Consider the following 70,361-nt stretch of genomic DNA (forward strand, 5'->3'; position numbering starts at 1 on the left):
AAACAACGACCAAGAAGATAATTATCTCCATGATGAGGAGGCTAACGACAGTCCATTCACTGAAAGGCTTATGAACTTGGCAATACCGCCGATATTCAAGAGCGCTAGGATACCCCCATACGACGGAAGTCAGGACCCGGAAGCCCACTTGGAGGCTTTCAAGACCGAGATGTTGTTCAATGGGATAACTGGACCTATTAAGGCCAGAATCTTCGCGACAACCTTAACAGGTCAGACAATGGCTTGAATAACCAGGCTTCCCAGGAACTCGATTGACTCGTTCGAGGACCTAGCCCGAACTTTCCGGCTGAACTTTGCAACAAGCAGGGCGCATCCGATGCCGGCTTACGCCTTGGGAAGGATCCGGCAAAAGGAGAATGAATCATTGAGGAAATACCTCGATAGGTTCAAAGATGCCACCCTCAAGGTTCGAAATTTAACCGAGCCAGTACACCTTCATCTGATCATCTCAGGATTAGATGGCATCTCACCACTCGCGAAGTCAATCTACAAGAACCCGGTTAATGACCTAGAAGAATTCCGAAGAAGGTCGGATAAATACATTGATGTGGAGGACATGCAGAAAGATTATGGGGAATCCAGAGGACGAAGCCCGAATCGTCGGAGCCCAAGCAAGAAAAACAAAGACCGGGATTAACGGGGGTCGAAGAAGGGAAAAGACACTCGGGACAAGAGGTCGGATGACCGATACCAAGGAGCAAATATGATGATTACACGCCTTTGAACATGTCCAGGTCTAGGATATGGAAAGAGGTGGCCCAGGCTGAAATGCGCAATGTCGAGAGACCTCGACCCCTGAAAGCCAAGAGTGGATTGGATAGAAACAAATACTGCGCTTTCCATGACCAGAACGGTCACATCATGGATGACTGCTGGGACCTCCGAGATGCCATCGAAAAACACATCAGAGATGGGAAATTGAAACAATACATCATCCGAACTCAGGGAAAGAAGAATAGTAAGCGAAGGCAGAGAAGCCGGAGCCGAAGTCGAAGCCCGAAAAGAGAGGATAGAAAGGATCAGAGACAAGACCACCCTACGAAGGGAAAAGAGGTCGAAGATAAAGATGAGGCTTTCCAGGAAGCCGAATTTGAGTGCAACGTGATAAGCGGAGCTCTGGGTGGAGGAGGAGACACGGCCAACGCAAGAAGAAAGTACCTGAAGGAGGTCATGTCAGTAATAGACAGGCCGACCTTCAAAGGGAAAGCCAGCAATACTACCCCCCCAAGACTGTTCTTCACTCAAGAGGAACTAGAAATGGTTGTACCCGGACACACTGACGACTTGGTGATCACGGGAGTGCTAGTCAACTGCCGGGTTAAGAGAATCTTTATTGATCACGGGACGCTTTTCAGTGGATGAACCTGGACAAGAAGGACTTGAAACCATGCATCACCGAGCTGGTCGGGTTCAATGGAGCGTCATCCCCCCAAAGGGCTACATTGATTTGAAGCTGATCTTAGGGACGAAGGACTCATTCCGTGCTAGAAGGGTTTGTTTCGTCGTAGTAGACATTGTGTCGTCCTACAATGTGATCATTGGCCAACCTACAATACACGACTGGGACATGTTGATCTCCACCAAGCATCAAGCCCTGAAGATGTCGGGGGCAAAGAACGAAGTTATCACCATAAGAGGAAATCGGAAAGAATCCAGGGAGTGCTACTATGAGACTACGAGTCGATCAAGGAGGTCCGTCCTCTCCCCCTCGGCACAAAAATGGAGGAGGTAGGGACCAATCCCTACACCCATGTGGAAACGAAGTAAACTTGGTGGAACTGGAGGGAGGAGCTCCAAGCCCCTCGTCCAGAACCCCAAGGAGAGCTGGAAGACGTCAGCATTGGGAAGGAAGGAAAAGGGCACACTAAGGTGGGAAAGGGCCTTGAGGATGAGTACAAAAGGGAGCTGGCCGCTTTCCTATGTGAAAACCCCGACGTGTTCGCATGGAAGGCGTCGGAGATCCCGAGAATAGACCCAGCTTTCTGCTGTCATAAGCTCTCTGTGTACCCGGGATCGAAGCCAGTGTCCCAAAAGAAGAGGAAGATAGGATCTGACCAACGTCAGGCTTTGAACGAACACGTGGACGAGCTGTTGGAGGCCGGCTTCATCAGGGAAATACAATTCACCACCTGGTTGTCCAACGTGGTGATGGTGAAGAAACCGAGTGGGAAGTGGAGAATTTGCGTGGACTACACTGACCTCAATAAGGTCTGCCCGAAAGATTCGTACCCGATGCCAAACATTGACCAGCTAGTTGACAATTTGTCAGGATTTCAGCTATTATCTTTCATGGACGCATACTCCGGGTATAACCAAATCCCACTACACCCTGATGACCACGAGAAGAACTCGTTCATCTCAGAAAAGGGAAACTTTTGCTACAACATCATGCCTTTTGGCCTCAAGAATGCAGGGGCAACCTACCAAAGGATGATGAACCGTGTTTTCCAAGATCAAATTGGAAGAAACATAGAGGTGTACCTAGACGACATGATCGTCAAGTCAGCGCACATAACTACACATATAGCTGACCTCAGGGAAACATTTGAGCAACTGAGAGCTCGAAAGATCAGATTGAACCCAACCAAATGTGCCTTCGGAGTACCAGCTGGAAAATTCTTGGGCTTCATGCTCACCAACCGGGGAATTGAGGCCAACCTCGACAAATGCAAGGCCGTCCTTGAGATGAAGCAACCAGAAAACAAGAAAGAAATCCAACAACTCACGGGTCGCCTTGCGGCCTTAACAAGATTTCTACCCAAGTCGGCAGAAAAGGCTTTTCCTTTCTTTAAGCTCCTTAAAAAGGAGGAAGAGTTCGGATGGGGGGAAGAATGAAAAAGGGCATTTGAAAATATAAAGAGTTGTCTGGCCACCCCTCCCGTACTGTCCAAGCCAGAGCCCGGAGAAACATTGATCTTATACCTTTCTGTGGGCGAAGAGGCCATCAGCGCCGCTCTGGTAAGGGAGACCGACAAATCACAACAGCCGATCTACTTCGTAGGCCGGACACTGCAAGGACCTGAACTCCATTACCAGAAGCTCGAGAAGGTGGCGTTTGCTCTCCTTACCACGACAAGGAGGCTCTGACCTTACTTCCAAGGGCACCGAGTAGTCGTGAGAACCAACCAGCCCATCAGGCAAGTGTTACACAAGCTGGATCTAGCTGGGAGGATGATTAACTGGGTTGTCGAGCTCTCCGAGTTCGACATATCATACGAGCCTCGGCAGGCAATCAAGTCTCAGGCACTGGCCGATTTCATCTTGGAGTTAACCCCGTCCAAAGAAAAGAAAGAAGGGAATGAAGATCTCTGGACGATATACGTCGATGGATCCTCAAACTCTAAAGGGAGGGGAGCCGGGGTAATAATTGAAAGCCCGGAGGGAGTGTCCATTGAACATTCACTTCACCTAGCATTCCCAACCTCAAATAACCAAGCTGAATATGAGGCTTTCATAGCAGGGATTGTGCAAGCAAAGGACCACGGAGCAAGAAGGATAAAAATCCTAAGTGATTCGCAGCTGGTAACTTCACAAGTTAAAGGAAAATATCAAGCTAAGGGGCCTCTCATGATGAAATATCTCTAACAAGTCAAGGAGCTGTTGGCCGAATTCGACGAGGTGATAATCCAGTACATACCTTGAAATGAAAACAGTAGGGCGAACATCCTGTCAAAGCTCGCTAACTCGAAGGGATCGGGAAATCACCGAACTGTGATACAGCAAAGCATCCTAGAGCCGACCTGCATTATGGTCATAACCGCGACTGAGGATTGGAGAAGGCCAATAGTGGCCTACTTGGAATAAGGAGTCCTGCCAGACGAGGCCCAAGAGGCCAGAAAGCTCTTAAGGAACTCGGCTTACTTCACCATAGTAGAAGGACAGCTGTACAAAAAGGGCTTCTACACACCCATGCTGAAATGCCTAAACAAGAATGAAGCTGAATATACACTGGCCGAGATCCATGAAGGCATAAATGGGCATCACATGGGAGGAAAATCTCTAGCCAGGAAGGCATTGAGGGCAGGATACTACTGGCCTACTGTGGAGGCGGACTCGAAGGAGCACGTCAAAAGGTGCGAACAGTGTCAGAAACACGCACTCATCCTTCGTGCACCCCCAGAAGAACTGCAAACTATCACGGGCCATGGCCATTCTTCAAGTGGGGGATGGACCTGCTGGGACCGTTCACCGCGGCTGAAGGACAGCTCAAGTGGTTGATAGTGGCAGTTGACTACTTCACCAAATGGATCGAAGTTTAACCCCTTACCACCATAACCTCGGCCAGGATTCAAAGATTCTTTGAAAGAAACCTGATTAGCCGATTCGGAATTCCTGCTGAGGTCGTCACAGATAATGGAACACAATTCGCTGATAAGAAGTTCCAAGAATTAATGGCCGACTTCAAGATCACACACCGGTTTGCGTCAGTGGAACATCCTCAAACTAACGGACAAGTCGAGTCAGCTAACAAGGTGATCGTCAACGGGCTCAAGAAAAGGCTGTTCGACGCCAAGGGAAATTAGGTGCAGCAACTACACCTTGTCTTGTGGGGTTACATAACAAGTACCCAATCTGCCACAGAGGAAACTCCTTTCAAACTGACGTATGGGTGTGAGGCTATGATTCCAGTAGAGATCAGCGAACAGTCCTGGAGGAGGGTACAAAGATTATAAGGAACTGAAGGCCAAAACAGTGAAGCACTCAATGTAGAAATTGACCTGCTAGATGAATGACGGGAGAACGCCAGATATAAGAATATGATGGCGAAGCGCCTAGTGACTGCAAGATTTAATAAGAAGGTCAGACCTCGGTCGTTTCAGAGCGGCGACTTGGTGCTAAGGAGAGCGGACATCGGCAATAAAAATGCCAGAGATGGAAAGCTCGCCGCACACTGGGAAGGCCCTTACAAAGTTAAGGAAAACTTGGGAAAAGGAGCCTACATCTTGGAAACCATCTCCAAGAAGCCAGTAAAGAGAACTTGGAACGTGGACAAGCTGAAGGTCTACTATAGCTAGGCCTGAAGTCTGACTTTCGAGATAATAAGACGAGCTCTTAAGCTCAGTCAATAGATAGATTTATTTCTACGCAAATAAGACGAGCTCTTAAGCTCGGTCAATAGGTAGATTTATTTCGAAGCAAATAAAACGAGCTCTTAAGCTCGGCCTTGTAAATAGATTTCATTTGAAATGCAAATAAAATGAGCAGTGGCCTCAATTTTATTATCATTGCATATCGATCTCTATCCAAGCAATTAAAGCCTTAGAGCTTAATGATCAAACAAAGGAATGAAAATTTTGTTGACGAACAAAAAACAATCCTAGATCTAAGAAACCTCGGCAAATCGCAAGACGAATAACACGAGATCAAAATTGAACCTCGAATATGCAAGTAAAAGGGAAATAAAAGCAAAAATCTCAAAAACAAAGCTTCAAGTCTTAAAGTCAACCCCAAAGCGGAAAATATGTTCAAACAAAATAAAAAAAAAGGGGCTCAACGGCCCATAACAACAATACATGGTAAAAGTCGGCATTCTGACCCCTTCATTCAGCAGCATGTTGGGAAATGGGTTCACGAGCCTCGGCTTCGGTCTCCTTCTCACCATCAGAGTCGGAGCCCAGATTTCCAGGGACAATGGCACCATCTTTCACGTCGTACGCCACATCCATGCCATCAGTAATGAGGCCAGGGTTCAGAATCTGGGCTTGTGCAATTGCATTGTCAAAGGCTTAGGTGGCGGCATTTATGACCATGGCTTCGGCCTCCTCAAAGTTGGCTTACAGTTTCTGAATCTGAGCTCCCTTGTCAGCCATAGACTTTGAGAGGGTCTCCTTCTCAACACTTAAGCCATCCGCTCTAGCAGTGGCCGACTCCAAAGCCTTTTTTGCCTCGCCCAGTTCGGAAGACAACTCTTGAACCCGTGTCTCTAACTCGGATTTAGCCTGGCTGAGCTCCCCCACCTTGATAGTGAGAGACGAGTTGGAAGCAACAGACAAGTCGAGCCCCTGATTGAGGTCTTGAAAGGTCTGGAGCAAAGAGGTGGTCTTCAAAGAGTCCTCCTCCAACCGCACTAGCAAAGTCCTCAGAGTAGAGGTCAAGCCCGAGCCAATCATGAGCTCTAGAGGAGGCTACAGGGCAGCCCTAAGACGATCAAAAACCCCGACCCTCCACAACTCCCCAGGCTCTAAGGCTATCAGGTTCCCTTGAGGAACGGTGGAGGGAGGCGGAAGTGGCGATGAGGAAGGAGAAGAAACATCAGTTATGATTACCTCACCACCCACCGAACTGCTGCCAAGCATGGCATCAACCTGTCGTTTCTTCGTGACCTCGGCCTCGGAATAGGTGACTTCTTTGGCTTTTCCTCTCGCAGACTTCTTGGGCAAGAATTTCTTATATTCAGTGCTCGTCATGCTAACTGCAAAATAGAGTCAAAGATCAGAACTCAAATCATAAGATATGTCGGAAACAAATTATAAAGGAAAATCACATACCTAGCTCACAAAGGAGATCCTCTCCAAACTTATTTACAATCCGACTCAAATCAATAATGCCATACTCATCGGCATAACCAATCAAGACGGACGCCGCCAACCTCTCTGACTCGGAAAGAGCCACTCCTGGGGTAGCGTAATCCCTAGGACACCATTGATAATGATTTTGCTTTCAATAAAGCTCGAACCGACATGCCAAATCCCCTTCGTCTAGCCAAGATGAGGCAAACCAGGGGAGGCAGTCGGAACGAGCTGCTACTTTGAAATAGGCGTCTTTAAAGCCTTTGAGAGATTGGGAGTAGGGGATAAAAATACCACGGTTCGGAGCACCTCGAAGAGTAACCCAACCTCTTCTTTCCTTAACCTCGGCCCCAGTCCGGGCTATATATACATCAAATAAAAAGAAAAACAGGAAAACTGTACAGGGAAGGCAAAGATACGCGCACACTTGCTCGAAACCCCGGATGAAGGCCCACGAATTGGGATGAAGTTGTGAAGGGCGATCCGAAGTCTACGGATCACGGACATCTGGAACTCAGTAAGGGGGAACCGAATCCCTAACTTTGTAATCAGATCCCGGTAAAGATAAAAGAAGTGGGGCTCGTCCATATTAGGACCCACGCACACAGGATGATCACCTGCTGGGAGCAGATCAACCCCACAAGGGTCTCCAACTGGAAGTTGGGCCACGTCGGCAGGAGACATCGTAGATCACATATGAAGAATCTCAAGAAGAACCCAATTTTGGACGTCCGACTCCTCCATATCTATAGCCCTGGAACATGAAGGATGAGGATCAGTACAAAAATCAGCCAAATCCGATCTTGGATTTCCGAGATCGGACGGCAGCAAACATGGACTCCACGAAAAAGGAATGGAGCTGTCAGAGCTACTGACTAGATCAATAAATGGCGTCTGACTTAAAGCCGAATCACCAAAATAAGAAGGGGAATTTGACTCCAGAAAACCAAATTCGGATGAAGAAAGGCTGGAAGAGCTGTCATCCAACCCAAGGGGAGGAATTCGATCCAAAACGGACCTCGGACCAAGGATCACCAGAGATGAAGGCAAGATGTAGGATAAGGGAGCAGGGTCAGGAGAAAAATCCAACCCAATAGTCGAAGGATTTGAAGCCAAAGGAGGATCAGTCGATCCGAAATTAAGCTAAGTATGACGACTCCCTTCTCTTCGACCTCTCTTACCGCATCCACCTCGGGAACTCTGGCGACCTTCTCAAGGACCGCGGAGAAGCTGTTGAAGCTTCTCCTCCTCGGTATACTCTTTCCCCTAAAACCAATATTGAACGGATCGAGGCATTTGTTTCACTACCTCTTTGTCCTCTTCGCCACCCCGGCTAGCAACTGGACCCGAAGATGGGCTGGGAATGCTCATAATCAAATCCCAAAGTCACAGGAGGCAGATAAACTCCCTCAAAACTTTCGAACAAAGACTCAAAGGAAACACAAACTCTCCCCTCACCTTAACCAGAAACAACCAGACTCAAGTCAGAAGGAAATGCAAACGATAACCGAACCACAGTGTTCGAGCAAGAACGAAGAGGAAGAAGGGAATACCTGAATAAAAGGTGAGCGAAGCAACTAGGAATAACGAGAGGAGTTGTGGACTCAAGGAGAACCTCCGCTAACAGCAAGGAGAGGAAACGCTCGATGAAGACAAAACAAGGAGGAAAACCCAAGGGGAATGAAAATCCTGCTTCAGTTAAAAAAATAGATATTTAAAGGGAGCAAAACACTCAGGCGCGAAGATGAAAGGGTGCCGAACAGTTAGGAAGATAGGGGTAAAATGGTAAAGTCCCCCTGCTACATTTAATACGTGCAATCATGACCCACATGGGTTCAAGACGGCGCGTTGTCCACGACGCGCTAACCTGCAATGGGCATGAGACACGTGGAGCTCTTAACCGTCTGAGACAAGCGAAGGGTCACGTCGATTGGACAAGGGCCAGACACGGCATCATACGCAACACAACATCTGAGATCAACATCTCAGACAAATACGACAAAGAAGACGTCAATAGAAACAAAGGAAAAACTTTCCGAATCAGGTCCACAGCCCAACCGACGTCTGCAAAGTCATCTTGACCAAATGAGTAAATCTCCCAACCGACGTCGCCTAACCGACATCTCCAAGGAACAGAACTCCCGAACAAGCCAGCTCAGTCCAATCGGGCCCGAGACGAGGTCACAGCACCTCGGCATCCAAGCGAAAAACAACATGCGAGCGACCTCGGCAAAATCGGCTCCGAGTAATATCACGGACACCGAACTTTCGAGGGCTCGATTCCGAAATCAACGAACTCAGACGAATCGGATCAGAGATGATATAACGACACCTCGGCATTTCGAGCTTCGGAATACCAAGCTGAGGGGCAACTGTTATGGATATGAATATCATATCCCAACTACTCACCTAAGAATCTACTAAGAGATAGATTCTTGTGTATCTCAACAACTCTAAATAGTCAAAGTACACAAGATAAGGGTCACATCCCAACAGCAAGGGAGCTGAACCCTAATGCAATCTGGGGAGCTCAAAAAGGCCCAAGCCTAGGAAGGTAAACCTTATAAATAAGAGCCTAAGAACCCCAGGTACACACTTTTGACCTATTTACTAATACTGCCCACACTGTGCACACACCCACCCACCCCTTGGCCATAAGCCTGTTGCTTGTGCGCAGTGATTGGGACATCGGCTATAAGCCAAGTATACACTCGATTATACTATATCTCTGAGCGCATACCTCACGGTATAGCAATACGGTCTATAAAGGACCGAACAGTGTACAAGGGGTATGACTTGCACTTTAGCTAAGAGCATATTAGACAAACTTGAATATTGAGTAATCAACATTGTCTTATTTAATCCATGTAATACATGACTTGTTTTTGAAGCTGTTGATTATTTTAAATCACACCACTTAAGGAGTCTCTCTCTCCTTATTAATAACCATTTTCCTGACTCACACACTTCTTGGGAAAACTTCTCAAGAGGTCACCTATCCCATGATTACTGTAAGTCAAGCACGCTTAACTATAGAGTTCTTTCGTTTCGGGCTACCGAAAAGTAGATGCATCTTGTTAGTATAGGTAGTATCAATTAATTCTTATAACCTATCCTCAACTGTGCAGTCTCATACCTGCACAGTCTTTGGAATCTCTCTCTTTCGGGTGTCGATTTGATTCATTCATGTAACTCCCGCTGAAAGCCTGTCAGGAGTGTTTGTGCCCTTTCGTACCATGTTCTTTCGCACCGACGATCACTCCTCGTTCTCGTCAGTGTTCGGGATATTACATTTCTTATGTCATTGAAGATAAGAGTATTTCCTACATAGACATTTTCAAGTGGATTCCACACTATAAAAAAAAATATTGATGGCTCAAATTTCGAAGGATCTATGGCACGAGGTAAGTTTTAGCATAAAAAAACATTACCCTTCATTTAATGTATGTTTTATTTAAATTTCTTTAAACAAAATAAGAATATTGAAAACCAAAAGAGAATGCTATTTAAACTTCCAAGTCATGATGGCTTTCATGCGAACATTAAGGGGTCGGTTTCGTTGTATAGGCTCCCTGAGATTTGTAGCAGATTCCAGAGGCAGAAAGCAGATTCTCCAAAACGAATCCATGAAGTCTTATTAATCCATAATGGTAAGAAACTATATATTTCATCTTTAAACTTTAAAGGTGATTATGTATATAGTGTGTGTGCATATATGTGAATCTCTAACATTCATGCTGACGAATTTTTTCATGCATGCATACGTGTTGTGCACTTGTCATCGTTAGATTTGACGTTCTTTGTTTGTCTATGTAATGAATATATATATATATATATATATATATATATATATATATATATGCCTTTTCTGATGCATGTCATTGTTTTTCATTGGAAATGTTAACAGGTTTTACTATATTTATAACATTAGGGAAAGATCTAATATATATAGAGAGAGAAGAAAAAGGAGGATAAAGAATGCATCAACCAACGGAATTCATGGATGTTGCAGACTCTGATTTTCTCAGTAACAAAGAACTTGATGATGATGACTCAGAATTTGACTCTGAGTTTGAGAAATACTTTGTATTCTCTTCTTTCAAGAACCGCATGTTTGGCAGGAAAAGGCCACTTCATGTTGTCCTAGGCTCTGGAAAAAGTATGTTATTCTGCTTCTTTTACATTCCATGTGTTCCTTCATTTACATGACATGCTTTGTTATGTTTGAGGGTGTGAATTGTATATTATAGTGTCATTTTACATTAAACAGTTGGAAAAATTGTTCAAGTTATGATGAAATGTATGGTAAACTTTTGGTTTCTGTCCGCTTAGTTGCTGATATTCTACTATGGAGAGACAAGCAGATCTCAGCAAGCATTCTCGCCGGTGTAACTTTGATATGGATCCTTTTTAAGAATATGGATTACACTCTGCTTAGTTTCATTTGTGACTCTCTCATACTCCTATTGGCAGTGCTGTTCCTCTGGACCCATTTAACCTCCTTCATCAACATGTGAGTTTAATTCACTCTATCAATAAGTTGTTAAAGCCTTTTTTTTTAGGGATATTTATTTCTCTTTTTACAGGAAAACAAAACTCCATTCCTGCACAAACATAAGCTTGTGGTCCCCATAAGCCAAAAAAAATTAAAAAAAAAAAGATTAAAAATTTGTGTCTGCGGAAGGGTGTTATTTTCTCCAACAACGGGAGAAAAAAAACACCTTTTATTTTTTTAACAATAAGCCCATTTCATATTTGAATGAATCCCCTAGCCCCAGTCCAAAGGGCTTGGCAAGAGGAATTTTTTTTCCTCTCTCTTCGCATGGTGCTGCCAGCCTACTTTCTTCTATTGATTTTATTCATTGAATGAGTTTATCTGCATACTTTGTTGGATTATTGTTTTAAGGGAAGATGCTTTTTTCTTTTTAATACAGATCTACACCTAAATTATCAGCACTCATCTTACCTGAAGGGTTGCTTGTTAATGCTGCTATTTCAATGACAAATGAACTTAACCAACTACTCATAACATTTGGTGTCCTAGCCTCTGGAAGAGATTTGAAGAAATTTCTCTTGGTGCCTCTCAGCATCCTCCTAAGCTAGCTTATCCATCTTGTCACAGTGTCATTTGGTTTTCTCTGACAAGAAAATAATCTGCAGGTTACAGTTACATTGGGAGCTGTCTCAGTTCTTGGCACTTGGTTCACTGCTGCTACTCTCTTCTACATAGGTTAGCCACTTATTGTCAAATTACAAAACACCTACAATTTATAATAGCCTAATTCATATTGCTATCTATCATAACAGTGACATATTCCACACACATAATGATATGTGTATATTAAATGCTTCAAGCGAAGTGCAAGTTAGTACTAATATGCTTTCTCTTTTGCTTTGTTGGGGTAGTGTCCGTTATATTGCTGATAGTACCAGCAGTATATGAAAGGCATGAGGATATTATTAACATCATTGCTGAGAAGGCATTTAGTGAATTAAATAATCGATATGCAGAGTTGATGAAGAAGTTTTTCCGAAATTCCCAACCCTTACAAGACAGCATTCTAGAATAGAGGTAATGCAATTCCTTTTGCATGTTATGGTTATGTTTCGGATTGATACTTAACCATGGTAGTATTTGCTTCTGTTTGTTATCGAAACTGTAAACAACATGTGCATACAACAACATTGCTACATAACTGTGTTTAGTAGTTGCAGCTAGTATTTGTTTAATTCAAGACTCACTCATCACGTTCAGCAATTTTAAACTAGCCTTTGCATAAATGATGTACTGAAGAAGTGTATATTTGATCATCACTGATACATGCATACTAATTTTTGTACCGTAATATTACACTGGTTAATGGCGTACAGATTTATAGTCAACAACGTGTATTGATTGATTAATTAGTAATTGATAATATCCCCATTAACCACATATTTGAAGGAAGGATAATGACCATTTGACTGTAATCCAGGTGCAGCGTTAGATGTGGGCATGTGTCACAACTAGCAAAACCTATATTTGTTAGCAGAAAGCAGCCAAACCATCAATAGAATCTGGTCTATGGTTGGGAAAGATGACCAGTAATGGCTAGAAGTAAGAGTGTAAGACCATAACTGAAGGCTGGTCGCAGTTGAAGTATGATCCAGACTCATGGAAGGGATGAATTAAGAGAAAGATTAACAATCTTCAAGAAATGCAGAAAACATGTTCCACTTCCATGAACTAGACAGAAACTTAGTGGTCCTTCTTTCTTTAAAGCATAACTTCATTATAGTTAAATTTTCAGCATATATCTAATCATGTTCTTTCTGTAATAAGAAGGTATCTAGAGTAGGGAAAGCGTAATTCTAGATATACAGCACACAAAAATTCATACCCCTTTTCTACACTATCAGATTTACTTGTGGATCTGTGCAGCGCTCACATAACACTTTTTTGCAGATTTCCACATGAAATCCAATAACCTGCACTTTAGTTGGCTTTCTTGTCTAGTATTCTTCCTAACAAAATGGATCTTGTAATACACGTTTTCCCTTCAATTTTCTCTCAAAGTTCTATCGGAATCCTATCAGATTATCCCAAATAGAAAACTACTTTAAGTTATCAAGGAGATGTACAAATGTTGTCATAGCTAAAATAAGGTTAAAGAGACAGCCCAGTGAAGAGAGAGGAAGTATGAGATGCCTCTAATTTGAACCTATCTTTTATGGTAAGAGGTATTACAATCTGTCAAGCGATTGATGGGATTTATTTAACTACTTCACACTTCAGTATGAACAGTTACACATGAGGAGACACAATTAAGAATCTATACAAGTCAGATACAATTCCTGGAGGATTGAGCAAATTAGCAGTTGGATTTCTAGGCAAAGCCAATGGCTAAAAGCAATTGCTGAAACGTTAAAAAGTTTTCATTAATCATCCCAGCATAAAATTGCCCCACAGGCCCCAACAGTTTCTCAGACTCAAACAGAAAAGGTGAGGACCTCCAACCCCAAACAGAAACCTGCATGCCACACTAGAGCCCAACAGTTTCCCAGACCCTAAGTCAAAACTGTTCTCATCACAAAGAGTGCAAGAATGCTTAGGTATCTGAAATGTTATCGCCTCAGAGATGGGGAGTAAGTTCAGAATATGGACTACAAAGTACATCTGTAATGAGGAGGACAAGCTCCAAAATTATAGCTGCCAAAGCAAACAAGTCCTTAGATATAGGTAGATTTAGGTTCCGAACTCTCAGGAGCATTGGATGGTGATAGGACAAGGCTCTGTATGCTTTTAAAGGAAGCAATGGATAAAAAGTGTAAACTGAGTACATTTTGAGGTAAGTTCACTTAATACAGTTATATAGACTCGCTTCAAGCCCTTACACGCAATTTTGATATAATATGAATATGATATGAGTACCTTTGAAGTCAGTTTATTTTAAAGATACAAAATCTAACAAGCTGCCGTCCTTCACACGCAATTTGAGCAACAGAAAACATCAATTTGATAACAATATCTATACTTCACTCATTTGAGAGACATAAAACCAATTCCTAGAACTTAGATCCTAAGGACAACATTTCAACTTTAAATAAGTATACTGCCTTCCAAAAATTACAAAACTGAAATGCAAATTTAGCCAACTTCAACCTCCATCCAGTTATACATGAACAAAAAACCCTTGGAGAAAAATATTTGTGAATACCAAGTACAGAAACAGAGCGGAAAAAAATTCTTAAGACTTCACCTCTTTCTGTCCAGAGGGCAAGAAGGGTTCCCACCATCCAAATTCATATTTAGGATAGGGTGCCACCCATTTTTCAGGCTTCTCAAACTCCAGATTAGTAGGAGTGGAGGCTAACGCTTCTTCTAGGCTCTCAGCTTCAAAACTTTCTGCTAAAACTCGGTCCAGTCTTAACTTCATGAATCTGCCAAAACACATAGGGACAGAGTTACAAGTTGGCTGAAACATCAAAACCTGGCATTTGATGCTATGTCGAAAACTTTCATTGTAGCAATCTTGTTGATCATACAATTCTTCTTTTTTAGGCCCATTGTTCCTAAATTATATCACTTAAAAAGGGTAGAGATACTATCCGCTGGACCCAAGCACTAAAATTAGAGAGAGAAAAAATTACACAGAAACCCGTTTATGGTTTATGTTGAGATATATAGTTGTAAAGAACCTTGGTATACACCACCCCAAAAGCTAGCTCAAAGGGTGGGAGTGCCCAAGGCCTTATAAACTTCACATTGGTTGCACATACAACCAATGTGGGACTATATATCTCAACACGCCCCCTCACGCAAGAGTCCATTGGGCTTGAAGAGTGGACAATGCAACAGGCTCAGCCTACCTGTGCTAAGAAACACCACAAGAGAAAGTGGGGGGCAGCGAGGCTTTGATACCATGTAAAGAACCAATTCAACCCAAAAGCTGAAGCTGTTGGGTGAGGTTACATTAATGGTTTTATATATCTCAACACGCCCCTTACACGAGAGCCCACTGGACTTGAAGGGTGGACAATGCACAGGTCCTACCTGTGCGAAGAAAGAAATTCCACTTGAAAGAAAGTGGGGAGCGGTGAGGATCGAACCCGGGACACGAGGCTTTAACACCATGTAAAGAACCAATTCAACCCAAAAGCTTAAGCTATTGGGTGAGGTTACATTAATGGTTTTATATATCTCAACAGTTTAACACATTTAACAAATCCAACTGACAAGAAGAAAAACGAAAAATAAAGCAAATGACCAACTTTTGCTTGAGAACTGAGAATCGTTATGATGCAACCATATAAAAAGACATAATTTAGTCACCTGGGCTTAGCTTAGGTGGTTAACCATAGGGGACCAGGGATTTGTGTAGAGGTTCTACATTAAGTCTTAAAATGTCTTCCAATGTAAGAAAATAAATATACAATTTGGTCATGGATCGTAACGCAGATGACATGAAAGAATTGCCCTCCCTTCATAGTTTATGACAACCCCTCCAAACATCAATGAAGCATCAGAATTTCATGTACATTATACAGTTAAGAGCAATTGCATAATCAATCACTGAAAAATGAAGAATTGATGTTCTTACGTGATCCAAGGACCATTGGTTGATACAAGAGCAACAGCAGGTCTCCTTAATCTCTTGGTTATGTCAGGGAATCTATCCAAGAACTTAGGTTCAATGACAAGCCAGAAATCCTGTTCTTTATCACGCTCTCCATAGTACCTAAGCCGTTCAAATAGTTGTTCTTGAAAATGCTCCTCCTCATCCAGCATAAATTTTGCATTTGCAACAAGAAAATAATACTTGTTGGTGTCACTCTGCCAAGAAGAGCCAAAAAAAAAATAGGAATAAACTAATTACCATCAAAACCAAACTCAAAAATTGTGACATGAACCCCATGTTTAGAAATCATCAAGCATTTTCTCTCAGGACAAGGAAAACATAACTCAAAAGAGAATAAACAAATAATTGAACAAAAAATTCTAATGTGGGGGTTGGAGTGAAAGAGAGAGGAAGAAACCTTGGTGGGAGGATCAGAAGAACTGAGCTTGTCAGAATCAAGAGATGCAACAGCAGTGGTGAAAGGAGAAGCAAGTGTTGGTTCCCTGAAGGAAAAGAGTGAGTTCCAATTTTGGTTGGTGGAAGAGTGAGTCTTATAAGAAAGGATGTGCCTTCTGCTTCCAGGGAGTGCTAACTCCTTGCCAAGAGTTAGAGTGGTAGCATGTTGAGCTACCATTGCAGTTGATGAACCCAAAGTTAGAGTCGCCACACCCAGCATCGTGCTTTTTTCTTGTTTTGTGACAAACAACAAAGCTTTTCCAAACCTTTCCTGTTACTTGGTATCTGCAAGGTTGGAGAAGAGAGAGAGAGAGAGAAAGAGAGAGAGAATGCGTGTGTTAAAAGAGAGTTAGAACAAAAACTGAAGGAAGCAAAGAGTATCCCCTCGAGGGATGGCACTTGGCGAAGGACAATGGGACAGGTTCAGAGATATCAATGACAACCTTATCTAGTTATCTAAATCTACCTACGTTACTTACTTCTATTCTTGCTTTCCTAGTATTTAGTTACTTTCTTGTCAATATAATTTATGGAACAAATAATTATCATTTTAAAGAACACATATTTATATTTTTTTAAGTGATTTATATAAAATATATATTTTGTGTAAATTTAAAATGTTATTTTTTTTTTCTCTCTCCAATCACATCGCTAACTGACGTATAAAGTGAAAAAAAAAAATAACTTTTCATATTTACACAAAGTATGACCAATCATATTTTGTGTAAGTCACTAAAAAAATATACTTGTGTTCTTTTAAATAATACACTAAACCCATAATTTATTTTACTAAAATAATTATCTTTGTGACGTATACACACCATATCATGTTCCAAAATGAGTTTCCTTAACATAATTGATAGAAAGAAGGAGGAAAATCTTATTTATTTATATTTTTTATTGTTCACATGATAGAATTTACATCATTGTGGTTTCTTTTTAATATCCGGATCAGAAAATTAAATTTAAAGTATCAAGCAAACTACTAAAAAAAGAATTACCTTTAATCTCTTCTTAATAGCTCTATTTCCACATTTGCAACTGCTTTACAATCATCAATAACTAAACAGCTTAAATATAAACTATTCGAATAGTGCTTGTTAAATAAATTTTGTTGTCATAAGTGCAGTGTCCTTTTGGTAAAAATGAAACTTGTGATGATTTAATAAGGTTAGTATAGTTAGAAATTCTTTTAACTTAAGAAAATTAACCACAAAACGGCTTATATATAAGTTACAAAACTCTTTTTTTTACCGAGTAGTACAGAAGCCTAAATGAACAAACCAAAAACTTCTCAACCGAAGCCATTAGAATTGATCTTAATTTTTATTAGATTATGCGATCAATTCTTACTAGTATATCCAAAAATTTCTAAACCGGGCTTAATAAGTATAATAACAAAGGTTGTGCATAGATTCCTATGGCAACCAAATTTTTAATAGTTACTCCTGTGTGTGCTTTGTCTCTCGTCAGGTCTTACAAAAAACTAAGCACCCTTCTTGAGTGGATATGATATTCACATGAATTTGTATCTTCTTCTCTTCCTCTATAACATGATACGATCTTGTTAGAGAACCACTGACTATTTTAAAAAGTATATATCTTGTTAACAGGACCATATCTTGCTATGCAAAACAGGAAAGGATCCAAATCCTATTTAGATGTAAGTGTGTCATTTTCCCTCCCAATGTTGAAGGATGATCTAGCAGGCACAATGGTTGCTTAGTTGGTTTGTTGTGGATTCCTTTGGGTTTTTTTCTGCCCCACACTCTACCCTAAAAAGAAAGTAGCTCCAGCTTTGCGATTTTTCCCGAAATGGTTAAACAAACAAGAACATTTTGGCTTTCAACTCAATTTCCAAAAAGAAGGATATTGCTAGTATCTGTTTAAAAAACAAATGCAGCAGCGCATAGGACAAATACAAAGACACTTAAGAACATGAGTAAGTACTTATCCTTAAAAATAAGTGCTTATTGCAACAACAAAAAAAGTGAATCTATTACCTTTTGCAGATGATCACTTAAGATCAAAGATGGTTGTTTGTCCAAACGTACAGAAAGAGATGCAAACTGAGAACTAGTCCAAAAGGCATAATACAAATACAACTCAACACAGGAAAAACTGTAGAATCAATTGTTACCATTGGATGCATTATCAATCTCAACATTGCACTGAGATTAACTAATAATTGCACCCAAATAAAAGCGATGGCTACACAAGTTCAATGTATGCCATAGGTGCATTATCACCTCGTCTCGGAAGGGTTCTTATAATTCTTGTATAACCCCCATTTCTTTCACCATAACGTTCTTGAACCTCTGCAAATAAAGCATGAACAATCTGCTTCTCATAGATGAACCCAAGGGCTTGCCTCCTTTTATGAAGAGAACCATCCTTTGCCAAAGTGACCATTTTATCAACATACTTCCTAATTGCACTGGCTCTTGGTCTTGTGGTCTTGATGCGACCGTATTTAAGGAGCTGAGTTGTAAGGCCTCGAATAAGTGCCTTGCGCTGATCAGGGGGCCTGTTGAGTTTGGGCACTTTCCTCCCATGTCTCATGGCATAGACTCTACCACCATTGTCAATAATGGTAAAACAGTGACCAAAACTGGTAAACTCTGTACCAAGAACATAAATAACAGTAGTGAACTCAATGGGAATGGCAATACTAAATTTCAAAGGATAATGGACACAATTGGAAAGCAAATTTCATCCACAGGCAACAACCTCAGTAGCAATCTTACAATATGATTTCTTCACTTGATCAAACAAGAACAACACTAAGTCATTGATTGGGCCTATCAGATTAATTTTCTCCAACCATACAAATCAATAACAATTATCTTAAAATTCCAATGCTTTTACAAATCCAGATGATAATAGATTTTCAATGTACCCATAGTTCTTTCCAAAGTTGTAATCACTAAATCCTAAAATTAGGGAAGAAAAAACAGTAAACATGAACAGCACTGAGTCATTGATTGGGCCTATCAGATTAATTTTCTCCATCCATACAAATGAATAACAATTATCTAAAAATTCCAATGCTTTTACAAATCCAAATGATAATAGATTTTCAAAGTACCCATAGTTCTTTCCAAAGTTGTAATCACTAAATCCTAAAATTAGAGAAGAAAAAACAGTGAACATGGGCATAATTTCTTTTATTAAATTTCTCCACCAGTTCATCAATTAATTATTAAAGCGGTCGAACCGAACAAGACCACAACGACCACAAAGCTCTCCCTAACAAATTTTTAACACAGTTACTGGTTAACCTCAAAGAACCCCTTATCAATTGTTCTACTTGGTGGTCATGGGTATAATTTCTTGATATTTAAAAACCCTCACTCTCTCTCTCTCTCTCTCTCTCTCTCTCTCTCTCTCTCTCTCTCTCTCTCTCTCTCTCTCTCTCTCTCTCTCCATGCTCATTGTTGTGCTCTTATCATAAAAGAGTGTCAAATAACGTGTTACTAGCATTTATCATAAACATAAATAATATGTTTAGTATATATTTCTGTACCCATATCTTAAATTTTCAATAAAAATTTAACATTTGATAAAACAAATCAACAGAAGAAAAAAAAAGTTAGAGAATCACAGCAATGCACGCAATTCAAAAACAGGAAATGAAATAAACAAGTATACCTGAAGAAGAAGAACCGGAAAGGAAGAGAGGGTTAAGAGGGGAAAGGCCGGTGAAAGAGGGAAGAAGCGATTTGGGTTTGGTCTTCGAAATTCGGAGTTTTGGTGATGATGAAGAAGATGAGAATGAAGGGAAGCGCAATGAAGTTAGAGAGGAGGAGGAAGAAGAAGAAGAAGGAGAAGGAGAAGGAGAAAGAGATGGCAGAGCAGAGCGCAACGAAGCCATGCACCACTTGGTGTCAGTGGTGGTAGCCATAACAGCCACATTCGCCATTGTTGAGGAACACCGCAATCACAAGATAAAGTAGAGAGAGAGGAAGAGAGAGAGAGAGAGAGAGTGTGTGTGTTTTTAAAGTGGGCTTTTCATATGGAATTGCCCAAAACTTTTGTTTTATGTTAAACATGTTTTGGGCTGTGAGCTTTGGCCCATTGAATATGCAATAATACATTTTTTTAACGCTAATATGTGTTTCAAGGTAATTGGTGTAAATCATTGTAATTTTTAGTTAAGAGGAGGATATTCTAACTACTAAAATTTTTCACTACCAAATAATTTTTGATAGTTAGAATATTCTCATTCTAACTATAGTTAATTTTTTCTATTTTTTAACTATTGATTTCAAATTGATCAAATAATTAAACAGGTAGTGAGAGTAATAAACTTAAAATGGTGATAATTATAACTTTCCCCTATATTTATTTAGATTAATTTCAAAAACCTCCTAATAAAAAAAAATTCATAGGAAAATGAAGATTTAAAACAAATACAATAGGAAATAAACAATAAACACTACGTTTAATTGGTAATGAATATTGAAGTTTAATTACTCAAATACAAGTTATACTCATAAACATAATAATTACTAAGTGACTGTTATCATGAGTGAAAAACTGAAAATAATTCACAAGGTAATTTTACCTATTTAATAAAATTAAATCGTTATTCTCCCTAATTAAAAGTGAAATCATGTTTTTTAAAATTAAACTTAATTTTTATTTTTTAAATTAAATATGAGTTTATCGTTATCTCTTACAATCCCAAAACTATGTTGCTTTGAGGCTAGAAAAATTAATAAAGGATATTTGATAAAATTCACATAATAAAAAAATAAACAAAATTATCAAAATACCCTTTATTAATTCCCCCAATACAAAAGTTTTAAAATTATAAGAGTATTATCTCTTGTGATAGGAAAAACATTTTTTCTATTAAATATTGCTCCGTAATAGCAAATGACATTGATTTTTCCAAAAATAAAAAAATTAAAACTATGAAGTATATCACACACAATGAGGTACAAATTTTAATAAATAAAAAAAATTTGAATTTGATATTTTAAGATACATATGTATATGTATTATGTACACATGATAAATATTTGTCCAATGTTGCCCTGCATTGGCCAGATTCCTCGTTGTTTTCTGCTACATTCTTCAACATCGCTACGAATCCGACCAATCTGGTCCTTTTCAATTAAGGTAAAGAAGATCCATAAACTTTTTCTCTCTGCGATTTTTCTACTTTCCACTTCCAACCACTTATCATCTTCTTCTCTTGACATAGATGGCTGCGGAAAACTACACTTTTGGACCTTACAAGATACACAACAGTGAAGTGTTCTACTCCACCCATCTCTCTTATGCCATGGTTAACTTGCGTCCTCTTCTCCCTGGTATGAATGCCCATCATCACTAATTCTTCAAATATGCATAATTGAATTCCCTTTCCCAGTTTTTTTTTTTTTTTTTTATTGATTAATTTAATCAAGAACAGTAAAGCTAGTTAAATGGGGATTTCACCAAAAAAAATATAATTGATCTTTTTACTATGTTGTTTATGAAATTGTTGTCTTTTATGAGATTAAAAAGGACCCATTTTGATAATTTATTCGTTTTTGCCGCTTTGCAGGTCATATCCTTTTTTTGGGTTTCAATAACAAGCATTTTGGTAGTTCAAGACTGGATGAAACTTCTAATTGGGTGAATTTCATAACGTGTCACTGTTTTTTTTTTTTTTAAGAAAACAGTAACAAGCAAAAATATAGCTATGTTAAATTTTGCTGCATATTGCAGTGCATAAGCATTATGGTTTCATCATGGTCATCAAAATGCATTCAACTTTTGCTAGAAATAACCATGTAGTTAAGTGTTTGATGTACCATATAGGGAAGTCATTTGTGCCCTGCAAATGTTGTGTTGAAGATGTTGGAAGTACATGATAGTTATATTAGTTTCACAGTTAATTGCTAAAGAGCCTTAAGGATTAGGCTTAAGATTCTTTTATTGTACACAATGTAAAGTTGTAAGCTTGAATCCATACAGCTATGAAAATGATTGACTTAACAGTATTCACATGTGCTTATCTGTCCAAAGCGCGAAGTTAAGCGATTCGTTGATCTCACTGTTGATGAGACTTCTGATTTATGGCTTACTGCACAGAAAGTTGGTAGGCAGCTTGAGAGCTACCATAAGGCTTCATCACTTACTTTTGCTATCCAAGTAAGATTGAAGTGGAGTATGCTCATTTAATCATTTCTTTTACTATCTACTTTGGATTAGAATCATTCTTCTTTGACTTTTGAATTTACTTTCTTCTTTAACATATGTATTTTATTCCTGGATGATCATATATTGTTCATATTTGTTGTTTAGTTCTAGTTGTGCACTTTGTGTTGCAAACTTGCAGTGTCTTTGGATACACACTCACCTTTTATATTTGACCAAATCAGAAATCAGATGGATGCTGACTTCCGCCGTGCTCCTCATTCCTTCTAGTTGTTGCCTCTTCTCTTAATGAATCTCATTTACATGCATATGCTATTATGTGAACAAGATGATGCTTTCATACATGAGCATTGTGGTAATGAAAAAAGATGGAATGTTTAAGAACTTATTATCCAATATTAACTGTATGAAATGTCTGTCTGTTTAATTATCGTTTCATTTCTTTTCTACAAAGATTCATGATAGATATAATTTTTTTTAACAATTATTTTCTTCCTAGCTCTTGTTTGCGAAGTTATTAAGCATGTGAGTCTACAAGAGGCTGAAATTTGTCGGTGCATTTTACTCTTCCTTTTCCTTTTTGTCAGGACAATTGTGTCTAAGTTACAGGTTGTCTAATATTTTGTAGTTAAGCTCTTATGTGAAATTTGAAAATAGCTGTGTTCTCCATTATATGATGTTAAGCAATTTTTCTAATGATGAGATGACCAAATACCAACATGTAAACCGCCTTCATTGCATAAGGGAGGAGTTCAATTTTGTGATTTTGGCCAGTATTTAGTCAATCGTAAAATGATCGTATGCGGCCTTACTCTTGTATTTTTATAAAAAGGTTGTTTTCCATACTCCAACACACCTTTCGGTAACTAGGAGTATTTTTACTACTTACTGTATTTAGTATTTAGTATTCAAAATTTTCCTACTTACTGTGCTGTCTGCATGATACACTACTTGTGCCTCACAAAATAACTGAATTATCTTTCTGTACCTTAGGATGGACCCCAAGCAGGACAAACGGTACCTCATGTTCACATACATGTTGTCCCTCGGAGAGGTGGTGACTTCGAGAAGAACGATGAGATATATGATGCTGTAGGATAGAAATATTTCTCATGGCTATGCTCTTGATTCTAATATTCTTTTTCATCTGATATTTATTCTTTATTTGCTGTTTTTCATTTGTTCAGATGGATGAGAAGGAGAAGGAATTGAAAGAAAAGCTTGACTTGGACAAGGAGCGGAAAGACAGAAGCCTTGAAGAGATGGCACATGAGGCTGATGAATACAGAAAACTTTTCTTATAACATTTTAGCCAGCAGTTGAAATTTAATTATTTCTGCTTCATTTGATCTTCTGAATTATCCCAGTATAGACTATTTAATGCACTTCCTTGTTGCCATAGAAAAATGTGTTCCGTTACATTATAACTTTTGAGTTGTACTGGACCATACATGTCACACAAATTCTAGTTTCCAGGGGAATTTTATGATTTATATTGTATGTTGCATTGTACATTTGTACTAAAGTTTGAAGGGTAATGACAACGTGGTTCAACTCAAAGTAACAGCACTTAATCGAACCTTTGTTCTTCTTTTTTCTTTTTATATCTTATCAGTCCAATAAATATTGAGCTGGATCATATATGGTTGAGCTTGACACTGGTGAGTTGGGCTTTGTCCTCAAATTACTGCAGGATATCTGGATGGTTGGCGAGATGCAATGCAAGATATTTGATGCTAGACTGATACTATGAGGTGGCTTGAAATGGTTGGGGGAGGTACTTGCAAGGCACTCTGACAATCATACTTGAGTTTAATACCTCTTTATTTATAATAAAGAGCATTATGGTTATGCCGCCCGGGTATAGTGATATTCCTTCCTATTGGTGGAGAGTAATAGTCTTTGCAAGTTACGCCTTGCGTAGGATGTCTATAGCTAGGCTAAGCCTTGGTAGATGTAGCGGCAAGTAGGTGTCTATTTGCAAGGCACTCTGACAATCATACTTGGGCTTAATGCCTCTGTATTTATAATAAAGAATGTTATGGTTATGCCGCCTTGGTATAGTGATATTCCTTCCTATTGATGGAGAGTAATAATCTTTGCAAGTTACGCCCTGCGCATGATGTCTATAGCTAGGCTAAGCCTTGGTAGATGTAGCGGCAAGTAGGTGTCTACTTGCAAGGCACTCTGACAATCATACTTGGGCTTAATGCCTCTGTATTTATAATAAAGAGCGTTATGGTTATGCCGCCTTGGTATAGTGATATTCCTTCTTATTGGTGGAGAGTAATAATCTTTGCAAGTTACGCCCTGCGCAGGATGTCTATAGCTAGACTAAGCCTTGATAGATGTAGCGGCAAGTAGGTGTCTATTCTTAGGCTATTAGCTCATATGAGAGTGGTGTTGTTCTGAACAGCTAATGTCATGTGGCGACAATTGACTAAGCAGCTTGTTCCGTGTATCAGACAATTGCGAGATGACCAAGTTATACAAAATGACCATGTTTTCTTCCTTACTAAGTAATAGTTTGGGTCTTTTGGACCTCTTACCGGTTAGGCCCATAATTCCACATTGGATGAATCCAAATCAATATCTAATCTGGTTTAATCATTCTTGGGTGCATTATGATTTGAACAATATTTGTTAAAAATTAGTTTTTGTTAAAAATTAGTTTTGAGGTAAGGTCAACAAGAAGACATTTTAAGATAAGTAAAGAACTTGTGTTCAATACTTGGTAAAGTTTATGTATCACTCCAAATCCAAAAATGTGTTAGATCTTAATTTGAGGTTATTTTCATCCGTGGCCTACGTTTCACGTCGCCTTCATCCCTTTTCTTTAAAAAATAAATAAATTAAAAATAACATTGTGAGGTAAGTACAGAAACAAGGGGACTAATTAACAATTATTGATTGTTGACTTAATTTACTACTCATTTAATTAATCATTCGCAAAATTTTAAATACTTTTCCAAAGACTTCTTAATTATAAGTATCCTATTATTCTTCCAAAAGAAAAAGACAAGGGAGTAAGTAAGGATAAATTAAAAAAAGTTATATTTATCTCGTTCAATATGAGATAACTTATCTTTCTACACACATATAATAAATGTGGATTCCACTTTTTTTTTTCTCCAATGATTTGTTGGTCCCTCATTATTTTATTTTACACTTATCTACATGAAATTTCATTAAAAAAATAACAATAATAATTAAAGAAGAATAACAATAATAATTTCCATTAAAAAATTTCTATAAAGTCTCAAAAGCAAAATACAATTGGCAAAGCATTTGATTATTTCTTGAACATTCGTCAAGACCAGTATCTCCTCTCTTGCTCCCTGCGTAAGGTAAACAAACAACTAATCAGAATCATCAAAATATTATCTTCATTATTTGCTGTATGTATATTGAGAATAACCATTTATTTATTTTTAACAGCAAATATAGATGGCTGTGGAATACTATGATTTTGGACCTTACAAGATCCATCATAGTTCAGTGTTCTATACAACTGATCTTTCTTTTGCCTTTGTCAATCTTCGTCCTGCTGCGCCGGGTATGGTGCTTCCTTCCCTCCCTCTCTCCTCACTTCTTTCATCATTATGCTTTAATATCTACTATTCAAAGTTACCGAATTTTTTGTTCTTTTACTTTGTTTGTTGTGAGATTAAATTAGCTTTTACTTTAAGAGATAGGATATCAATTAGTGTTATTATTAATGTCACTGTGAGTTGTTTCACTGTTATTGATCTAACTGTTCTTATTTAACTTTTTAAAAATCTTCTTTCTTCTTTTTATATTTAATATTTTATATTTAATTTCATTCTTTATATAATTATAATTTTTCATATTTAATGCTTTCACATTAAATATATAGAATCATAACCATATAAAATGAAAATAAATATTACTGCCAATATAGCACCGACACGACACTCCGACACGTCAATCCTAAAAAATTATGGATTTCGACATGTTGAGACACGTTTTAATATTAAATAATATTTTTAATTATATAGTGTATATTTCATTTAATATTCAATAATTTAACAAAAAATTAAATTAAATTAATAATACCCATCAAAATATTATCTTTCAACTTTCCTTTCCAATCCAAAACCACATAAGAAAAATTGATTCAAAGTCGGAATCCAAGGTGTTACATAAATGGAGAAAAAAAGAAAAAGAAAAGAAAAATATGATGTAAACAATGGCAATAGCAGCAAAAAAAATTCACCGACACCTAATACCAAAAATTGTAGCAGCTTTCTTCGCAAAAGGCAAAAACATAAACTAAAAGAATACACTGTAAAATAAGAACATCAAGAACACAATCAAACATAAGGTGGAAGCTTTAATAAAAAAAAAAGAACTGGGATGAAAGAGAGAGAGGTCAGATCAGATTAGAGAGAGATTAGGGAGGAGGAGACACGGTAAGAGCGTAACATGAACGACAACGATGGTGCTGAGATGATCTATTATTTACTTAAGGGAAAAAAGGGGGGAAAATTGATATGATCATGTGGAAGCTTTATTAATATATTTTAATTTTTAAAAAATAATTTTTTTAAAAAAATAATTTTTTAAAAAAAAATATAAAAAATTTACGAAAATGCCATTTGACTGTGTCGGAGCGTGTCGGACTTGGTCAAATTCGCGTGTCGAAATGGTCAACGTGTCAGGAATGTTGACCGCGTGTCCGATACCGTGTCGGAACGTGTCGCCGTGTCGGAACGTGTCGGACACGACACTCCCTGTTTCCTAGATTACTGCTGGATCAACATAATCGATCTAACAGTGAAACAAACTAGTAGTGACATTGGGAGTAATACTAATTGCTAGTAACAATATCCTATCACTTACTTTAAATAAAAAAAATAAGCGTCTAGTGTTAAGGAATTTAGATAATTTGTATTAAGTTATGTGTTCAATTCTCACGAGATATTTGAATTTTAATATATAAATAAATTATTTACTTTTAAATCATTTTTACTGAGTCACTGACTCTAGATTTGTATTTTCTTTACAATTGGTAGTGACTGAAGCCATTTGCTGAAACTAATGCATTTTTTCTTAAACATTATTGATACGAGGAAATTTCTTTCCCTCCTTACTTTCCAAGGACAGTAAAATTTTTGTTTTCTCATGTCTAGCAAACCCACTTTGTTAATTGGTTTTTCTTTTCCTTGTGCAGGTCATATCCTTTTTAAATAGGATGTTAATGATACATGCTAAGTTGGGATGAACAATGCTTTTATGGGGTAATAAGATTAGATTTCACTTTTTAAAGAAAGGGTTTTATTTTTATTATGTTACGTAACATAATTTTACTTTCCTACACATATAACAAAGTAAAATTATTTATCTAACTCTACTTTCTTACACACACATAAAAAATGTGGGGTTCACATTTTTTCCCTTTTCTTTCATCATTTCACTTTCTCTCTGCTTTGTTGTGTGTGTAGGAAAGTAAAATTATATTATGTAATATAATAAAAATAAAACCCTTCAAAGAAAGTGTCAAAAAGAGTGTTTTATTAGCAATTGGTAAATTTCGAGTTAAGGTACAAATTTAATAAGAAAGCTAAAACTAGCTATAAGATGGCTTTACATATGCTATGAGCCTATGACCCTCCAATCCTGCACAATGAGTTCTGTGGGAACATCTACGTAAATCCACAGATCAGCATATGCAACTTCATTATATAATTACAATGGTTACTATTGACAATATTGCTGTTAGAAGATCCGTGTGAAGGTGTTAATTACTGATATATTGATATTCCATATGACATGTATATAGTTGTAAAACTATATCTTGTTTTATCAGAGAAATAGTATGACATGGTCATGGTCTGAATATGCCCACCAGTGCTTGATATAATATTGGTTTCACATGGTTGCTTAAGAGTGTCAAGAATTAGGCTCATAATTATTTTGCAAAATGTAAACTTCAATCCAGTTGGCTATTAATTTGGAGATGAATTTGGTTGACTTAATAGTATCTACATGTGCTTATCTGTCCAAAGCGTGAAGTGAAGCGTGTTGCAGATCTTACTGCTGATGAGATTACTGATTTATGGTGTATAGCACAGAAACTTGGTAGGCAGCTTGAGAGCTACCATAAGGCATCATCACTTACATTTTGTATCCAAGTAAGACAATTGAACAAGAGTTTAACCACATATTTGTTGGCATGATTCCTCTTTTGCATTTAGCCTATTTTGTATATGTTATAATCTCACTCAATTCGAAAGGAAATATAAGAAATGCCATTTTTATTTTTTACCAAAGTCCTATAGTTATGTTCGTAGAGGGTTAGTGTTGGATCAGCAGTTAGATTGTTTATTGTAATCGGAAAGTCACATGTTCGAGTATGAGAAATAGTTTTTTTTGCAAAAATATAAGAGTAACATTGCATACAATTGACTCTTATCCCTATCTCTATAAATCGAGAAATTTTATGCATCGAGATTTGCCTTTTTTTTACTGTAGATGTGTTTGCTTGTACTTTAAATATGCAATTATTTGAACATACGTGTATATTCTTTTAAGGGGAAGGATCTGTTTACAAACTTTTTTTACAAATTATACTAAGTATGACCGGTCATATACTCTTGATTGAAGTATGACAGGTCATACTTAGTGTAGTTTGTAAACAAAAAATTTGTAAATATAATCTTTCCTATGCTTGTAATTTCCCAACCTAACCAAATCCCACCTTTCTGAACTATAGGATGGACCCCAAGCAGGGCAATCGGTACCTCATGTTCATATCCATATCCTTCCCCGGAAAAGTGGTGATTTCGAGAACAATGATGACATTTATGATGAAGTATGATGGAAACTTTTATTTATTTCTAATTATTTAGTTGTTTTATGCCAATGTTGTGACTTTGATATGATCTTTGTTCTTTATTGACTGTTTTGTCCATGATGCATGCAGATAAATGAAAAGGAGAAAGAGTTGAAACGAAAGCTTGAGGTAGATATAGAGAGGAAAGAAAGGAGCCTTGAAGAAATGGCTCAAGAAGCCGAAGAATACAGAAAATTTGTCTTTTGACACTTTAACTGGCACTAGAAATAAAATAGAAAAAATTTACCAAAAGAAAATCTCGATAAAAATATATATATAATAAAGGAACAATATTTGATGATTCTGTGTGTTTCATAATAAACATTTACATTTAATCAGGAGTTCTTTGTTGGGAAGTTTCTCAAGAAAACACTGTCTGTTTGAAGTTTTCTCGTCTGTTTTTCAGTCTATTTGAACAATTTCTTGTACTTGCTTTGGAACTTTGATTTACACACTTGTATTGAAGCACCACCAATCACCTAGATCAACCGGTAACAAGTTGTTCCAGCTTAACTAGTTATATGAGTTTCCGTTCTTGAAAATACAATTGTGTTAAAATTTGATAAAGAAAATTTGATTAATTATGTAGTCTTTCTTTGCTCGAATTGAATTAATTAAATAATTGATCAACAGGATCAAGTCATTTGATACTTTTATGTTTACATGTTTGCTATTGCATGTCACTCTCAAAAGGCACTGGAATTTCTATGTATCTCATGTTAGGAATATAAAAACCATATATAAATACTAATTTAAACTCATTTTATTTTTTTGGGTACATGTGCCTTTTTAGAGAGAGAAAATAGAGTAGAATTAAAATTTTAGTTGTTGCCAAACAAAATAATAATAATTAACAACTAATAAAATGAATTATATGCACCAAAAAAAAAAATTGAACAAGCTCGAGGATTAGTAATTGAGAAGCCAGAAATCTGATGAGTTAATAATTTAATATGAAATTTTAAATAATCAAGGTTATTTATTCTAATTAAGAAAACATCAAATTTAAAATCAGAAGGGTTGGAAAAGTATTCTTTCGTATTAAAATTTTATATGACTTTATATATAAAAAAATGTGTTTATATTTTTTTCATTTATATCAAATAAGGGTAATATTATTCTCGTGTTACAGGAGAATAGTATTAGTTCACAAAAAGAAAATTTTAGGAGAGAAAAAAAAAATGACGTGAAAGAAAAATTTGTCAAAAAACTCATCTATGAAATGTGTTTGGAGGTAGGTAATTCTATTAATCCAATAATATGATAATAGTATTACCTATTAAATAAACAAGGTCGTATCAAAATTTGCAAAAATCCAAAAAAAAATATAAATATAATTTTAATGTAAAAATTTTATTTTGTTTATTTATATTGAATTTGTTTTTTCTAAAATTACTTTAGATAATTTTGTTTAATGTTCATTAAAACAATATCATTTTAGGACAAAAATTATAATGTATTTATAATTTTAATTTATTTAGAATTATAATAATTTTTATTATTTTAATTTCATAATTTTTAATATAAAAATAACATCGTTTCGTTGAATAGTAGACAAAATTATCTAAATTAATATTAGGTATTTTTTTCCATTTATGTTACCTAAAAGACAAGCCCAGCCCAGGTGAAGTATGGGCCCATAGTCAGGCCTAAGCCCAGGCCCATCTTGGACCAAAAGCATTTCTGGTTGAATTGGCGGGAGTATGAGTGTACTGTAATAGTCATGTTCATGTCAGTATTTCAGCGGCTTCGAACTTGACAACGTCACGTCACGGTTCACTTTCTTCTCTCGCCACCATGGAGACCGTCACCTCCGTTCTGAAGGTAACCCCTTACATTTTGTTGCTTACCAGCGAAGGAAAAATAAAATAAAATAATTTGAATGTGCAATGGAAAAGTTGTTAAAAGTTAACCCTATCTGTTATCAATTTGAGTATTTGAGTGTTATAGTTGTTGAATGCTGATATGTTTGCAAATAACATGCAGCAATACTTTGGGTTTTCGGATTTTCGACCTTATCAGAAAGATGTTGTTCAGAAAATTATTGAGAAAAGGGATTGCGTGGTAGTCATGGCTACCGGTAGTGGAAAGTCCTTGTGGTAAAAAGCATCATCACTTTTCTGAAGTTAATTACCTATATTGAAGAGTTCATAAATGAAACATTATTTTATTTTATTTTTTTTATTTTAATTTTTTTTAACAGTTATCAGTTACCTCCCTTGGTTGTTAGAAAAACTGGGATAGTTGTAAGCCCTCTGATATCATTGATGCAAGACCAGGTGAATTAATCGATTTTTTCTGGATGCATCTTTTTGTTTTAAATTTCTATTGTGTGTTGATGCCTTTTCACTATCTTGAGATAGTGATTATCTAATATGGAAGAAATGGGAAAACAGGTAATGGCTTTGAAGCAACGCGGTATCAAAGCTGAATATCTTTCTAGCGCTCAGAAGGATTACACTGTTCAGACTAAAGCTGAGCTTGGTCAGTTTGACATTCTGTTCATGACTCCTGAGAAGGCATGCACAATTCCTATCAGGTATTGGAATAAACCTATTCATAATCTTCTGCTGTGTAGTTCATGACCTTATTTTGAGTGCATGGCTATTAATCATATAGCTTATTAATACATTGAATTGAAGTGTCATGGAATGACTCTTGAGCTTATATCAACTATTTCACATTATTATTTAATTATCTTTTTAATATTTGGATATATATTTATATGGGGAGATGAGCTTCAAGCATATTTCCCCTTTCATACCCCCCTCCCCGGAATAAATATTTTAGCCACATGACTTTGTAGAAAATAGGATAGTTTTGCATGATGATTCATGGATGAAAATGTTTTGTGCAAAAATCTCGAAAAGCTGTTTTCTTACTTTTGGTGGCCAAGGTAACTTGTGTTCTGTTCTATAAAATGGTAAAAGTTAATGCAAAATACTAATAAAAGTAAAGTTTTTTTTCCTTATTTATCAAGAAATGTCTTTATTCCGTGGAGGTATAAGGACTATAGTGCTTGGAGTTTATTAGTTGTTGGAGCTGAAATTGTTCAAGTATGTTCATGATTAACCACCGATTGGTAGTTGGGTGTAGCTTTTCAGGATTAGATCATTAATATTTATCCTTACTATGCCTTGTCTAATGATGTTCTGCTGTAAAATTTCATCTTATGTATGCAGTTTCTGGTCCAACTTGCTAAGGGCAGGAATTAGTCTTTTAGCTGTTGATGAAGCACATTGCATATCAGAATGGGGGCATGATTTTAGGGTGGAATACAAGCAGCTAGACAAGTTACGTAGTGTTCTGTTAGATGTTCCTTTTGTTGGTCTAACTGCGACTGCTACTGAAAAGTAAGCATCATTTGCTTTGGCTGTTAGTGAAGCATATCATTGCCGTACTTTATAATAATTCTGATGCACATTTTGTATAAATTTTGTTTTCCTATGTTGCTTATTGACGAATTTAATTTTACTTGCATGTCGGTGTTGTAATCATGGTTTTTTACTTTTAAATGAAGTTTTGTCCATGCTCTGCTAGTTGAACTGGATTCAAGCTTTTGTCTCTTTCCGCCTGCTATCTTCCTGTCCGTCTCTCCCTTTTTCTCTCTGCATCCCTTTCTTTTTCCAGAAATTATAGTGAGAAGGGTAAAGGCTGGAGAAAAATCAAGGTAGTTCAGCCTGTGAAGAGTAACCAGAAACTCAAGATATTATAATTTAGATATTATAATTTTAATTTGTCATCCAATAATCATGAACGCAGCTCCCATTTTTTAATGCATCTTCTTGCTTGGGAAGTTTTCATTGTCCATAAGTTATTCCTTTATCAGCAAACAAAGCTACTCCTCCTCCCACATTTTGTGAATATTCTATTTGGAGTAATGTCTTCAATTGTAAGCCTCATGTATGAAGGGGATCATGAGTGATGGACAAATTTTGAAGCTGTTGGTATGCCTCCAATTATAAAGGTCATGTTATTGAGGATAGGTGGGAGAGTAGGGGATTGAAACCTAAGTATGTTACTAACAGTAAATAACTGTCTAGCAGACATTTAAGACACACTTGTGGAATTAGGAATAAAAGGGGATAGGGGGACTTAGTTAGGGGAAGATACTGATTAAGTGAAGGAGAGCCAGGACTCTCAAATATCCAGGAATAGGAGAGTAGTGCTTCTATTATCCAACACTGATTTGTAATTCTCTCTCTGATATGGTATCCCATTGATTTAGATCCAGAGATAGAGGACTTCTGTTAATAAACATTGCGTTTTATTCTAAATTCTGGTATAGTTCTATTAGAAGCCTATTAAGCTACTAATGTTTTTAAAATGATGTTTTTTGCATCTGAAATAAATTACAAGGCTCAGGAGTTATTGAACCTCCTTTGCAGAATCCTAACTTGTTTTTGATAAACTCTTTTTAGAGGATACAGGTGGTCAGCTCAAGGTCTTGTTCTAAGATATTTTTATTTGATTTGAAAATCTTTACTGGTACAACAATTCTGCTAGTACATCCCTTACAGTGTACTTCTGGTTGTTGCTTTCTCCTTTACAACATCTTTTCATTAGTAGAAAAGGATTTTTGTTACTTGTGTTGAACACTACTTTGAGCATTGCTATAAGAATGGATTAGGATTGTTGATTTTCTACTTTTTAAAATTTATTCAATGAATTTATGTGATGCTTCTTCTAGTTACACTGTTGTACTTCATGGTTTTTTTAATTAATAATACAATTTAAATTTCTTTATTGAAATGAGAGAAACATTACAGTCATGTTCATTTATATGGTATACTGCCAGGGTTCGATTTGACATCATCAATTCCTTGAAGATGAATAATCCTTATGTTTTGGTTGGTTCATTTGATCGCACAAATCTTTTCTATGGTGTCAAGCTATTTAACCGTGGACAATTTTTTATTGCTGAGCTTGTACGAGAAATTTCAAAAGAAGTTGCTAGTGGTGGTTCAACTATTATTTACTGCACAACAATCAAAGATGTAGAGCAGGTAATGTGCTAGAAATGTTACACATGAATCCCAAAATAGTGTTACCATACTGTCATATCCCTACTGTTCACTTGAACTGTACAATCAGTTAATTGTCTGTCATCTCGTATTGAAAATAATAGTATTCCACTTCCAATAAAAGGATCATGGAAAACTGTCAGTGAGACTCATTGCGTATTTAATAAACTTTACTGAAAGGACATATTGCTTGAGGACTCGTGTAGAAAATTTAGTTTTGAGGCACAATAATTTAAAGCACTGCTGCATGGTATTCTAAGGAATATTTATTAATCATTCAAGACAAATGTGAACGTTCAACCCATTGTGTAAAAGAAAAAAGAAAAATCTCAAAATTCCTTCTACGATTAAAAATACCTCGTTGGATATGCAAAAAGAAAAAAGCAATTGTTGAATTGAAACATCCACTGAGTATTATTTGTTCCTGGCCTTTCACAATATATTCATATAGTCACATACCATTTTTTGTTCAATAGATCTTCTGTCAATATTTTATGGGTTTCTTGCCATCATGTTTTATCTAAAACTGGTTATGTGTCTCTGTTCTGTCTGCCCACTGGAACTTGTGTTTGGATTTTTCATTTTCTAAGCTCTGTCAGAATGGTTTGACTGCAGCTTTTCTTTTGTTTTAAATTTTGCTTGATCTTATTTTACATAGATATCAAAGTCACTTAAGGAAGCAGGTATCGAGGCTGGAATGTACCATGGCCAAATGAATGGAAAAGCTCGAGAGGAGTCTCATAGGTCACTATCTATCTTATATTTTTAGAATATGAAATGAATTTTTGCATCTTGTCATTGAGTGTGTGGATCATGCTCCTTCCACTTATCTTTCTCTCTTTACTGTTGAAGATGCTTCAATGCTTTTTAAGCCTAACTGAATGTATGATAATTTCTTCAGATTATTTGTTAGAGATGAACTGCAAATCATGGTGGCCACAATTGCTTTTGGCATGGGCATAGATAAACCTAACGTAAGACAAGTGATTCACTATGGTTGCCCCAAGAGTCTAGAGTCCTACTACCAGGAAAGTGGGCGATGTGGTAGAGATGGTATAGCTTCTGTATGTTGGCTTTACTACACAAGAAGTGACTTTGCAAAGGGTGAATTTTATTGTGCAGATATAAAAACAGTATGTGTATTTGTATTTATCAGAAAAAGTTTGGCTGATAATTTTTGTGGTTTAGTGGACATTGAAGTTGATGACTTCTTGCATATTTCCCCCGGACAAGTTATCTCTATTCTCTTACTAATATATGTGGGCCTCCAATGTACCAGGAAAACCAAAGAAGAGCTGTTATGGAGTCGTTGCTGGCTGCTGAACGCTATTGTGTGGTGGGAACTTGCAGAAGAAAGTTCTTGCTTGAATACTTTGGGGAAAAATTTTCAGCTGATAGATGTGGTTTGCCTTTCACTTAGATTCTTTACTACAATTGTACAGTTTTAAAGTAAGAGTTTAAGCATAATTAATAACCTGGTGTTATTTCATTGACTGTTTGATTCTGACACCCCTCTCAAGCTAGAGCATATGTCATATGCACCAAGCTTGATACTATAAGGTCAACTTGAGGCCCTCTATAAGAGACCTAGTAAATATGGCAGCTATCTGGCCATTGCAGTTGACAAAACCAATGGTATTCGTGCCTGAAAAAACACTTTTCTTTAGGTTAGTCTAATTTTTAGTTTATTTCTTATCTTGTTTGTAGGGAACTGTGATAACTGCACAGTCTCAAAGAAGGAGCGCGACATGTCGAGAGAAGCATTCCTGCTAATGGCTTGCATTCATTCATGCAATGGCAAATGGGGCCTTAATATGCCCGTTGACATCCTGCGTGGGTCTCGAGTAAGCTGTTCAAAATTAATACTAGGAATGTTTTAGTATAATCTAAAAGTAAATTCTTCACTTTTTGAGTTCTTGATTGGTGGCAGTAATTTCGTGTTCTTTTCATCATGCACTCTCCGTTTTATCTATTATTGTGATTATCCTTGTTCTTGTATTCACTAATAAAATCTTCTGTGGTTATTGTCACTTATGGTATACAATAAGCAGATTCTTAATTTCTTATTGTCACTTTTTCTTTAGGTTGGTTTTTACCTGTGGGTTGTTTACCTTCTTCAGCCTTACTTGGTAGTTGTCGTTCATTTTATTTAGTCCTCCTGGAGTATGCTTATGTCAATCCATTTTCATCTAGTTCTCCATGAAGTTTTACAAAAAGAAAAAGGATTGAACTTCTAAAAGAGGTCAAAGATGGGTTTAGTATTTTAATAATGAAGCTGCAGACTTCATTTTGATGCCCTAATCAAGAACTGATCAGTGGGAGAAAATCTGGTAGTTTTACATGAGTAATAGATCTAAGGATGGGAGATTACCTAAGTCTGCACAATGCAGAATTGAAAAGAATATTCAGGTGATGGTTCTGACACAATGGTTGACAACCATGAACTTTGCACAAAGAATTAAGAAAGGAAAGAGAAAGCACCATGGTAATGTATGTGTCTTCCATTTACTGATGGAAGTTTGGTTTCACTTAGTAGATGAAGATACTTGACTTAATTTAGACAATAATCCTGAAAGTCTTAAAATATAATGAATACAGTTATTCTACTGCATCAAGAGGCACTCTTTGCTTAAAATCACATGGCATTGCATGCAAAAATCTCTAAATCCTAAATTTCCTGTTATTCTTAAGTGACAATCATTGAAGCTATAATGCTTATTGATTCAGATGTGACATGGTAAATGAGTCCTTGAGTACCCAGACAAAAGGACTTTGTACGTAGCAATTTGGCCCCTTCTTTTTGCTGCTGCTTCAGTTTACTACACGGCTTTAAGAATGCCTTCTACTTACTTTGTGTATAAGTATCATTTAGGTTTTTATTCATCCTTGATTGTTGCCTTTAAATTTCATCATGACTTTCCAACTGCTGATAGTTGTATTTGCTTGGGTCTTGTAGGCCAAGAAAATTCTCGATGCTCAGTTTGACAAGCTTCCACTTCATGGACTTGGGAAAACTTACCCAGCAAATTGGTGGAAAGCCCTTGGACATCAATTGATTTCTCAAGGTGTTTTTGGACAGTTGGTTACTTTATAAGACCCCTTTATTTTCATTTTTCCTCCTTTCATTTTTATTCAACCATTGAGGGAATAGGTTCCTTCTTACTTCTGTCCAGCAGAGTTTTGACGTAGTAGCAGTATCAAAATATGATCTTGTAAAGAACCTTGGGATACACCACCCCAAAAACTAGCTCAAAGGGTGGGAGTGTCCAAGGCCTTATAAACTCCACATTAGTTGCACATCTAACCAATGTGGGACTATATATCTCAACACGCCCCCTCACGCAAGAGCCCATTGGGCTTGAAGCGTGGACAATGCAACAGGCCCAGCCTACCTGTGCTAAGAAACACCACAAGAGAAAGTGGGGGACGGCGAGGCTCTGATACCATGTAAAGAACCTTGGGATACACCACCCCAAAAACTAGCTCAAAGGGTGGGAGTGTCCAAGGCCTTATAAACTCCACATTAGTTGCACATCTAACCAATGTGGGACTATATATCTCAACAGATCTATACTAAGAAAAAAAAAGGTTTGAAAAGAAAATATATAGTATTTTCTTTTGTTTTCAAATGGAACCAATTATTCATGCATTTCTTGTTCTTTACTTGGTAACTTAAGTCTATTTCTTGCTGTGGTAGATTTTACAAATGGCATACTTCACAATTTACACAAAAAATGATACAATCTTTTTATTTAATTCAATAGATTCAATTACTAGAAATAGCTAAATTTAATGTAGAATTGACTCCTAATGTTCTACAGGTTATTTGAAGGAGACTATTAGTGACGTGTACAGAACTATAAGGTAGATTATTCAAGTTTTTGGGTAGACCGCCATAGTTATTTGAGGTCTCTGTACTTTATTATGTTTTTTTAATGTCGAAATCCATCTATTATGCAGCTTCAGTTTCTCAGTATTTTAGTATGTTTCATAACCAAACCTATAATCAGCCATAAATTGCTGTCTGATGAATCAGTGTCAGTTCAAAAGGAGAGCAGTTTTTGGCCTCTTCTAGACCGGATTATCAACCTCCCTTAGTTTTGTCATTGACTGCTGAAATGCTTGGAGAAGAAGAAAATCGAAGCCCACAAGAAGAATTCAAAATTTTAGGAACTTCAGAATCAGATGGTTTTTCAGAGGTTGGCATTTAAGTGGTTTTATGTTTATTCAACTCCTTTTCTGTCTTTTGTTCCTTTTATCTTCAATGAAGGTTCTCGGAAAAGTGGTTGACAATTGTACGTAGATGTAATGTAGACAACAGTCTTGTTTTCAATTTGTTTTGCTTATAAGAAATATTAGCCATATGTCTTTGTTTGCCAAATACATTTGGCATCTGTCAACTTTAAATCTGTGTTGTCCTTCTGTAATCAGGCCGAGGGACAGCTCTACCATATGCTTTTAGAAGAAAGGTTAAAGCTTGCTAGAAGTGTTGGAACAGCTCCGTAAGTTTTTATTTTATTTTTTAACACTGCCAAGGCTACCAATTCTTACTTATAGTTTCTTTGATCCGTAGTTTCTTCATAAAGCTGTTATACATTCTTCGTAGATATGCTCTATGTGGTGATCAAACGATCAGGAAAATTGCTTTAACAAGACCATCTACAAAAGCAAGGCTAGCAAACATTGATGGCGTGAATCAGGTAGGTCTTCAGTGTTCTGAAGATTTCTGAAAACTGGACCAGCGTTACTGGTTCATGAAGAATAAGCAGGAACCGGTTAATGGTGGCAGATTTTAACTTTCAAAATAGGAAACTCTTCAAAATAAAATGGCTTTAGTAAACTTATAAATTAATTATTAATTTCCTAATTTGGTGTATTTTGTTATTTGAATTCTTTCTTGATTTTTTTTTTGGCTGAAAGTTCTTGGTTTACACTACTTTCATTCCTAATATATTTCTTAACTTTTTGTTTTCTAATTTTGAATCAACTAAATCTATAATTTGATAGACTTCTGTCTCCTGATGCATTTTACCATCTCTTATTTTTTTCAAAATATATATACAAGTCTGATCTATTTTAAGAAAAGACCTTATTTGGTAAATTAATTGGTTCTGGATTTTATTTCTAAACTAATATGATAATTATGACATCTTTTCTGAACCACCAATTATAATTTGTTTTCTAATTCATTTCATAAAGAAAGCGAGTCTTGGAGCTACGGTAAGATTACTCATTGTGACTGAAAGGTCCTTAATTCAAATCGTGGAATTAGTCTCTTTGCAAAAGTATGAGGATAAACCACGTTCAGTCAACCTTACCCATACCCTCGCAAATTGTGCACCAGGGTTTGCCCTTTTTTTCTAATTCATTTCATAGATCAGATGAACGGTAACTGGTGATAGTCAATCATAAGTATTAATGTCAGAGTTCCATGAATGTCTAAAACCATTGCTAGTTATCAGATACAAATTTTGATTTTCTCCCATGAAGGTTCTTGTCCCTGCATCAAAATCCTATAGATGGTTGGTAAATACTATATTCTTAGCAGCAATTACAGTTTAAGGTACATGGAGAAATTTTCAAATTGGAAAGGTTCCTTGCAATATTACGAAGTGGCTCTCTAGATTTCAAAAGGGGAAGGAGTTATAGTAAAGTGCAGTACAAACATGAGTTAAACCTCTGAATAAGAAATCTCTTGACAATAGTTTACATTCCATTGAACACTAATCACATCTCGGAGCATGCTGCACTGTCAAATATTTGACCTGTTAACATGTCTTCAGATTACTGAAGCCAGAAAAAATAATTCTGTTCTTTTCCGTCATTTGAAATACTAACTCTGAACAATTTTGTACAGCACCTAGTAACAAAATATGGAGATCGTTTTCTTGAAGTTATACGGAAACTGTCACAAGGATTAAACCTATCATTGGATGGGGAAGCAAGTTTGCAAACTAATGAAGTAAGGAAAGTATCTCCAGTAACCAACAAATCAAGGAAGTTGTCATCAGCAAAGTTTGAAGCATGGAAAATGTGGCATGAAGATGGTCTTTCTATTCAGATGATTGCTGTATGTCTTACTAGTTTGTTGTTACTTTTAAAGGTCTATGCTTCACATGTTTCACTGTATAACTTCTTCCTTTCCCTTACCCTCTTTGTAATCTCAGAACTATCCAGGTAGATCAGCCCCTATAAAAGAACAAACTGTTGCTGAATATCTGCTGGAAGCTGCCCAAGAAGGATTACCTTTTGATTGGACTAGATTCTTTGAGATGATAGGACTGACACAAGAGATCATATCAGAAATTCAGGGTGCTATTTCAAAGGTTGGATCTACAGATAAGTTGAAGCCTATAAAAAATGAATTGCCAGAACATGTGAGTTCAAATCTCTGGCCTTTATGATTTGAGTCCATCTTGATAATTGATGCAACTAAAAGGTCCAATCTATTTTAATCTACAGCTCTATCCTCCTTGGCGACAACTATCTGATTTCAGATTCATTACGTGTTTTTATTTTCTTGAAAATGATGCTGACTTGTCCATATCTGGACCTTTTGTTTGCGAAATCATCGTCTCTTGTATACTATCTATTGAACAATCAGAGTGGATATTGGTCATTAGTCAAAGTTAGCAACAGCTGAGAAACTTTAGAAAAAAAATGTAATTAATGGCTAGAGTCGTATTGCCAGATTTCAGAAATTTTAACTATTAAGATGGTATTTTGTATTTTGTATTTTTTTTTTTTTTTACCTTTTGTGAAGTTCTTATTACTTATATACTCATTAACCACTGAAATGTGTGTCCCAAAACCATGACAACATCCGAAGGTAATTTTTCATGGTACAAATGGTGCTTCAGTAGTTAACCAAAAAAGAAAAAATGAAAGTATCATGTGTTCTGTAGCTTCTGCCTGCTGAAATGCTTATCACTTTGATGAGCTAGAGATTGAATAAATTTTCATGGTACAGATAAGTTATCCGCACATCAAGGCTTATTTGGTCATGCGAAACTGTGGAACATCCATAGAAGGCATTCAATCTGGAGTTTACCAGACTGGCAAAGATAGTGAACCTGTAAATAATGCATCAGCTTTGTCAGAGCATCCTTTGGAAAAATGCCAAGCAGAACAACGGCATTGTGAAGCTGACATTCCTGCCAAAAATTTGACGGAAAAATGTGACTTAGAAATTGATGAAGTACCTTCTGGACCTGTCAATGGTCTCCAGGTACAGAAGCTTCCATTAGCCTGTGAGAAGGAATTCACAAGCAAACGACAAAAAGTCAGTGAAACAGAGGAAGTAAATTCAATTGCACTGAAGGCTACAGAGAGTTCTGTTGTAGAGTGGCTGAATGGCGTTGATGAAGGGGTTAGTGAAGACATTTTTATGTTTCTGATAGAAAGCTTTATGATATTGGTATATATGCTGTGCTTTGTGGTTATAATTATAAGAAAATCTGGTTTTTATTGGTTTCAGGCTACTTTGATTGATATTTTGGAGCACTTCAATGGATCCAATGAAGATTATGTGGTTGAACTGCTAAATTGCCTTGAGAGTGACTTTTCGATATATAAGAAAGATAACAAGTATAGGGTTATGTAAAAAAGTTGCTGCATCAGGATTTTTATGGCTTACGCTTGTAGACAATATTTCGTTTCATTGGTGTATTGCATGTTTCTTAAATGTTAGCCGCCATGGGTGAATGAGCAAGTTATTGCATGATCAGAATCTAGAAGGAAAACCGGTTATTAAGGGGTAAAAAGGCACTGTATATAACACCGTTTTGATACTTTGAACAACGATGCTTAGACAAACTTATATTAACTCCTCACGTGGTCCATTCAAGTAGAGGTGGCAATTCGTTTGAGGAGGTCGTGTCTGAGTCGGGTCAAGATATGATATGAATATGGATACACGAACACGGTATGAATTTGGAAACAGGTGAAAATTTTATATGAATATGATCTGTTTATTTTGTGAGGAGACATAAAATTCGAATAGTGTGTAACTTATGTGTTGGCACAATATAACATTAATGACTCATGAGCGCTGTTTATTATGATTGACACGACACAATAAAGAATAATTCCAAACACGAATTTCTCATATTATATTTACAGAAAAAATATTTGTTCAGATATAGAATTGTGTTATTTTAAGTGAGAGAAAATATAAATTAATATATATTATTTAAAATTTAAATTAAAAAATTACTCATTTTCTTTCCCTATGATCTCTATTATTTGTATCTTTTTTCACTTAAAATGATAGAATTCTATATCTTTTAAAAGAAGAAGAATCAAATCCTATATTTATACCAGGTCAATAATTATGTTGATAATTATGAACCTTGCATTCGAGTCATTGCATAAAACTTTTACTCCTATTGTAACTTTTTCTAAATGATTGAATAGTGCAAATAGTTAGTTTTTTTGTCTCGTGTCTTTTCAATTAGTGAGTTTTTTATTCGGACCAGTTGAAATACTTTATAGTTTATACCAACGATTACAACAGGAGTGTGGAAATATATGCTCTGATAAGGTGGAAAGAAAGCACACCAGCAACGATTTGAAAGATCACTGAAATTCTAACTAGCCTCTCTTAAACCTTTCGTATATTCTAATCTATTGACCATGACATTGGCAATAACTTGCCAAGCATTATCAAATTCACTCTTCTAAAATGTAGACAAAGTATAACAAAAAAAGTCGTATTCAAAACTTGCTGGACTAGAATGAGACCAATGACCTTTAAGCACGATTGATAGAATAACAACGTGCAATCAACAAATGGAAGAGAACATAATCTTTATGCATGGTGGTCAAGAAAATGAAGGAAATGTGTGTTACAAAACTAGAAGCCAAAATTATAGTCAGTTTAAGTTTTTCCCCACCAACATTAAAACCTGGGGAACAAGGTTAACTGTAATATAATATCAACATCAATATCAAGTTAATCTCTATGTAAAGCATCTTCAAGATCTAGTTCCACCCCAAAGCGATTCTTGAAAACAGCACTAGCACCTAAAGGTGTTTTGCACTTGCACTGGAGTTCCTTGAATCTCTCAAGGTCAAAATTCTGCCTCTTAAAAAGCTTCCTCTGCCTTGAAAGAAAGAGCCTCTTCATGAAGTCTTGGTAAGTTGGGTCCCTTGAAGTCAATAAAAAGTAGGCATAGCCTATGACTAAGCCACTGGTTGTAGTAAAAAATGCAATAGGTTCCATCACATCCCATGAAAATTCCCAGAATGTTAGCCTGAAGAACAACCCAACAGTAATTACACCAAATCCTAGTCCACACCAGAGGATGCGCCTCATCTGTTTATGTGCCAACACATCAATTTCCTCTTTTTTCTTCTGCAGTTTCTTCAACTCCTCCCTCATTGGATCATTCTCGGAAGTCAAAGCCAGGGGAACAGCTCTTTGAACCAAATCCACAACCTAAACCCCAGACAATAGACACAGAATCAGAGAATTTACTAACTTTCCCACATTAAAACAGATAATTATTATAAAGGGTGATGCTATAAAAACAACATTCTACATAAAAAAAAAAACTCAAGTATCTTTCTGCACACTTTGATTTTCCTTGGGGTCACATCCAAACTTTTTTCCTGCACAAATCCATATATAATCCAACAATATAATATTTCCCAATTCAAAAAGTGACGTGTAAGTAGGGGTGTTCGTGGTCTGGATTGGATCGATTTTGGAAGCAAAAATCATCCGATCCAATCTCTTCGGTTTGATCATGTAATCATCCATTCGGTTTGAATTTTTTTTCAAATCCGATCCGATCCAATCCAATTTTTTTCGGATTGGATTGGATCGGTTTTCGGTTTTTTGAAAATCCTAAAATTTATTTCATGATTATTATGCAAATAACATCTTTTGTATATATTGACTTTGTAATTTATTTTTTTTAAATATAAAAGCATCATTAAACGATAATGTAGTTTTTTCTTTTTTGGCAATGAGATATGAAGCTCTACACAAATTAAATTTTGTTAATGAGATGTGACTAGGCTTTTTCTTGGGTTTAGTTGATGGGTTAATGAGTCTTTGGTTTAGAAATTTTTGGGCTATGATAGGGGAAAAACCCAAAGTAGGTAGAGGAAAATTAATATATTGGATTGGTTTGGATTGGATTGGTTTTCATTGACCAATCCTAAAACCAATCCAATCCAATTAAAATTTGCGATTTTTTTTCGATTTTCGATTTTTCAGTTTTCGGTTTATTCGCGATTTTTCGGTTCGGTTATTGCGGTTTGGATCGGTTGATAAACACCCTATGTGTAACCCTCTAAGTTTACTACTATGCCAAGCATAAACATAAACAATTCAAAAGGGAGAATAAAGTAACAAGGAAAAGACCAAAGAGGGCCATTCAAATAGTTAAAGCTAACCTTATCAGGATGCAGATACACCTTGTCCCTGAATAGGAGAACAACCCCAGCCTCATCAAGAACCCTGGCGAATGCTGCAGCCTCCTCTTGATTCCTAGCAACACCCATGCTCTCACAAGCTTCAAGAAGCTCAGTGTAGAGAATAACTTCCTTCCCTTCCATACCAAGCTTCATCTTAAGTGATTCCACATTCACCAATCTCATAAGCTTCTTGGCTTCACATAATGATATGGACTCTTCTCTTCCCTTACTATCCCCAGATGAATTGGATGAAAGCACAGTGGAAGATGATATACCCCTCTTGATGTAGTTCAACACTCCTCTTTCACCACACATCACTGCAACAACACCCAACAAAGGAGGAACAAAAGGTTGAACCTTTTCAGCATAACCATCCCTCACATTAACAATTGCAGATACCGTTTGCCTCAACGACCCAAAACCGCCACCAACACACCGCCACCTACCCCACATTTTTCATTAAAAAAAAAATTGAAACTTTGTGTAAAAAAGCTCACTTTCACCAGAAATTAACACTGCCCAGTAAAGCTATCAAACCCATCTTCTCCTTTCTCGTCTGAAACATTCAAAACCTAATCTTCTAAGGTAGCAACTTCCATTCTTCTAATAAAATAAAAGCAACTTCCCATAAAAGGAAAATATTGTGTGAATAAATATAGGAAACAAAAAGAAAAATAATAAAATAAAGGGAGAATCTTTGTGTGCATATTATTACAAATTATTAATTATGAACTAAAAATGAAGAGAGAGAGAAAAAAAAAATGCGGAAAATCGTGCAAGGCCACATATTCTACTATTTCGGACCTTTACATAAAAGAAAGTTGTTAGCAATGCAACTTTACCAGAACGTGGTAGTTACGTGCATTTTATCGCACCGTGTCATCTTAAATGAGAGAAAAAGATAGATAAAAAAGGAAAGAAAGTGAATAAAAAAATAAAAGTGTGGGTCTCACCTCTTTGTAAAAGTAAAATGACATAAGTTGTGTCTTTTAAAAGAACAAATATTTTTTTCAAAAAAAAAGAGAAAAAAAAATACAGTGGACTCACATATTTATTTTATATGTAGGAAAAGAAATTCTTCATATAACATGAAAAGCCTTTAACTCTTTTATTAATGTATTTATTAAAGGGACACAATATATTTTCCACAAATTTTTTTTACAAACAACCAACTTAATTACCGTTGATTTTCGGTCAATCTAACTGTTATAATTTATTGAATTTATTAAGAATTGATAATTAATTAATAAATACGACCCAATAATTTTCAATAAATTATAACCATTAGATTGACGAAAATCAACGATGATTAGATTAATTATAAAAGTTGTAAACGATTAGATTGGTTGTATCCTTCCCCGTTATTAAATTATTATGCATGTGTACGATGCCAAAGACTTATGTATTAAAGGTATTATTTCTTACAATTACTTACTTCAAAATTAAATTTCTTTCTATCTTTTTTTTAATATATCTCAAGCTATTCTGTTTACACTTCAGTTTGAGTACTCAATTTGATTGAATCTAGCTATTTTTTCACTAACAGTTCAAAATTTTATATCTTTTGTGGGGTTGGTTCCCATTAAATGAGCATATTTAATTCGATTATAGATAAATAAGACCCATTTTTCATGATAGTGATATAATATTAAAGACCAAAACATTTAATTGCAGTACAAATTGTTTACGTAAAATTTTATTAAAAAATATGTAAGTCTTTTTTATTTAATTTATTATGTATAAATTAAAAAATTTACAACATCAATGTCAATGATGAACATGGACCTGCTTTTATACGCGTTTTAATTTTTAGACTGAAGGCCGCGGAAACAGTTGCAGTTTTGCTTAAAAAGAAAATAGAAAAAAATTCCATTTTGGTCGGAAAGCAAATTAAGTGATAACATTTCTATAATAGAGATGTTGGATTTATTTATTTTTAGGTACATAATAGAGATGTTGGAATCTAATAGTGGGAGTTTGTGTCACAAAAAGTTATTGCTCAAATTCAGTGCATGTGTCTTGTGATATACAAAGTTGGATTCCGCGTTGAAAGGTTCATTGATCATCCAATTTTGAATTTTATTTATTTTTTGTTAAAATTTTTTGAATTTCATTACAAGCAAATTGAATATACATTTTATTCACCGTCTTATTATACGTGGACGGTGGTGATAGGGAAAAAATCAGTGATGTACAATACACCAATAAGAACCTAACACATCAGCTGACATGTTAGGGGAATACTACAATAAGAACAATCAGTTTTTTTTTTTAACGATGAGCTTTCATCTTTATTTTTTTAGCTACAACTCTCTTTGTTTCTTTATTATTTGTTTGTGTTAACAATAGTTCTTTTTAATAAATTATCTTTATCTTTTAAATCTAATATTTTTTTTATAATATGAAATTCGATTATGAGTGTTTTGTATGTACTTTATGTGTAGATTTGAACTTTTTAGCTTTAGTCTTCCTAATTAGTAAAATCTTCAGATCTTTTAAGATAAAGAATGTGATACTCTATAAATACAGCTGTACGCTTTATATCAATCTTTATAATGAAATCTGCATTGTAAGTGATAAATTTTTGGATCATATATGATATTATTACTACCAAATAATGTTATTATCAATATGACTATTATATCTTAACCGTTGATTTTTGTCAATCACTGATTATTATTTCCAGAAATCAAACTCATTAATTAATTATTAATTTGCAATAAATGATAACTGTTAATTGGCAAAAATCAATAGTTAAGATATGATAATAACATTGATAGTAACATTATTTGGTAATAATATTATAATATCCCGTAAACAAAGTTACACATTATTAGTTTTTGGTAAAACTTGTATTGCTTTATTACAATTATAAGTACCGCTAACCTAATTTTTAAATGAAATTAACTTTATTGTAGAAATAAAATAAAATTATTTATTCCATGACAACTAATTTCAAAAATAAATAAGGAGAACTGGATTGCTGATTTGTTGTGTTGAAAAATATATTCAATTGAGTAATACCAAACATACAACTATACTGAATATTACAAGTTAAAAAAATGTTGATTGCAACTATACTATATCAATTCAATGGCCATCTCATGCATCAAGATATTATGGACATGGACATGAAGTAGAGCAGCAAGATATGTGGTATGCCCCTCACTTGCTATGTTTTGCTTTTGAAAGAGTTTTAACCATACCCTTGGCAATCTTCCAGAACCAAAATATATTCATCATTGCCAACACAGGAGGCACCACAAGCAAGGTGTAAAAACCCAATGGGAAGATCTCCTTGACCTGAAATAGGAGGGGAAAAGTTTGGATTTATGCACTAGATGACAATCAGAGGAGGAAATGTGAAGTAATATGTGATAGGGCATCACAGAGAAAATGCTTGCCTCATCAAAATGGGTCCACATGTGGATAAAAAAGAACATGAACAGGAAAATCCTTGCAACCTGCATCACAAAAAACATAAAGGGATAAAGCATATTAAGATCTGTACTAGAACAACCAAGAAAACTAGTTCCATATTTTCATTACAATCATTGGAAATAAGAAATGGCAAAGGTCATGACAAATTTTGAAACCTTTTCCTACTGCTAAAGACTCAATTTCTCTATATGTTGTTTAAAAACAAATGGATTCAGCATTTAGAACATCCTATGTGCCAAGAACCAAGTATTCCAGAAGCTTTAGCTATTACGCGAAGGTAAATGAATAGTATTATTATTATATCTTTAAACTGTCAACTTAGGTAATAATCCTTTGGGCTTGAATCATGGAAAATTCATAAACTCACTCACCCACTGTATGCTGAAATTCAACTTTTATTTAGAAAAATGAAAGTGGCAAGGATCAAACTCTAAACCATTTGGTCATAGAAACTTTGATAATACGTCAAGAATCAACTACCCCAAATGCTTCAAATGTTAGTTGAAGGCACCTAAATGGTTTTATATTAACACTATGTTTCTTAGTTGGATGAGATAGGCATACCTATATCATTATCATTATCAGTTTATCAGCAAGATTGACCTACCTGATTTAAGGGTGTTTGTTATTTTAGAAGCCTTCTAAAGCCCCCAATCTAATTTGTTTCAAGTGAGTCACCCAAATTATTTGTGAACATATTTTACATTAATAAAAAATATATAAATGAGGAAAAACGTCTCCATAAGGCTTCATACTCATGCAGGCAATATGCAGTATTCCTTTTTTATCATCCCTCTTAATTATCTTTGTCACCATTGCTACTAGCTCATTTGCCTAAACATGGCTTACCTAGAACCAAAAGAGTAAACTAGTAGCAGAAAGCTCCAAAAAAAAAATCATACATGACCACAAGTAACTCCTTCAGATACTATAACGGAATTAGAATTGAGATCAGAGTATATTAGACAGTACCAACCACCCAAAGAACAATGCAACGCCATTCCAAATGTAAAGTTTAGAGCTCTTAAGACCAGCAGTATCCAAGTGCCTGCATATGTAATTAAAGTAATAAGTCAATGTTGACAAAAGTACACGAAAGCAAATGGATTTCTGAACAACAGATTTACCATCTTAGATTTACAAAAGGAGTTGTGCTCTCAGAGAAAAGAACCATTAGTATGTAGATCTGTCCTTGACCACTTAGCAAAGATTGGATAATTGAAAACATTGACAGCCCATGGTGTAGAACCTAAATGCAAAATTAAGTTGGTTTACCACTTCCAAATCATATAACTTGTATTGAGTTCAATGCTTCATGAAAGTAAAAAGATGTGCAAAATAACAGAATCTCTGATATCGTGCAATATATTAAAAATAGCAAGAAAACATAATGTCTTTTCAGCTTACATATTCCACACCCCCTAAAGCTGGAAAATGCCAAAGAATCATTGCCAGGTCTGTCAGAAAATAACCTGTAGAAAACTGTAAAACGAGAGAGAAAAATAACAAATAAGCCAACTGTACAATCATTGTTTTAATAATGATTAACAATAAGATTAAGAGAGATAAGAGATAACAAAAATGCCAAAAGAGGAAGACTAAAATATAAGAGAAACAGGACATTAAGAATGCACCACCAGCATGTGTACCAGACCAATGGGGAACTAACACAGTTGGCTTGATATTTCTAATTTTGGGTCCCAACATGCAATATTTGCCAAACTAACTCCCTGTTCCTACTGCTCACAGTTCACAACCAATGGTGCATCATGTGAACACATGAATATTTCCTCTTTCAAAGAGCAGAAAATACTTTTGCGCCTCTTGCGCTAATCACAAGAGCTACACAATGTAAAAAAGGATGCTCCACAGAAAAAGAGGGAGGTTCGTTCATAAAAGCACTACAGCCTAAACAAATCTAGGCTTCTGCTAGATTTTGCACTTTCCTGAATATTTGTAGAAGCTTAAGAAAGGAACTACATCAGTATTGGATAATGTAACAAAGCCTATTCAGGTATACCAAAGACGCAGCCGAAGGACACTTGAGCATGACGTGGAAGAAGTCAGCCAAAGGACACTTGAGGATGACGTGGAAGAAGTCAATAGTGAGGACGTGGAAGAAGTCAGTATGGAGGACTTGGCAGCTGATGAGGGGTAGGAGAGCGTGATGGAATAATCAGTTACAGGTTGTTACGGGTTTGGGTGGTGTAGGATGCGTGTAATGGATTGTAATTTGTTATATGTAATGGGGAAGGTGAGGAGAGAGTAGTCAGTCAGTTAGAGAGTAAGAAAGAGGAGAGAATAGAGCACTCTCGAATTGCTCTAAATGTAACAGAGTTCTATTTCCTTTATTACTTCAATACCAGAAAACCATTACAGAGTTCTCATTAATTTCATTCTCAGTTGTTATGTTAATTGACCATTGTTGCTGTTAACATTACAATTGGTATCAAAGCTTCCAATTCTGGGAGCATTTTATGGTTCTGACGAGGAAAATGGAAAATCGTTTATCGACATTGGAAGAGAAGTTGTCGCTATGGTTCAATAATAGCGAAGAACGTTCAAGGCGTTTGGAGGAAGGAATCGAGATGCGGTTTCGTCAATCTGAATCGGTTCAAGAAGATCTGCGACGAATCATCAATGGCTTGATGTTGGATCGTGGTCATACCGGAGATAATGGGGGATTGGGTGGGTCCAATGGAGAAACCCAGGACCCGAATGGAGGACCGAAGGACACTGGAGGTCTGACGGGAGTGGGTGGACCGAGCGGAGGAGGCGGTGCCAGCAGCGCGGCTGTAGGAACTCTTCTAGGAAATGCAGGAATCAACGATACCTCCGTGCGAAGGCTGGAGTTGCCCTTGTTTGATGGGGATGATGCTTATGGATGGATCCATAGAGCTGAGCGTTATTTCACCATTAATGGCATTCCGGAGGCTGAGAAATTGTCATCGGTACTGATTGTTTTGGAGGGTAAGGCTCTCCATTGGTTTCAATGGTGGGAGAGTCAAAATCTGGGAGCAAATTGGGAGCAATTCAGGTCACATGTGTTGAGGCGATTTCAAGGGGTCACTGCTAATTGCACATTTGCACCATTGTTGAGGCTGAAACAAGAGGGTAGCGTGAAGGAGTACAGGGAAGAGTTTGAGAGGGTGGCTGGGCCGTTAGGGTATGCAGATGGCAACATGCTCAGGGACATATGGTTAAATGGGCTGAAGGATGAGATAGTGGTGGAATTGCACATCCGTGGGCGCGATTTGGCTTTAGCTGAGTTAATGGATCTGGCCCAATTCGTGGAGGAACGTAATGAGGTTTATGCTATAGGCAAAAACAATAGTTGGAGTGGGCTGAGGGCCCAAACAGCTATTAATGGAAAAGCCCACAACCATTACCCAACTAATTATCCTCTTCGTCACACTGAGGGTAAATATAGTGGTGGCACGCAAGCTACACGCGTTCCTGTTAAAACAAGTCACGGACCGACTACTTTATCCCCAAATCAGAGTTCGAGCCCTAATCGAGTTGGGGAGAGCGTTGCGAGCACCGCGCAGACAAACTCACGGCGTCTGTCCAACGAGGAATGGCAGGATAAGATGGCGAAGGGAGAATGTTTCTACTGTCACGAGAAGTTTGTGAAGGACCATAGGTGCAAAAACAACAAGCAATTTCATCTCCTTATGATAGAGGAGGATGACAACGAAGATGAGGGAAGTGGTTTACGGTGTTCAGATCATCCGGAGGAGGTTGACGAGCGGGAGCTCCATCTCTCCTTGCACAGTATTATGGGATTAACGTCGAATCAAGCTCTCAAGTTGTGGGGTAGCATTGCGCAACACCAGGTGGTTATTTTGATTGATTGTGGGGCCTCAAGTAACTTCATCAGTCCTAAGGTTGCTCGAGTGGCAGGGCTATCTGTGAGTTCAACACTTCCATATGTAGTGGAAGTGGGCGATGGCCATAAGGTGCGATGTCAAGGTGTGTGTAAAGATGTCACGATTCACATGCACGGGGTGGTGATTAGGTTGGACCTCTTTCTATTTGAACTGGGAGGAGCGGATGTTGTTCTTGGGTTGGACTGGCTTAAGACGTTGGGAGAAGTGAAGGCCAACTTCAGGGAGCTCACGTTACGGTTTGATGACGATGGTAGGGAGGTGTTGGTACAAGGGGATCCTTCTTTGTCCAAGGAGGTCGTTTCTTTAAAATCGATGCTGAAGACGTTTGAGTCTGAGGATGAAGGCTTTGTCATCGCTTTACAGCCTGCTCATAAAGAAGGAGATGAGGGTGTGCAACAACGCAAGATTTTGGGCGAGTCCGTGTCTAGTTTGTTGACAGAATTTGACACTGTGTTCACAGTTCCTCCAGGACTGCCCCCTCCTAGGTCCCATGACCATGCCATAGACCTGATTCCAGGTAATACCATTCCCAATATTCGGCCTTACAAGTATCCACATCATCAGAAGAATGAAATCGAGAAATTGGTTGGAGAGTTGTTGGCTATGGGGCACATCTAGCCGAGTACCAGCCTTTACTCGTGTCCGGTTATTCTTATCAAGAAGAAAGATGGAAGTTGGCGTGTATGTGTTGACTATAGGGCTTTAAATAAAATCACTGTCCCTAATAAGTTTCCGATTCCAGCCATCGATGAGTTATTGGATGAAATTGGTGGTGCTCAAATATTTTCCAAGTTGGACCTCAAATCGGGTTATCATCAAATACGAATGCGTGAAGAGAACATTCCTAAGATGGCATTTCGGACACATGAAGGTCATTACGAGTATCTTGTAATGCCTTTTGGTGTTAGCAATGGACCTTCTACTTTTCAGGCTCTCATGAATGAGGTATTGCGTCCTTTTTTACGCAAATGTGCTTTGGTATTTTTTGACTATATTCTTATTTACAGTAAAGACCCTGAAGCTCATGTTGATCATCTGCGAGCTATCCTTCAAGTTATGAAGGATCACAGTTTATTCTTGAACCGTAAAAAGTGTGAATTTGGACGGTCCCAGATTGAGTACTTGGGTCACATTGTTACTACGGCTGGGGTGATGGTGGACCCCACTAAGATTTCTGCTATGCTAGATTGGCCAGTACCACGAAATGTTAAAGGGTTGCGAGGGTTCTTAGGGTTGACTGGTTATTACCGCAAGTTTGTCAAGGACTACGGCAAGATAGCTCGTCCTTTGACTGCGTTGCTTAAGAAGGATGGGTTTCAGTGGCATGAGGAAGCCCAAGTCTCTTTTGATATGTTGAAAATTGCTATGACCACAGTACCTGTGTTGGCATTGCCGGATTTCTCCCAAGAGTTTATAGTTGAAACAGATGCTTCAGGGAGAGGCGTGGGTGCTGTGTTAATGCAACAGGACAGACCAATTGCTTTCCTCAGCCGCGGGTTCAGTGAAAGAGCCTTGGTTAAGTCCGTGTATGAAAAGGAGCTTATGGCCATTGTTTTTGCAGTAACTAAATGGCGTCATTATTTAATGGGTCGACATTTCATCATACGAACTGATCAGCGAAGTCTTCGTTTCTTAACTGATCGGTTGTTGTCTGAAGACCAACAAAAGTGGGTCTCCAAGCAGTTTGGTTTTGACTTCACCATTGTTTTTCGTCCTGGTAAAGAAAATACAGTTGCTGATGCTTTATCTAGACAAATGTGTTTTCATGCTATCACACAGATGCAATTCGATGGTTGGGATGAGATCCAGAATGAATTACAACAAGATGCTAGGATGAGCAAGGTGATTCAGGAGCTATTGGTCAACCCAGATGCTCATGCGGGGTTCCTGTTGCAGGGTGGGCGGTTGTTCTTTAGAAACCGATTGGTTTTGGCTAAGTCTTCTTCTTGGATTCCAAAAGTTCTTATGGAGTTCCATGATTCTGTGGTTGGGGGACACTCCGGGTTCCATAAAACTTACAAGCGCATCAGTAATTGTGTATTTTGGGAGGGCATGCGAAAGGATATTCATGCTCATGTGACAGCTTGTGAGATTTGCCAACGTAACAAACACTCTACCTTGGCTCCTGCGGGTTTATTACAGCCTCTTCCCATTCCATCTCAGGTTTGGACAGACATTGCTATGGACTTTATTGGTGGTCTGCCTCGGTCCAATGGTTTTGACACTATTTTGGTGGTCATTGATCGTTTCACTAAGTACTCTCATTTCCTTGCTTTGAAACACCCTTTTTCTGCAAAGGATGTGGCAAATCTGTTCATCAAGGAGGTTGTGCGTTTGCATGGGTTTCCATTGTCTATTGTTTCTGATAGAGATAGGGTGTTCATGAGCTCATTCTGGGGAGAGTTGTTTCGTACAGCTGGATCATCCTTGAAGTTCTCTTCGGCTTATCATCCTCAATCAAATGGTCAGACGGAAGTGACGAATAAATGTGTTGAAACTTATCTCCGTTGTTTTTGTCACCCCCGCCCCAAACAATGGATTCTTTGGTTACATTGGGCTGAATTTTGGTTTAATACCAATTATCATGAGTCTGCAGGTATGACCCCATTTAAGGCCTTGTATGGGAGGGATGCTCCCACCTTGTTTCGTAGTGGCAATCATCCTTCACGTGTGGATGCAGTGGAACAATTGCTTAAAGAAAGAGATGTGATGCTGCAGGAATTACATCAAAACTTGGCTCAGGCACAATGTCGTTTTAAACAATATGCGGATAAACGACGTAGAGATGTGGAGTTGCAGATTGGTGAGTGGGTGTTCTTAAAATTGCAACCTTATAGGTTGAAGTCTTTAGCTCGGAAAATGAATGAAAAGCTTAGTCCCCGTTTTTATGGTCCTTATAAGGTAATAGAACGCATTGGTGCTGCAGCATACAAATTGGAGTTGCCTCGTGGATCTCAAGTGCACCCTGTTTTCCATATTTCCCTTCTTAAGCGAGCTGTCCAGCCTTCGATTATGGTGCAACCTCTGCCTCCTATGCTTTCAGATTCGTGGGAGTTAGTGGTTCAGCCTATTAAGGTATTGCAGCATCGTCTGGATGCATCCGGATTCACAGAGGTGTTGATTCAGTGGCATAATCTTCCTGATTTTGAGAATTCATGGGAATTGGCTTCTTCTATTTTGCATCGTTTTCCTGATTTTCACCTTGAGGACAAGGTGAATGATTTGGGGGGGAGTATTGTAACAAAGCCTATTCAGGTATACCAAAGACGCAGCCGAAGGACACTTGAGCATGACGTGGAAGAAGTCAGCCAAAGGACACTTGAGGATGACGTGGAAGAAGTCAATAGTGAGGACGTGGAAGAAGTCAGTATGGAGGACTTGGCAGCTGATGAGGGGTAGGAGAGCGTGATGGAATAATCAGTTACAGGTTGTTACGGGTTTGGGTGGTGTAGGATGCGTGTAATGGATTGTAATTTGTTATATGTAATGGGGAAGGTGAGGAGAGAGTAGTCAGTCAGTTAGAGAGTAAGAAAGAGGAGAGAATAGAGCACTCTCGAATTGCTCTAAATGTAACAGAGTTCTATTTCCTTTATTACTTCAATACCAGAAAACCATTACAGAGTTCTCATTAATTTCATTCTCAGTTGTTATGTTAATTGACCATTGTTGCTGTTAACATTACAGATAATATACTGCTATGTGCTACAAAACCATCCCTAATACTACAACTAATCAGTAATAACAAGCAATAACAAACTTCACCCTCCACTAAACTGTAAATATTTTTCAGTATTCAACATTGTGATCCTCCAACTACTCTCAACTTGAATTGCTCCTCAATTTCTCACAAACAAAGCAAGCCTTATAGCCATCTGTATTACTTGGGTTCTTCATCTACCTACTCAACTTTCCGACTTTCTAATTATTCAACTTCCAATTGCCTCATAAGTTCCCAAAAAATATATGTTCACTTGTATGCTGTATATCTCTGCTTCCATTGACGGAAAACTTGTCATTAAAAGGGCTGATTTAAAATTCACCCAAAACTCTCTTTTCTAAGAAGAAAGATAGATGTAGCAAAGGATGTCATTGCCAATTGCAAGTAACGATCATGTTTTAAGAGTACCCATTTCATCCCCTCACATGCATCATTTTTTACTAAATCTAATTAGACTGTGAAAGAATTTAAAAAACAACTTTTGTCAAATCAAACAAGTCAAATTTTGACTATATCTTCATCAACGTACCCCCAATACTGAATTTGAGAAAGTAGATGATCTATTAACAACTAGCTCTGCTTGCGAGCCCTCATTAAAGATATCTGATAAAGTCAGGAGGTATAATGATGCAAATGATGCAAAAAGTGCATGAAATGTTGAGAATCCCCTGCATTGAAAAATGTGTTGAAGTTAGTATAAAAAGTCAATCATGGACAAAATCAATACAAACAGAAATCATTATACAAAGGCATTTTACCGGTTATTCCATTCAATTCTCTGTGCACTGCTCAATTTGCCATATCCCATAAACAACAGAGAACTCAAAATAGCAGTTAATCTATAAACCTTCAAGAAAAAAAAAATTAAAAAGGATCAAGTTACAAAATTGTTAACAAAGTAGCCTTAATATGAATAGATAATTTTTGGGATTATCTCCCCATTCAGATAAAACTGAACATATGTTTAAACAAGAAGAATAAATAGAAAAGTGAATGAATGAACACTATGTGCATCTATATAACAAACCTAAAATTTTAAACTCTGATTCCATTCTTAATTTACCCTCTCAAATAACCAAGAGAGTAAAGACTTCAGGATCTAAAGCTACAGAAACAAATACTTGGAGCTCACTTCTACCTAGACCAAAGTTATCAAATGCAGATTGCGGCATGTCGCGGACAACCCCAAAAAACGCTATACCGTTATAGCGGGTTGCGGATGCGGAAATAGCAGAATAGATATATGACAGAAATAATGATAAAAAGAAACATTTTAAAGGCAGAGATAACAGAAATGACAGAGAGAGACACAGATAGACTAAAAAACCCTTAAAAATTTTCTATTACACATTTAAATTTAGGACAAAATTGACATTTTGCCTTATGACAGCAATATGGCCGCAATTTGCGATTGCAATGGCCGTTGTTGCGTTCCGATGTGGTGAGGAGAGGTTTCTTGCAGTGAGGCACCACAACGTCCATACGGTGCGGCTCGCGGCGCTATTGCGGCACAATTAACTACTATGACCTAGACCAAGATACCATCAATAAAAAATTTCTTTTAAAGAAACTATCCAGGGTGTCATTAAGTCCCAATCCAATTGGATATGAGAGTCATAAAAGGAATACACACTCACTTATCGGAAGTTCAAACTATGAAAAATATAGAAGAAAAAAAACTTGGATTTAGTAAAAGGCATTAAACTCTAATGCTAAATATCATCTTCAATTGTTATGTTAACAAGACTACTCATTTATGCATAAAATATTTAGCATTCAAGTTTTCTTTAGAATTATTTTTAAAGGAATGGAATCATCATCTATGAAAAACTATTTTGGTAGGAATATAAACTAAATAATAAGACTGAACCATATTTCTTTGAACTGAAGAAACCAGCAGAGCATTTAAAAAGAAATATTTCTTCCCAAACCAGAGTAAGCACAACTGCAATTTCAGTCCAAGGATATCCCAAAACTACCCACTTGACCCTGCATCCTATATACAATGCCTTTATGAAAAAAACTCCATCATCAAAACGCATAAGAATGGAAACTCTTCCTATTCAATTGAAATATTTTTTATGAAACCAAGTTACACAATTTAGGAAGAATACCTACTCTCCAAAATCCAAATTACATTCAGAACCTTATAGAGAATTAATGTCAAAAGACTAGTAGTAATTCCTGCAGTATGAATTTCACATTCCATAACTGATCCTGCTTTTTGGATAATAGTATACAAGATCGACAAGTATTAATTCCCTCAAATAATAAATATAAATGTTCAATCCTTCATCTGAGTTATCACTCATCTTACTTCAATTCAAGAAAAAGGCATATCCCTAACCCCCAACACCACCCCTTCCCTTTTCTTTTCCTTGTGATGTTTATAAAAGTATATTCTGCATTTCTGCTTCTCCATCAAGACATTAAAAATCCTACCATGGTTCATAGAGACAAAGTTTCAAAAACATTACGAAGCTTTTGCAACAAAGAAATCACTGATAAATTTGATGAACAACACATTTTACTTACAATAACACAGAAGATGATGCCGGTGAAGACAGACACCAGCCATTGAATTTCTTTGCTTGGACTAGCAAAGTCAAAAGAGGAAACTGAACCATCCAACAAACCAAAAGAAAAAGCAAATCCCATCCAATCTTCTTGTTGAAAGCCACTAAATCAGACCAAACTGCAACAAAGGACATAATGCATGAGTGCCACACAGCCCAAAGACACAGCCTATTGAAGAATACAATAAATGGAGTGTGGAATCTCCCCTCAACAAAGAACTAGAATTAAAAACTAAAAAGAGAAGAGAAAAATTCCATGTACCATGGAAAGGAAAACGTGTATACAAAAGAGTAATCATTATTTTATTTTGCATACTTCATATGACTTTCACCATAAGGTGACTAACCATACATATAACATTGACAAATGGCGACTTTTGAGTAAGATTCTTGGAAAACAAACAAACCCCATCAGAAGAAATAGCCAATAGAACAAAGGGAAAAGTCATTTGATTACATATTATAATAATAATAATAATAATAATAATATTAAAGTCACCAAGTGCCCCCATCATACCAAGAAAAACTGCAAAAAGAAGCAGAAGTGAAGCAGAAGAAGAAAAATCAGTTTAAAAAACAAAGAAGGAAGCAAATGGAAAGGAAATGGGTAACCCATAATTATTCAGTGTCCCATTCATTTCAAGTTTCAAACTTTAGAGAAAGAGAAAGAGAGAGAGAGAATCGAACCTGAGCTTTGAATGTGACAACGATGGAAGGAGGTGAGCGCGTCAAGCTATTTCAACGCATAAATTTTTATTATTATTATTATTATTATTGAGCTCTTTTTTCTTACTTTTTACTATTTTTCTTTCTCGTGTAAAAGTTCTGTGATTATTTGGTAAAATATCAAAAATGAAAAAATATGAAAAAAATTCGAAAATTCAAAGATATAATATCGAAATTTAGGTTATGTAAAAGAGGAGAGTAATACTTACCACCTATATTTGTTACAAGTTACAACATCTTACAATCATATCTTAACACCGTTGATTTCTGTCAATTAACGGTTATTATTTTTCCAAATTAAACTAATTAATTAATTATTAATTCATAATAAATGATAACCGTTGATTGGCGGAAATCAACGGTTAAGACATGATTGTAAGAGATTGTAAATGAAAATAGGTTGTAAGTATAACATTCTCTATGTAAAATTAATAATTTCAGATATTTTTAAAATAAGAATGAACTTCAGTAGTATATTCTTCTTGTTAATTCAAAATGATAATTTGGTTAGTTTTTCAGTTGATAGTAAAAATATAATAAAGGGTTTGATGTTTGTCATTTTAAATGATATAAATTATGTTATTTTAAGAGAAAGATAGACACAAGGAATGGAAATCATGAGAGAGAGTGGGTGGTTTTTTTTTTAATTTAAATTTTAAATAAAAAATAATATTTTGTGTCTATATCTCTCTTAAAATGACAAACATTATTCTCTATAATAAAACAATAAAATGTGGAGTTTGTAATAAAACTAAAGGTAAAAAATATGAAAAATGAACACTCATGTTTTATTTAACATGACCATGTCATATATGAGAATTTTAATCATATAAAGATAAATTAATAGTAATGATTTTGTAACTATCTTCCCAATATTTTTTCTCTTTATTCTCTTATCATTATTGATCTCCATTTTTTTTTTTTTTTGTATAATTAAGATTGTCTCATATTACATCATCATAAATTAACAAAAATCCATTCCAAAAAGGGAAATAATACTCTCATGCCACTTGAGATACTCTCATTTTCCTACACAATTCGTTTTCCGTGCCAAATAATTTTCTTTTCTTTTTTAATATAAAATATGGAACCCACATTTAACTTCTCTCTACTTTTTTTCTCTCCTACAATCCTACATTATAAGAAAAGTTAAACCCTCCCAAAAATTATACCTAGTGTAATATTTTAATTTTGTATTAGTTAAGAGACATACTTGTCAAAAAAAAAAAAAAAGCACTCGCCGAGTTGAGATGGAAGTGACAAAACCCACTATCATGGTTTTTCACTTTTTTGTACTCATGAATATAAAAATAGAATATAAATTTTAAAAATTATAATAAAGCTAGATATAAGTGATAGATTTTCATACCTAATTTATAATGATGATTTTATCATCTCTTTTTAATTATAGTAAAACATATTAACATTTTAATTACCAAAAAAAACATATTAACATTTTTTTGGTAAGAGTATTAACATTTGTGTTCCGGATGGCACAATATCTTAGTAGCCCAAAGACTCAAACCCAAATTTATTGTCCACGTCAGCCCTAATGATCCTCAGCTCCCTCGCCCCCGGCGATACTCTCAAGATGAGACACCAAAGTGTCTTATCTCAGGACCATAACCCCCAAAGATGCCACCCCAGTTACCATAAGAAGCAGCTGCTCTTTGCCGCGTGCTGACACCGCCAGGCACAGAAGGTGCATCACTGTATCATAGCAGTGCCTGCACCGTAAACCAACCCCAAGGAGAGTTGACCTTCTCCACACCAACCCATACCAGGAAGGGGCATCTCCCTCTATAAGTATACCCTTCCACACACAAGGAAGGGATCCTTTCATGTATCGTTATTCTGCCCATTTACATTGAGTAATACTTACACACACCTCAACCTATTTTCATCTGCATATATACTTGGAACAGTGTCTTTGAGCTTGGTCTCTACCAACGCTTGGAGCATAATCCATATAGTGACTCAATCCCTACAGGGAACATAGTGGGCTTATAGTTCTCAAACGGTACATTGGCGTTGTCTGTGGGCTTATAGTTTTCACCCCGCCAAACGTTGGACTAGGACGGTTCTCACCCCCAGCCAACTTACAAGTACGGGACGGTTTTCACCCCCGCCAAATGTTGGACTGGGACGGTTCTCACCCCCAGCCAGCTTACAAGTATGGAACGGTTTTCACCCCTGCCAAACGTTGGACTGGGACGGTTCTCAGCCAGCTTACAAGTACGGGACAGTTTTCACCCCCGCCAAACGTTGGACTGAGATGGTTCTCACCCCCAGCCAACTTACAAATACGGGACGGTTTTCACCTCAGCATACAAGCATGTGCAAATAACAAAGGTTAAAAATTAAGGCGCAATAAGCTTCATTCAAGATCAAAAAGTCATTACAGACAAGAAAGGTTAACACATCAAAAAGAAGAAAATACAAGTTACAAATTCAAGCTTGGCGGCATTCCACGGGGACCACCTATTCTTTAGCCATCGAGGCTGGTTGAACCGTGTCAGCAACAACAACACTCCCACCACCACCCTCCATGCTCGGACCAGATAGTGCGACGCTAGCAAGCTCCGATGACAAGCCCTGCCCAGTTTCATCGCCGCCGGCCGCACATTCAACAGCAGGAGCCTCCTGAGAATCCTCATCCTCATCAGTCTCAGGACCCTCCTCAATCACAACCGCTTCCCCATTCGACATCCGCTGAAGTATCTGGTTTCCCTCCACCTCGTATTCAGGGCTAAAACCGGTAATGTCAAAATTAGGATGTCAAACGCAGATTTGCTGGAGTGCGTTGTTAAAAGACAAATACAGAAGACTCGCCAAGGCACATTCCTGCTCCTTCACCTTCTCAGCATATTTTTTGGAATCTTCTTGGGCAGCGTGCAAGTTCCCATACACCGAGGCCAATTCGACTGATAATCTGTCTTTCTCATATTGGATACTGCTCTTTTCCGACTTGCACTCTTCTAGTGACTTCCACAAGTCATCTCTCTCATAAGTCAACCGCTTAATTTCCTCACTATCCTTCTTCAACGACGCAGTCAGAGATTTGTTTGCAGTCTTTAAGTCATTGACTTCCTTCCCAAGTCGCCCTACGTCAGCGGTCAAGCCATCCACCTTACGCCCCGTCTCTTTAAGGCGATCCTCCTGGGCGGAACAACGGCTGTCGGCAGCAAGGGCAATTTCTTGGATACCCAAAATTCGATTAAGAACTACTTGTGTACAATTAAGGATTTGTTGGCGGTTGATCTGGTCAGGCACCTCCACGTTCAGCACAGGTTTGACAAAGCTAGAGTCAAGATCTCTTTTCGACAGTGTTAAAATCCTGCCGACTGGGATTACAGCAGGTGAAGGCATTACCTGCACACCCGTAGCCGTCTGGGGCCTTTCGACATATGAAGGACTGGTCACCATCATTCCAGCATCGCCTGAACCTTCGAAAAAATCGGAGGGAGCGTAGCATTCGTCATCGGTCAACCGCCTAGACTCAGGAGGCTCAAGGCGCAACGTCTTGGGCCCCCCCAGCCGATGCCAACATTTCATCTCTCGCCCTCTTCAATCCGGAACTCTCACGCCCAGGTGAGATGGACCCGAAAGTAGACTCACTCGCGGATGAACCACCCACCCAGTCCACTGTTTCTTTAATTATGGGCCCAGCCGCCCTCTTCGCCAGCTCGACAGTAGGAATATCAGCCGCAGATCAGATTTTCTTCTTTGGGCGATGAACCTTCTTCTTCTTGCCTTTGTCAGTATCATTTCTTTGTGCGGCGGGAACAAGCGTGGCCCGAGGAACCCCGCCACTATCAGCCCTAACCTTGGCAGCCGCCTCGCGCACAATTCTCAAAGTATCCATCGACAAACTTTCAACTACAAGACATAAAGATATAGACGTTAGTAAAGGAGATAAACACCTACAAAAAAAGTCACAAACAAATCAAAATACCGCCACACCTCTATAACACAACACTTTCTTCATAGGCCACAATTTGAAGCCCTTCCTAACCTCCAGAAACCAATCAACTACCAGTATCTCTTCCCGGGACAAATATTCATACCCAGACGAATACTTATTGGTCGAAAGCTCATAGTGTGCTTTACTCCAATACAGTTCGATCCGGCTTTCCCCACTCTCTCGATCAACAAAGAAGGGTAATTCCCCCTCGCCTAGAATCGGCTCTATCCAGAAGAAAGTCCCCCTCCAGTTTGTATACGAGTCAGTATATGTAGAGAATATCGCCCCCAGTTTAGCCCCCGCCTTCAGCGAAACCCAGCCAAGTTTTTTTAAAGAGGGCGACACCTGGAAGCAGTAAAAGAATAACCGTACAGAGCACACCCATTCAAAATATCGGCATATCTTCTCAAAGACTCGAACGAACGCCCAAGCATTAGGGTGCAGTTGAGAAGGTGCAACCTATAGATAGGCTAAGACCCCCATCTTAAACTCAGACAAAGGAAACCTCATTTTCTGATCGGTAAAGTGAGTCTTATACACCATAAATCGCCATCGAGAAACCGCCCTACGGCGTGGCTTGTCACAGACTTGGTCAACATCTCTAACTACAACGCTTTGCCATTTCATCTCGTCTTCACCATTTTCAGTAAAATTAAAGTTGCCTTAAGAATGGTAAGCCTCGTCCAAAATATCCGTACTAGTATAACAAGAAGAAGAGGATGCCACCATCGGTTCTACCTAATTCCTCGCCAAAAAGCGCTCTTGAGTTTGCAAAACCGCCATAAGTCAGGGGATTACTCACAAATCAAACCTGGGAGCGACAAGCACACAGTCAAACGCCAGACATTTCAACCGACGTCAAGATGGGCAACAATTCATCAAACCCCAAACCTCAGTGCCACCCAACTCCTACTCCCCGAACCACCAACATCCCCTCACCAATAACTCAATCAAAAACAACTCAAACACGAGGGAACTTACCAGAAGAGTCGGAGGTTTCCGAAGAGCTAGATGTATAGAAGTCTGAATAGCTTAAAGGAGAAGGCCACCACGCAGGCGGTACCTTATAAAGCTCCAAATCTTCATAAATGGCATCCCACACGCCATACCTTATGAGTCGAGCATCCTCGGGATGGTATCTACCTAATCGGTTGTCGGTAGATTCATCATATTTGCGGCGATGGAAGGACTGGGAAATGTTAGGAATATGACCACTAGACGTGCACAAGGCGACTGGAGGACGGATTACTGTGTGGGACGCGGCTGGCAAACAAGTTCCAGAGGACGCTTATGAGGTTCACGGTTAATAGAAGATAAGGGCCGAATAAGTCACCCCACTCCAAAAGCGGAACGTCGTGAAGCACGACGCCGCGAACCAATTCTCTGACCATAAGAGCGATCAGAAGACCTGAAAGGCCCCTGCCGCGAAGGGCGAGGTCCAACGCTACTACCAGACTCATCAATCCGTCGTCTTCTAGATATGGCAAACTGCTGCTCACCAGATCTGGGAGTCCTCCCACCAATTACAGCCTTACGTCCACCACAGAGGCCAGAACCGGAAGCCTCACCGTGATAAGGGACCACAGGACCTAAAGCCCTCTCGGGCAAGAGACTTTGGATCTCCTCCTCGCTGAAACCCAGAAGCTCTGGTACCCTTCCATGGGGTAATGACTCGACCCCAAGAATAAAAGAGCGGTGTTGGGGAACACTACTACCCCCTCACCACGACCAGCGAGAAACGCTCGCATAGCCGGTCCCACTTGACACGCTTCGTCAAAAGATTCATCGAACTCCTCCTCTTTTACAACTACTCCCAGTGCAGGCAAGACCAAACCAGTTGAGTCTTTCAACTCGACCATTACGAGGAAAAGGAAACAGAAACAAAGCCAAAGAAAAGTAAGTAATAAGAAGTTATAAGCCAGAAACACTATACCTGAGGTAATGAAGACTGCAGAGGTAGGAAAGAGGAAAAAGAACCGGCGCAACCACTCACAAGAATAAAGAAAACCAGAAGGAGAAGATAAACGCGCAAGGAATCAATAATGAGTAAAGAAGGTTTGATGGAAGGGGAAACCCCTTATATAGGGCCAAAAGGTCAAGAATGGCATACACGTGTATCACCCCACAACACCGGCCGTAAGATAACGCAACCGTCAGGCGATAAACGGCTGTGATTAAGGGCTTTTTAGTAATTGCAGGGGGACAAGATACCTCTCATGTCGCATTAATGCGCTGCTCTTCGTGACGTTTGAGTGCCTGCAGTTAATAGCAATGATCGAGGCACCCATCATTGTTGTCCCTCGAAAACCAAAAAGCCGTTTTTTCTGCCAGAGACAGGTAGACAACCCAGAAAGTCCCCCATGAGCCACGTGACCCGCCAAGAAGCCAAACCGCCAAGACTCTTGACTGACCACCAAACATTGCTTCCTCAACCCCGCCAACCGCTCAGATCGTCAGCCAGAAAGTACCGCCTAAGACCATTCATCTTGGCATCGACCTACGCTCGCTACCAAGATGGGGAACTCCTGTTCCGGATGGTCCAATATCTTTGTGGCCCAAAGGCTCAAGCACAAATCTATGGTCCACGTCATCCCTAATGATCCTCAGCTCCCCCGCCCCCAGGGCGGCGATACTCCCAACATGAGACACCAAAGTGTTTTATCTCGGGACCATAACCCTCAAAGATGCCACCCCAGTTACCATAATAAGCAACTGCTCTTTGCCGTGTGCTGACACCGCCAGGCACAGAAGGTGCATCACTGCTATCACAGCAGTGCCAGCACCGTAAACCAACCCCAAGGAGAGTTGACCTTCTCCACACCAACCCAGACCAGGAAGGGGCATCTCCCTCTATAAATATACCCTTCCACACACAAGGAAGAGATCCTTTCATGTATCTTTATTCTGCCCATTTACATTGAGTAATACTTACACACACCTCACCCCATTGTCATATGCATATATACTTGGAACAGTGTCTTTGAGCTTGGTCTCTACCAACGCTTGGAGCATAATCCATATAGTGAGTCAATCCCTACAGGGAACATAGTGGGCTTATAGTTCTCAAACGGTACAATTTGAAAAATAAACACCTGATAATATAATCACCTATCAAATATCTGTTCAGATAAAATATACCTGAATTGGTTGATGTTGATGATTGATATAAGTTGTTGACCTTTTTGGTTGTAGCTCAGAGGAGGTGGTCGTGTATTTGCATGAACTTTGACGTTCAAATCAATATTTGGTTGTCAATGAGAATATAATCTCTATATTTATAAATGGAGTTTATATTTCTCCCGTCATTTGACGTCCAATAGTTAACTATTGACCATATATATAGATGACTATAACAACCCTTGTATGCATCCAAGAGTTTTACTGTAACACCCCAAATTCTAACAATTTATAGTAGCATAAATAATTTCAATAATTTTTATAAATAACAGCGGAAGTTCGAAATAATCAAGTTTAGGAAGTGTTACCGCCGCACTTGTACTATGGACAGGTGCAAGGCTAAATTTATTACATTAAAAATAAAACCAAAGACTTGTTTAAATAAAGGAAATATGTCTTATGCATTTATTTAAATCTCATAAAATTTCTAAACTTAGAAACTAGCTAGAAATATCCGAGTCGTGATCCTCACTGCCCACAGCTAGCCCCATCCTTTGCAACATGCTTCACTGAAAATCTGCTCCCCCGTGAAGGATCATTGCAGTTAAACAAACATAAAAGTCAGCAAAGCTGGTAATCCAAATCCGATATAAATAAATAAATAAACAAATAAAAATGTAACTCATAATAATCCAATAAAATAATATAACTCAAAAATTCAAATCAAATATCAACTTGTTATTAATTATATTAATCTTTATTTAATCCATTTAGTCTGTTTAGTAGGAAGAGAACCATGGTAGACCCGGGGAACCCTGCCTGTCTACCTTGTGACCCGGGAAACCCTGTCAGTCACAAACAAATCACTTTGGCCATAATCAATTCACATCTTCCTAGTGTGCACACCTTTTCCCAAAGTTGCTACTAGTATCCCGGGGAACCCTGCCAGACACCACTTTGGGAAGAACGGATATAATCTTTTTCACATCAGTTTCACATCGGAGGCATAAAGCCCAAAAGTTGTGTTCATCACTTTGGGAGGTACCATCCCAAATCTATCCTCCCACTATTAATTTTTTTTTATAGACATAACAAAATTTCCCAATTTATTTCAAATATATGTAATATCTATTTTCTGCAGCGAACAATTAATTTCCAATTTACCAAAACATATATATATATATATATATATATATATATATATATACATATTAGTGCCTCAATTTATAAAGTAAAGCACAGGATTCAAAAAAAAACAATTGTAACTAAATACATATAACTGAAAGCTAGGGGTGGCAATACAGGTATTGACCCGCGGGTTGACCCGTGACATGACCCGCCAAATCACGGGTCGTGTCAACCCGCGGGTTAGGACGGGCCGTGTCCGGGTCTTAAAAAATGACACTTTTGGTTTCGTGTCGGGTCATGTGTTGACCCGCGGGTTCACGGGTCAACCCGCATAAGGGTGATTTAGTACATTTACCTAGGTTTTAGGGTTAGGTCTACTCATCCATCGACTCATCATCCCATTCCTAAATCAGAAATTATCAGCCGCAGCGGTTCTTCTCTTTCTCTCCCCCTCCCCCTCACACCTTCGCTGCCGTTCCTCTCTTTCTCTCCCCTTCACAGCATCGTCGTTCCTCTCTCCGAGTCTCCGTTCCTCTCTCTGTTCCTCTCTCTCTCTCCCCCTCACAGCGTCGCCGTTCAGCTCCAGTCCTCCTATCTCGCCCTCTCTCAAGTTCTCTAATGTTCTGGATCAGAATCTTCTACTCGTAAGTCCTTCTTCTTTCATCTCTGAGTGTTCCTTTTCTCTTGTTCTATAACTTATTATTTTCTTTGAACTCAAATTAGTTTTCCTTTTCTCTTGTTCTGTAACATTTTATTGATTAATATTCCAACTTGGAAGATTTGTTTTTGATTTGTGGGTGATTAGTTAGTTTGGTTGAATAGGTAAACGGAGATGGCAGGGAAGACCATTTCACTGCCCCGGAAGCTGAGGTTTGTACCTAATCCAACCCTACGCTAGTTTTTCTATTTTATTTATGAATATTTAAATTTAAATTTTCATTTAATTAGATACTCACTCCACTGGTTAATTTCTACGATAGCATCTGCTGTGTTTATGCTTCCTGTGTATGATGGTTTCTGTTGAAAAGCATGCTTAGTTATAGAGAGCTTATATTAGTTTATATGAATTTTTTGTGTCATCGTATCATTGTGTATTTGTATGCGTAAAGAAATCAAATTACCTTAATACATGCTAACTTTTTTTTTTATGATTATCTCTAGGCTTTAGCATTGAGTGCCTTGACTAAATTGTGTATTTGCTTCTAGCCTTAAACTTAGCAATGAGAGTGTTTTCCTTAAATACATATTTGTCAGGTAAACTTTGAATATTGCGAAAAACTTGTCCAAAAGCATCAACTATAAAACCTGTCATTGATAAGCATTATCAAAACTTTATCCTCATCACCAATAGGCCTACGAAATGTGTCTCCTATCTGTAGATCTTACTTTTTATACGCAAGCACTTATTTGTCCCTTCTCTAATAAGTGTAGCTTACAACAATAATGCAATTTTTCCTTATTATGCCTTCACATACTCAGAAACCTACAAACTTTCTGCAATTTGACATGGTATACAAATTTTTTCATTACAGTCAAACACTTAACCGTAGCATACACAAAGGTACAGAATAAATGGGACTTTAGATTGTCCCAAGTTTCTTCATATTGTTAGAAGTTCTTCATCTGCGTTCCTTAATTCCAGCTCTGAAAAGGTCACTCTTTAGCTAGCTCCATTGCCCTGCCACTAGTTCATTGTATTCAAATATTTTTATCTCTAAGTGTGTGTGCCGGCACTGGTAGTTTTACATTACAATTCCGTATATGGCTGATTTTTTATTTAAGTTGTTGTCTGAAATGAGCTGCACTGCCTACAATATGAAATTTCTATTTTGTTATACTTAATTGTAAAGAAAGAAAATAGTCATGATATCAATTTAGAATCAACTTTCCAATAACACAAACTGAAAAAAAAACAGAGGAAAGTAAAGTGTTACCTGTTGTCTTTCGTTATGGTGCAGTCAATATCCTCCACCACAACAATGGACCGTTTATTTATTTATTCAAAACAAATCATAGATATCAAAGAATCTTGTACTCGTTTCTTCACAAAATTATCATTATATTAACCAGAAGACTATTTAAATGTTTAAATTTATCTCCTAGAATCAATATACCCTTTATGTATTCATAGTTTTCTATGTTCATTGTTTTGAACATTTTTTTTTTTTTTTGCAGAACCTAATTTTAGACATAGATATCTGCTAGCTCTCAATCATCAGTTTGGTCTCTGCTTAATCCGGGTAGGTTCCTCTCTCTGTGCCTCTTGTTTTTTTTTCATGCTTCCTTTTTCAACATAGATGCATGGGTTGTCTAAATCGGTAGCTGCCTTTTTTGCTTAAACTTCACATGTCAATGAAACTCATTGGTGTTGTGTTTCTCTGTATTTTGCTACAGCAGCAAAATTTTCAATATATTTTATGTTTCTCTATTTTATGTTGTCTTAATTATCTTTTGGGGTTTGGAGTTTCTTACCTCCATGTGAGGTTGGATTCTAGTAAAATAAGTAGAAAGCTGAAGCTTTAAAAATGTTTTGGCCGAGTTTGCTGGAAGTTTATTTAAGATTCTTTTGTATCAGCATAGATGCATGGGATTCTTTTATCTGTTGGCATAAATATTTAAGATATTATTTTTCATGTACCCAGATAATTTACAAAATGGAAGAGGGAGAAGAAGAGCTGGATGTTGGTGACTCTGAGCTTAACACTCTATTGGATGATGGACTTGACAGTGTTGGTGATTTAGATGCTGCAGGTCCAGCAAAGAAAAGGAAGAAGTTCACATCACAAGTATGGAACCATTTTGATTATATTCCAGCAACCACAGATGGTGAGAAAGACCACTGCAAGTGCAAACATTGTGGAACGACATATATATCAGACTCTAGCCATAGAACTGGTAACATGAGAAGGCATATAGATAAGTGTGTTAAAAGGGATAGCAGAGATGTTGGACAGTGCATGCTTTCTACTTCTAGTAACACTGTATCTGTTTGTCCTAGATTTGATTATGATAGATTTAGAGAGTTGTTGGTTCAAGCAATTATTATGCATGACTTTCCATTTCAGTTTGCTGAATTCCCAGGAATCAAGAATTTACTTCTGTTCTTGCGAGGATATTTAAATCTAATCACTAGGAACACTGTGAGGGCTGACTGTCTGAAAATGTATCATAAAGAGAAAGAAAGATTGCATGCTTTGTTGAGGGGAAACTCAAGTAGGGTAAGTTTAACTACTGACTTGTGGACTTCTATAAACACGGA

The 70,361-nt window shown here is 37.4% G+C and overlaps 8 protein-coding genes across 8 annotated transcripts; 4 read left to right on the forward strand and 4 right to left on the reverse strand.

Annotated features, from left to right (window-relative positions):
• Positions 1-10,508: 10,508 nt before the first annotated feature.
• LOC133290796 (reticulon-like protein B5) lies at positions 10,509-12,100 on the forward strand. The gene is made up of 5 exons (XM_061488910.1): positions 10,509-10,689; positions 10,863-11,043; positions 11,465-11,606; positions 11,691-11,760; positions 11,937-12,100. The coding sequence occupies exons 1-5, from the start codon at positions 10,509-10,511 to the stop codon at positions 12,098-12,100; spliced, it is 738 nt and encodes a 245-aa protein (XP_061344894.1).
• Positions 12,101-13,970: 1,870 nt separating this feature from the next.
• On the reverse strand, positions 13,971-16,490 carry LOC133290795 (uncharacterized). The gene is made up of 3 exons (XM_061488908.1): positions 16,047-16,490; positions 15,611-15,843; positions 13,971-14,450 (listed from the first exon to the last, which is right to left on the reverse strand). Exons 1-3 carry the CDS (start codon positions 16,302-16,304, stop codon positions 14,258-14,260), a joined length of 684 nt encoding a protein of 227 aa, XP_061344892.1. The 5' UTR covers positions 16,305-16,490; the 3' UTR covers positions 13,971-14,257.
• A 1,492-nt stretch (positions 16,491-17,982) lies between these two features.
• Positions 17,983-20,081, reverse strand: LOC133290794 (large ribosomal subunit protein bL17c). The gene is made up of 2 exons (XM_061488907.1): positions 19,736-20,081; positions 17,983-18,705 (listed from the first exon to the last, which is right to left on the reverse strand). Exons 1-2 carry the CDS (start codon positions 20,004-20,006, stop codon positions 18,296-18,298), a joined length of 681 nt encoding a protein of 226 aa, XP_061344891.1. The 5' UTR covers positions 20,007-20,081; the 3' UTR covers positions 17,983-18,295.
• A 1,033-nt stretch (positions 20,082-21,114) lies between these two features.
• Positions 21,115-23,799, forward strand: LOC133290797 (bifunctional bis(5'-adenosyl)-triphosphatase/adenylylsulfatase FHIT). Its single transcript, XM_061488911.1, has 5 exons — positions 21,115-21,211; positions 21,297-21,405; positions 22,083-22,231; positions 23,231-23,329; positions 23,425-23,799. The coding sequence occupies exons 1-5, from the start codon at positions 21,119-21,121 to the stop codon at positions 23,539-23,541; spliced, it is 567 nt and encodes a 188-aa protein (XP_061344895.1). The 5' UTR covers positions 21,115-21,118; the 3' UTR covers positions 23,542-23,799.
• Positions 23,800-25,455: 1,656 nt separating this feature from the next.
• LOC133290800 (bifunctional bis(5'-adenosyl)-triphosphatase/adenylylsulfatase FHIT-like) lies at positions 25,456-29,535 on the forward strand. The gene is made up of 5 exons (XM_061488914.1): positions 25,456-25,584; positions 25,676-25,798; positions 28,240-28,392; positions 28,974-29,072; positions 29,184-29,535. The coding sequence occupies exons 2-5, from the start codon at positions 25,685-25,687 to the stop codon at positions 29,298-29,300; spliced, it is 483 nt and encodes a 160-aa protein (XP_061344898.1). The 5' UTR covers positions 25,456-25,584; positions 25,676-25,684; the 3' UTR covers positions 29,301-29,535.
• Positions 29,536-30,829: 1,294 nt separating this feature from the next.
• On the forward strand, positions 30,830-41,877 carry LOC133290798 (uncharacterized). The gene is made up of 19 exons (XM_061488912.1): positions 30,830-30,917; positions 31,080-31,192; positions 31,297-31,372; positions 31,490-31,632; positions 32,276-32,446; positions 33,892-34,099; positions 34,776-34,861; positions 35,019-35,250; positions 35,397-35,520; positions 35,825-35,961; positions 37,074-37,182; positions 37,939-37,981; positions 38,154-38,316; positions 38,549-38,619; positions 38,724-38,817; positions 39,975-40,187; positions 40,285-40,494; positions 41,088-41,486; positions 41,595-41,877. Exons 1-19 carry the CDS (start codon positions 30,891-30,893, stop codon positions 41,718-41,720), a joined length of 2,745 nt encoding a protein of 914 aa, XP_061344896.1. The 5' UTR covers positions 30,830-30,890; the 3' UTR covers positions 41,721-41,877.
• Positions 41,878-42,936: 1,059 nt separating this feature from the next.
• On the reverse strand, positions 42,937-45,114 carry LOC133290799 (calcium uniporter protein 6, mitochondrial-like). Its single transcript, XM_061488913.1, has 2 exons — positions 44,522-45,114; positions 42,937-43,556 (listed from the first exon to the last, which is right to left on the reverse strand). The coding sequence occupies exons 1-2, from the start codon at positions 44,993-44,995 to the stop codon at positions 43,071-43,073; spliced, it is 960 nt and encodes a 319-aa protein (XP_061344897.1). The 5' UTR covers positions 44,996-45,114; the 3' UTR covers positions 42,937-43,070.
• A 2,410-nt stretch (positions 45,115-47,524) lies between these two features.
• Positions 47,525-58,249, reverse strand: LOC133290802 (uncharacterized). The gene is made up of 8 exons (XM_061488915.1): positions 58,127-58,249; positions 56,350-56,438; positions 56,121-56,259; positions 49,391-49,465; positions 49,111-49,232; positions 48,956-49,031; positions 47,947-48,006; positions 47,525-47,845 (listed from the first exon to the last, which is right to left on the reverse strand). Exons 1-8 carry the CDS (start codon positions 58,247-58,249, stop codon positions 47,708-47,710), a joined length of 822 nt encoding a protein of 273 aa, XP_061344899.1. The 3' UTR covers positions 47,525-47,707.
• Positions 58,250-70,361: the final 12,112 nt, after the last annotated feature.

This window comes from Gastrolobium bilobum, unplaced genomic scaffold (genome assembly GCF_033153095.1).
Source record: "Gastrolobium bilobum isolate Gb01-03AN ecotype WA unplaced genomic scaffold, APGP_CSIRO_Gbil_v1 utg37310, whole genome shotgun sequence".
Taxonomy (NCBI): Eukaryota; Viridiplantae; Streptophyta; class Magnoliopsida; order Fabales; family Fabaceae; genus Gastrolobium; species Gastrolobium bilobum.

Coding starts and splice junctions, on each gene's coding strand:
- LOC133290796 (XM_061488910.1), top strand. CDS start 10,509: ATGCATCAACCAACGGAATTCATGGATGTTGCAGACTCTGATTTTCTC. Junction 11,044..11,464: donor TTAACCTCCTTCATCAACAT/GTGAGTTTAATT, acceptor TTTTTAATACAG/ATCTACACCTAAATTATCAG. Junction 11,761..11,936: donor TGCTACTCTCTTCTACATAG/GTTAGCCACTTA, acceptor TTGTTGGGGTAG/TGTCCGTTATATTGCTGATA.
- LOC133290795 (XM_061488908.1), bottom strand. CDS start 16,304: ATGCTGGGTGTGGCGACTCTAACTTTGGGTTCATCAACTGCAATGGTA. Junction 15,844..16,046: donor CTTCTGATCCTCCCACCAAG/GTTTCTTCCTCT, acceptor TCTTCTTGGCAG/AGTGACACCAACAAGTATTA. Junction 14,451..15,610: donor ACCAATGGTCCTTGGATCAC/GTAAGAACATCA, acceptor GTGTTTTGGCAG/ATTCATGAAGTTAAGACTGG.
- LOC133290794 (XM_061488907.1), bottom strand. CDS start 20,006: ATGGCGAATGTGGCTGTTATGGCTACCACCACTGACACCAAGTGGTGC. Junction 18,706..19,735: donor TTCCGGTTCTTCTTCTTCAG/GTATACTTGTTT, acceptor TTCTTGGTACAG/AGTTTACCAGTTTTGGTCAC.
- LOC133290797 (XM_061488911.1), top strand. CDS start 21,119: ATGTTGCCCTGCATTGGCCAGATTCCTCGTTGTTTTCTGCTACATTCT. Junction 21,406..22,082: donor CTTGCGTCCTCTTCTCCCTG/GTATGAATGCCC, acceptor CTTAACAGTATT/CACATGTGCTTATCTGTCCA. Junction 23,330..23,424: donor ACGATGAGATATATGATGCT/GTAGGATAGAAA, acceptor TCATTTGTTCAG/ATGGATGAGAAGGAGAAGGA.
- LOC133290800 (XM_061488914.1), top strand. CDS start 25,685: ATGGCTGTGGAATACTATGATTTTGGACCTTACAAGATCCATCATAGT. Junction 25,799..28,239: donor GTCCTGCTGCGCCGGGTATG/GTGCTTCCTTCC, acceptor TTGACTTAATAG/TATCTACATGTGCTTATCTG. Junction 29,073..29,183: donor ATGATGACATTTATGATGAA/GTATGATGGAAA, acceptor TGATGCATGCAG/ATAAATGAAAAGGAGAAAGA.
- LOC133290798 (XM_061488912.1), top strand. CDS start 30,891: ATGGAGACCGTCACCTCCGTTCTGAAG. Junction 34,100..34,775: donor CAATCAAAGATGTAGAGCAG/GTAATGTGCTAG, acceptor TATTTTACATAG/ATATCAAAGTCACTTAAGGA. Junction 38,317..38,548: donor AATCAGATGGTTTTTCAGAG/GTTGGCATTTAA, acceptor TTCTGTAATCAG/GCCGAGGGACAGCTCTACCA.
- LOC133290799 (XM_061488913.1), bottom strand. CDS start 44,995: ATGTGGGGTAGGTGGCGGTGTGTTGGTGGCGGTTTTGGGTCGTTGAGG. Junction 43,557..44,521: donor TGTATCTGCATCCTGATAAG/GTTAGCTTTAAC, acceptor TCTGGGGTTTAG/GTTGTGGATTTGGTTCAAAG.
- LOC133290802 (XM_061488915.1), bottom strand. CDS start 58,249: ATGGGATTTGCTTTTTCTTTTGGTTTGTTGGATGGTTCAGTTTCCTCT. Junction 49,466..56,120: donor TCTCAAATTCAGTATTGGGG/GTACGTTGATGA, acceptor CTCGTTTTACAG/TTTTCTACAGGTTATTTTCT. Junction 49,032..49,110: donor CCTTTTGTAAATCTAAGATG/GTAAATCTGTTG, acceptor TTACATATGCAG/GCACTTGGATACTGCTGGTC.